The sequence below is a fragment of the Triticum aestivum genome, chromosome 6B (genome assembly GCF_018294505.1).
Source record: "Triticum aestivum cultivar Chinese Spring chromosome 6B, IWGSC CS RefSeq v2.1, whole genome shotgun sequence".
NCBI lineage: Eukaryota > Viridiplantae > Streptophyta > Magnoliopsida > Poales > Poaceae > Triticum > Triticum aestivum.
This window is the reverse complement of record NC_057810.1, coordinates 360,732,830-360,804,918: the sequence shown is the minus strand read 5'-3', so window position 1 is coordinate 360,804,918 and position 72,089 is coordinate 360,732,830. Positions and strand designations below refer to the sequence as shown.

At 44.9% G+C, this 72,089-nt stretch overlaps 2 protein-coding genes across 5 annotated transcripts; one reads left to right on the top strand and one right to left on the bottom strand.

Annotated features, from left to right (window-relative positions):
* Positions 1-39,292: 39,292 nt before the first annotated feature.
* On the top strand, positions 39,293-44,648 carry LOC123137162 (protein GIGAS CELL1). 2 transcript variants are annotated; one of them, XM_044556777.1, is made up of 4 exons: positions 39,293-39,588; positions 39,672-39,725; positions 40,087-40,347; positions 43,870-44,648. In XM_044556777.1, exons 3-4 carry the CDS (start codon positions 40,087-40,089, stop codon positions 44,287-44,289), a joined length of 681 nt encoding a protein of 226 aa, XP_044412712.1. In that variant the 5' UTR covers positions 39,293-39,588; positions 39,672-39,725; the 3' UTR covers positions 44,290-44,648. The 2 variants fall into 2 exon arrangements, with proteins under 2 accessions (XP_044412712.1, XP_044412711.1); XM_044556776.1 differs by having other exon boundaries at positions 39,298-39,588; positions 40,082-40,347.
* Positions 44,649-58,176: 13,528 nt separating this feature from the next.
* LOC123137161 (uncharacterized) lies at positions 58,177-66,719 on the bottom strand. Of its 3 annotated transcripts, none has more exons than XM_044556773.1 (18): positions 66,556-66,719; positions 66,381-66,480; positions 65,656-65,712; positions 65,511-65,563; positions 65,338-65,371; positions 64,728-64,818; positions 63,960-64,051; positions 63,671-63,745; positions 62,900-62,994; positions 62,009-62,138; positions 61,550-61,639; positions 60,724-60,783; positions 60,045-60,136; positions 59,819-59,884; positions 59,611-59,668; positions 59,298-59,386; positions 58,848-58,968; positions 58,177-58,672 (listed from the first exon to the last, which is right to left on the bottom strand). In XM_044556773.1, exons 1-18 carry the CDS (start codon positions 66,627-66,629, stop codon positions 58,616-58,618), a joined length of 1,434 nt encoding a protein of 477 aa, XP_044412708.1. In that variant the 5' UTR covers positions 66,630-66,719; the 3' UTR covers positions 58,177-58,615. The 3 variants fall into 3 exon arrangements, with proteins under 3 accessions (XP_044412708.1, XP_044412709.1, XP_044412710.1); XM_044556774.1 differs by having other exon boundaries at positions 62,900-62,985; XM_044556775.1 differs by lacking the exons at positions 66,381-66,480; positions 66,556-66,719 and having other exon boundaries at positions 65,643-65,712.
* Between the last annotated feature and the right edge of the window lie 5,370 nt (positions 66,720-72,089).

The window sequence follows — 72,089 nt, the reverse complement described above, 5'->3', positions numbered from 1 at the left end:
TCCTCCCCCTATCTAGCTAGTAGTTGGGCCTCTCGCACCACCTCCTAGCTCCATTCTCTCTGTCTATCCATCTCGCTGGGCCTTATTTGCCTCTAACAAATGGACGTACACCGACCGATCTCTCGCTATACATATAGCTAGCTAGGTCCTTATAACTCGTTTTTACCCACACGTCGATCGATCTACCTCATTAGTTGTGTCTCTCCCTTCCTTCGACAAACAACAATTGATCTACCGATCTAGTTAGGTTTGCTTACCAAACACATGGTTCCCCTTCATCATCCATGGATGCGTCCCGACAGATCTATCACGCACAGGCACACACAGAAACACATCCCCACTCTTATTGATAACATTGCAGTTCCACCCTCAGTTTGTCTAGTAGGCCTCTCCCACCATCTTCGAGAAGCAACTCCATCACCCATCCAGCACTCTACCCCTCTCCCTCCCTCTCCCTCCCTCTCTCTCTCCTCTCTCTCTCTGTCCCATCATATTTCCCGTCCTTCAGTTATGTATGGATGTCGAGCGATCTCCCTCAATACATAGCTGGGTCTCTCCTTCTCAACACATATACGAGTCGTTCTACCTCTATAGTTAGGCCTCTGCCTACCCCTCCCCCACCCCCTCCCCCCCCCCACACACACACACCGATACATCGAGCACTCTAGTCATGTCTCCCTGCCACACACAAACTTGACATGTGCCCTCTAACGTTCCGGTAGGCCAATTGCCCTATATCTTTGACTTGCACACACACACACACACACACACAATTTCGATGGCTCTCTTCATCGATCTCGCACCCACCCACTTGATCCTCTCTTCGACTCTATCGATAGCTATGACCCCTCCCTCTCTTCTCGTGGATTGCCAGACCCTCTATGCATGTTATGGATAGGCCTCCATTTCACACACATTGCATGCAAAATTTTGTTTGAGATGTCATCGACACATATTCCCACAAATAATTCACGAAATCAACCCCCCACCCCAAAACAAAAAACACTCATGAACGCGGTTTGTATCTCTCACACACACCCACGTAGGTGGGGGACGTGCACGAAGAGAAGAGGTGCATGCACAGCGCACATACTCCCGTCTCTTTCCCAACCACACCCGCGCGGGTACACGGTGGAGCTCATTTCTGTACGAAAAAGGCAGCCCGCGTGGTAATTTGGCACGTGTACTGGTTGTCCACTTGGTGGAGAGAGGATCGTCTACCACGAGTGAACAAACAAATTGTGACTTGACGTGTTACATTAAAAAAAGAGGCAAACCATGTGGGGCCTACCTTAGAGGTAAGGCTCTATACACTGGAGTACTTTTGATGTGTCCCGTCAACTTGCAGAATGAGGAGAAGCTTGCTTACTACGCCGTCTCCCCCGCCCACGGGCGCGGTGGCTCACAGGATGAGGCGAAGCTTGCTCCGCCTTATGCCCGCTCCCTCGCCCATGTGCACGGTGGCTCGCAGGATGAGGAAAAAAAAATTACTACTCCCTCCGTTTAATCCTCGTCCCTACTACCTTGGTTATAGAGATTATATCATATTGTTTGGAATATATATGTCATTTAGTATATTTCAATATGAACTACTAGTACATACTCCAAACACTGATGTATATAGACGTATTTTAGAGTGTAGATTCACTCATTTTGCTCCGTATGTAGCACTCTCCCTCGCCCCTCGACCCTCGCCCACGTGGTGGACGTGCAGCAATTCATTCGGTCTCATATAGCCAGAACGATATATACTGCACTACCATTATTGCTCGACTTCCCGAAGAGGCGAAGAGCCAATCGCAAGGTTAATATTTTGGAGATGCCAAGCGCAAGGTTATAGGAGAACGAGTAGTAGGTGCCGCGTCATTTATAAATAAAGTTTTTTTTCTTCAGTGGCACGTACGCAATATGATAGGTTCATATGGAGAGAAAAGGAAACCGCTCCACTATATACATAGTCAGGACGGGCCAGCCTACACGGTTGCTTGCTGGGGTTGCTCTCTTCACACTCTCTCGCACAAAACGACTGTGGCCACATCTCTAACATCCCAGCGGATCACGTCCGCTTGGGGAAGGGGTGGATGCTTAGTGTAGATGCGGTGGCCGTCGCCGACGGCGAAAACCCACTGTCGGCACGTCCCGATCAGGGGTCCCCGCCGTTCTCTCTCACAAAGCCGGTGAGGTTGCCTTCGTCCCTTGCTCACTGCCGCGACGTGGGCAGTTGCCGCCTCCCGCCGCCCTCCTCAAGGTTGAGCTACGTCCCTCAGGTACAACTCCCTTTACAGCCGGCTTGCACCACTGCTCCAGCTGCCCACATCACTCCCTGTGGATATTTCTCTACTTCTTTGCCCCGCACATACCTCTACTGGCTTCTACGTACTGTATTTGTGATGAGTTTATGTCTCATCAACTAGTCCCAGTAATCTTATTCTAATCACGCTTCTTCAATTTCTTTGCCACAGGGATGCTCATCTCGATTTTGGTGAAACTGCACAAAATGATCCGATGGTCAAAAGGTTGCAAACTTCATTTATTAGGAAGCTCGAACGTTGCCAGCAAATTGAAGCCTGGTCAGGGTTCACGGTTCAAGGGCTAGGGACTGCATGGATCGTTTTTTCTTTAGCTGCCTCTGTTCCAAAATAAGTGTCAACTTTAGTAGTAGTACAACTTTGTACTAAAGTTTGCACAAAGTTGAGACACTTATTTTGGAACGGAGGGAGTACATATTTGCTATGATCTGTCAATCATTGAGATGCAATAGCATGCATGTTAGTCTCCTTTGTATTTGATGAAATGTTGCAACGGGCAACCTTGGACGCAAGATACATGTAACAGAAGCTGGAAGCTTCATAGCATTGTACAAATTTATCTCGCTGATAAATTACAGTACGTACTATACTAGTACTTCCTCCGTTCCTAAATATAAGTCTTTGTAGAGATTTCACCATGAACCACATGCGGATGTATATAGATGCATTTTAAGTGTAGATTCATTCATTTTGTTCCGTATGTAGTCCCTAGTGGAATCTCTACAAAGACTTATCTACTAGTAATAGCTAGCCCCCACTACTAGGAATTCTCTATCCTCTCCTTGAGCCACATCATCAAAATTGATGTAGCCGTTAGATGAAGTAAATCAGTCCATAATAGCCGTCTGATCTAGACGTTGAGAGGCTCCGCACTAAGCCACATGCAAGCATGCAGAAATACCGTGGCACATGCATGTGAGTGGGTTTTAAATCACATCAACATGTCTGCATGCAAGCATGCACCGGTAGCATGCATGTAAGTGAGCTTTTAAGTCCCATTAACATGTCAAAAAGAAAAATATAATCCCATTATGCAGTAGGAGTTGGCTGATCTTTTTTCCTTACGTGGGATGATCTAAATGATGATGGGAGTTTATTTAGTTTGGCTACCACATTTGTCATGCGGTTATAGAGTTTTTTTTAGTTCTATGAAATCGATAATTTTGCGCAGAGAGATATACCGCTGTTCCGCGGCAACGCGCGGGGACTCATCTAGTAATATTTAGGAACGGAGGGAGTACTATGTAAAGAGTTAGGTGTCGCACGGTGATAGTGTGAGGTGGGCCATGTAATCACTGAGCCTGCGTGTTTTCACTGCTCTTGCACGCCTCCGCTGTAAGAATGGAGAAAATTGTAATCTAGTAGTAGTAGTACCTCCTTTCGCCGAAAGCGTGGGACATCCAGCAGTCCTACCACCTCAGTAATAAAGACCAATGAGCCGTCAAATCACATAGACCCAGCAGTAAGTTGGACGGACGAAGCAACCATCACTCTTGCGCCAGTGAGAGGTCGCGTCCGCTCTGCCCGGGCATGAATGCGGCACCGATTCTTTGGAGCGGCGCTGACCGTTTCGGGCGGGAAGCGCGCGCGGGCGATGGAGGGGCTTTGGGTGGGCCAGGCTGGTCAGGAGCGGGCGTGGCAGCTGTCCGCATGTCCCTACCGGACACGCCCGGAAACGAGAGGATGCACCGACTCTCGCGGCTAAAATCGTACACTACACACCATCTCTCTGTAGGAGTAGGTCGATCTGTCGCTCTCTCTAACACACACATGTTGTTAAACACACACAACACACGCCACGCATACGCACCTTGGTCCCGTTGCACCTTCTAACGTGACTTATTACACCTAGACGGAGGGAGTAGTAAGTATACGAGATACGGTGGCACACTGACTTAAGTCGAATACAAGTGCCCAAAATTTGTGTGCATGTTAATAAGGATTCACTTAAAATAGTACGTGAGCGAACAGAGGGATCAATTGGACAGTGTTCCCGAGCAGTAGCGAGATGTGTGAGGTAAGATACACCGCTGGCGCTTTTAATTTTTCTTATTAATTTGTTTGTTTCACCCTCTGACTGGTGGGACCCAACGTACTACGTGGAGAGAGGTAAGGTGACTAAGGCTGCATTATTTCTGCACCACTGTGGATAGTCTTACCACCAAAGCCACATGACACGATTATGATTGAAATCCCAATGACTCCCACACACACACAAAACACGGCATGCTTGTCACACGAATGCAGGAATGTATAAAAGGTTATTTTCCTCTCGTTGAACATAACGGGAGGGTTGTGTAGCTGGTTAGCCTGTTCGCTCATCAAACTTGAGGTCTCGGGTTTGATAACTACACTTGAGCATAATTTGTGCCAGGAGGATTCTTTGACTGGACAAAATGGATGGATACGGAGCTATACGATCTCGTAGTGACCGTATAATCACCTCATCACGTATAAGCTGCAGCCTCGGCACTTGTTTTCTAGGGTTTGCACGCTTCACACTCTCTCTCCAGTATATATATACACGTTGGAGCCTCAGCGCTTGTAGTTGCTCTCTTCACACTCTCTCGCCCTCTCCAGATCTAAACAAGACTTCGTTGGCCTCTCTCTCCCCTCACTGCTGCTCAAAGAGCCGGCAGGATCCGTCCGCGGGAAGGGAAGGAGGCTTAACGTTGTTGCCGTCGGCGAGGGAGGGAATCCACTACCGGCGCAGCTGTTCACTTTCCACTCAGCGGCAGCGCGGGAGGGCCTCCGACCCCTTCTTCTTTGCCGCCGTCCCGTCGCCCACCGAACCACGCCACAAGAACCTTAAGATATAATTTACTTACTCCACATGCATTGCTCTAGCTGCATGTATACCATGAATCTAGGACGTGGTTCAAAGAGGAAAGGAGTGGGGGAAAGTAGTGGGAAAAGTTGTATATAGCATGAATCTAGGATGTGGTTCAAAGAGGAAATGAAGGGGGAAAGTTGTATAGCATGAATCTAGGACATGGTTCAAAGAGGAAAGGAATGGGGGAAAGTAGTGGGGAAAGTTGTATCGCATAAATCTAGGACGTGGTTCAAAGAGGAAAGGAAGGGGCGAAAGTACTAGTTCAAAAAGGAAAGGAAGGGACAAGGCTGTAGAGTTTGAGCAGGACTAGATTTGCTGCGCTCACATAGGGAAAGGTGTCTAAAGATAACAAAACTGGGACCAACACAAATATGCTCCTTGGTTGTTTGTTCTTTGTTGCAACAGACTGTGCATGACCACAGTACATCGGTAGATGCACATGGTGCTGGTGCGTCCACTGTCCCGTGCAACTCATTAGCTGTTGTTAATCTAAGGCCCTGTTTGGTTAAAAACTCCCTAGTCCCTATCTGCTTGGTTCCAGGGACTAAACATGGACTATAGGTTATTAAATGACATGCTAAAAGACCATGTTACCCCTAGTAATGAACTAATAGAGACAAGGTGTGATGCATGGCAGGGGCAACTGTTGGAAAAAGTCCCAAAAAGACTCCCTCGGGGTCTTCTTTGTTTAGTCCCAAATGCCCACTTTTAGTCCCTAAAAGTCCCTCCTGTTTGATTTAGATGGGACTGACACGGAGTTTTTTTAGTCCCTACACCAAAATGTCCCTGTAAACAAACACCCTCTAATAATGCCGCTAGAAAATTGATGCAATGCCACTGTTAAAAGCAAATTACATGTTTAACAAATTTTATTGTTAATATAATCTCTATGTTAATATTAATCAATGCCACTGTTTGAGAAATGCTACTGTCTTGCTTTCTTTCCCATTTAGATAAGGTAGATGCTTCTTTTTGTTGGCTTTTGTGTCATCCACCGTTATTGACCACTAATTGTTTCCTTGGCACCTCTGTGTAAACAGGGTTATCTACTTCACCTCGTTGCCATTGTGACCTTTTGTTGCACTGCACAAAACACTTTTGTTTTAAGAGTGTTTTGTGCAGTTCAACCAAAATGTCACACCGACAACGTTGCTTGATTGCTTGATCTTAGTGGAACTGCATAAGAGGAGACCTTACTTCCTATCCTTAAGGCGAATTTGGTTAAGATCTTCTTCTTGTGAGTTGTTTGAATTCCGCATCATGAGAGGTCAGTACTAGCCTTCTTTCACATGATTCTGCAATGTGCTTTCATATGTTGTGCTACTTGTACGATAATGTTGCTTGATTTTAGTGAACTGCACAAATGGAGACAAGACTTCCAATCTGTATGTGCACCATAATATCCCATTGAGGTAAGATAAGGATATTTCACAACTGTTGGCCTGTATTTTGCCACTTTCATCAGAAAATTAAGTTTAGTACTATACTTGTGCTCCCTAATTGACATGCCAAATCTTAAATTGAAGGCGAAGCTTGTCTGTTATTGAACCAAGTGATGAAGGGGAAGAACAAGCGGAAGAAAAACAAAAATCAACTCTCGGTGCTATAATGAAGCACTGGAACTGTGATGACACAAGTAATGATATAGTTTTGCATCTTAATTTGTTGCTATGGTTGGAATGACCAATTGTTTTTCCACTGCTTTGATGCCACTCTTAATGTAATACGTAATTATCTCTACTTGTGCAAACAGGGATCTTCTTTGAAGATACCATATATTTTAGTGGAACTGCACAAGAAGATGTTGGAAACATTAAACTAATCGAGGAGTATATAGTAAGCATGGCCACCACCGTAGATAGCAACAGATGGTTCCGGACAAGTGCTTCATCTGTATGCTCTACACAATAAGCCTCCTGACAAAGGTTGGTACTCGCCCACTGATTTCATCCATATGATTGAGCTTTGTCATCTCTATTGGTGTTGTGCTACTGTTTAGATATTGTCATGAAAAAGTGGTATTGTCCTTGAAAAGTGCTTCATCTGTGCTTTTTTAAATATTTCCTTTCCTTTTTTGAGCAAACAGGGATGCTATCATTTAGTAGTCCTCTTGTCTTTGCACAACAGGATCATCTTCCTCTGAAGAAGAATATGGAGTACGTGAAGTGACTAGTTCCGAGTATGCCAGGATGAAGAAGCCCTGTGTATCTTCTCATCAGAAGGAGCAGTTGAAGGATGGTTACATTACTCCCCACAATACCAAACTAACTTCAGCTCAGAAGGACTGACAAATCTCCATTTTTTTGCTGTGATGTGCGAGTACAATGTTGTTCTAGGATTCTTTCTGGTGAGTTCCATTTTTCTAAAAGTGTGCTCTACATGGACCATGTAGGTGCCTGTTGAAACTGTCAATTCATAGTACAATTTGCTTTATACTAATCATTTTTTTGTATTTGTGCAAACAGGGGTGCTCAGCTTGATTTCAATGGGAACTGCACAAATGTTCATGAATACATCAAATCATTCATTTCCACCACAAGAAAGGAGGTGCCGATAAGTTCAAGGCATTGCAACATATAAGGGCGAAATCATACAAACTACGCACGAATTTGGTTGATTTTGGTGGACCTGCACAAAAAGAACAGGTGGTTTATTTAGCACGAGGTGCCATGTCAATGTACGAACTGATGGCAAACCCTGCCCATTCCACAATCGTAGGCATTCAATATTTTGGAATGGGACAACCTTGTCAAATTTTGCTCATTGATTTTAGCAAGACATGCGTTTGATATTTTTGAATGGGACGCCCTTTGCTGTCAGCAGCGTCGATCAATTTTTTCTTTATTCTTTAGTTGTGAAGTAAATATTGCCTCTGACATGTGAGTCGGTGAGATGCATAATCATCAATTGTTTTGAATGTTCTCTATGAATTGCCAGGCCTGTGTGTTTGATTGCAATGTACAGAAATGCTAAAAAGCTGCTCAAACTCTTTGTACTCCTTCTATTCCTTTTTACTTCGCACATTGTGAAAGTGCATACTTTTTTGTATAAGATTGGTCAAAGTAGAGATACTTTGACTGCAGACAAAACTTGTATGCAGACTAGAAAGGACCGGAGGGAGTACATGTGAAACTGCTGCAAACAAGGTGATCACCCTGGGAATAATGCTAGTATGTATTGTTTTGCATGTTCATCCAATGCCAGTGATACAGGAATTCGAACTAATCGAAATAAATTCATTCATACACGGTCGGATTTCATATAAACATGTCGGATTTCATTACATTTCATACATTCTTCAACTAAAAAGGGGTGCGCTGCAGGTATAATTAATTAACCGAAGCTACGCACCTGTGTCCCGCTGAGCCGAACAGAAGCTTCAGTGACTTAACTACAGGTGTAGTTGCGTAACCGACATGTGGCATGTTGGGCCCATGTGTCAGTCAACCAACTGCACCAGCAGTTAAGTAGAAGCAGCGTTCTTCTCCAGCGCAGCTCTCCGACTCCACGTCGCCGCCAAGAAGCTAACCGGCCGTCAATGGTCAACCCGCCTACCTTGGCTTCAACCGGAGGGTAGCAGCGGTGGCCTTACTTGGACCCGAGCGGCGGCGACCTACCGTGTTCTACTCTTCCTCGTTTTCTGTGTGGCGTGGCCTCGTTGGCAGCGAGGCGGGGCCTCGGCAGAGCCGGCGATGTCCTTTGTCTCATTGCCGGCGGGCGGCGCCTCAGCGAAGCGGTGGAAATCCTCCCCCATGTTGCTGGCAGGGTGGGGCCTTGGCTGAGCAGGCTATGTCCTCTGCCTTGTTGTTGGCGGGGCGGGGCCTCGGCGGAGCCGACTGTGTCCTCTGCCTCATTATTGGCGCCACGGGGCCTCGATGGAGCAGGGCCTCATCGACACCAGCGGAGCGGGGACTCGTCGGAGCCGGCATTGTCCTCTGCCTCATCCTCGGTCTCGCCAAACAGCGCCTCGTCTGCTTCATCGCCCTCTTTGCTAGCCTCTTTGTAGGCGGCCGCAGCCTCCGCCACCCGCATGTGGTATCGCCAGCGCTCGAGGCGGCCCTTGCGGGCGGAGCGGTACGAGTCGAGTAGCGCCTCCTGCTCTGCCCGCTCCGCGGTGATCTGCTCCTCCGCCTGCAGGTGCTCCTGGAGGAGATGGTGGTTGTAGGCGGCGTCGGCCTTCGCCTCCCAGAACTGCTCCTCACGCATTTGCCTCACCATGTCCATATATTGGGCACGGGCCTCGCTGATGGTCATGGTGCAATGCACCGATGAGGATGGCGCGGAGGAGGGGGTTGGCGCCGGATCATCGACTATCATGTTCTCCATTGGGACGTCATCATCCTCCGGCTGCCTGCCGGCCAGCCGGTCGGCAGCAATGGCTGCCATCTCCTTGTGGCCCGTCGTCCGCCTGTCCCGAAGAGCGTTGGAGCGTGAGGAAGCCATGGTCGGCAGTAGTGGTGTGGACAGGAGAAAGGGAATGGATGTGGATGACTGCGGCTATGGCCGGCGCAACAGTTTATATAGCAATGGTGGGCGGGCAGAGGGACGGACGTGTGGCGCCGGAGTAGCCATCTCGTCAACCGCGTATAATTAATGTGGGTGGCAGATGGACGGACGGACGGCACTTGTGTCATTTGAAGGTGGAGCAATCGCCTGCACCGGGAAGCGGGGCGGCCGGCGCTGACTGTTTCCGGCGGAAAGCACGCGCGGGCGAGGAGATGACTTTACTTGGAGAGGATGACAATGGGGACCCACCAGGGCCATAGCCTCACGTACGCAAGTGCCTCCTTATTTTATATATATATATATAACTATAATTTATTTTGCTTCCTCCTAGTTTCCTGACATCGCGGTCCCACACCATTGTCAACCTATGTACTCCCTCCTTTCCGGTTTATAGGGCTTATCTCAAAATTTTAGTTTTTCCATTTTATAAGGCTCAGTTTGGTTGTTTTCCATCACATGTTCAGATTCCAAGGTGCATTAAATCATTGCATGCAAGTATTAAGAGAAAATTGACCAATGCATGTACTTTATGCATGCATGCATTGCAATTAATGCATTGATAAACATAATTTTTTAAGGATAACAAGACCATTAATTAGGTGCTTTTGCAAAACTACAAAAAGTATTCCATCACTTGCCATCTACCTTGATTGGTGAGATTTTTGAATTGAGCACTATAAACCGGAAAGGAGGGAGTAGTCAATAAACGAGAGAATTGCACAAGAAGCGGGCGACAGCTGGGACCAAGCAACTCGAGCAGTATTTGTGTTTTTGAGGTGTGAGCACTGTAGAGTTTTTCGATGTTTAGCCCAGATATTAATTTTTCTCCTCTGAACAACAACCAAAACATCGCTGCATGTATTAACTGGGCGGGCTGTGAACCGTCTAGCCCAGGCCAGATATCCAGCCCAGATATTAATTTTTTTAAAGCTAAAAATGGCTAGCCCAGCTATACTTTTTTTTAGGAATACCCAGGTGAAAGGATCGATATGGTTGAGTAGAGGGGGGGGTGAATAGGCAACTAACAATTTTTAAGCTTTTCTTTACCAAATTAAACTTTGCAACAAAATAGGTTGTCTAGATGTGCAACTAAGTGAGCAACATATATGATGCAATAACAACTAGCACATAAGTAAGGAATGGATGTAACACAAGTAGGCTTGCAAAAGTAAAGGCACGAAATAACCAAGAGTGGAGCCGGTGGAGACGAGAATGTGTTACCGAAGTTCCTTCCTTTTAAAGGGAAGTACGTCTCCATTAGAGCGGTGTGGAGGCACAATGCTCCCCAAGAAGCCACTAGGGCCACCGTATTCTCCTCACGCCCTCACACAATGCGAGATGCCGTGATTCCACTATTGGTGCCCTTGAAGGTGGCGACCGAACCTTTACAAACAAGATTGGGGCTATCTCCACAACACTTGGAGGCTCCCAACAACACCACGAAGCTTCACCACAATGGAGTATGGCTTCGAGGTGACCTCAACCGTCTAGGGTTCTCAACACCCAAGAGTAACAAGATCCGCTAGGGATAAGTGGGGGAAATCAAATTTCTCTTGGTGGATGTGTAGATCTGGGCCTTCTCAACCAATCCCGAGCAAATGAACAAGTTTGATTGGCTAGGGAGAGAGATCGGGCGAAAATGGAGCTTGGAGCAACAATGGAGCTTTGGGGGAAAGAGGTGAGTCAACTTTGGGGAAGAAGACCCCTTTATATAGTGGGGGAAACAATCCAACCGTTACCCCACTGTACATCCCCGCACAGAGCGGTACTACCGCTAGGGCAGGGCGGTACTACCGCTGAGAGCGGTACTACCGCTCCCTACCCAGCGGTACTACCGCGCTGGCGAGGAAGACAGGGCCCTGGCCCCAGAGCGGTACTACCGCGGGAGAAGAGCGGTACTACCGCTTCTACTACCGCGCCTAGTACCACAAAACCCGACACGAGAAAACACCGGTCTCGAATCGAGGCGGTAGTAGCGCGGAACAGCTGCAGTACTACGGCCGAGACCCCCAAGCGGTACTACCTCCCTGCGGAGCGGTACTACCGCTGAGAGCGGTACTACCGCTTCGAGGAGCGGTACTACCGCTGGAGAGCTTCGGCGGTACTACCGCTGTAGACCGCGGTACTACCGCTGACACAGAACGGAGCAGGAACGGAAGAGAAAGTGCAGCTCCAAAGATGCGGAAGGAAAACGACGGGTGTGATAGGGATGTGTACGTGTTGATTCCACCCTAGTCTTACCAAAGCAGATCCCCTCTTGATAGTACGGTGACTCCTACGAAACTAGTCCACCAACAACGAAACGAACGAGCTACACCGTCTTGAATAAAACATCGAGGGGAGAAAATCGTCTCGTGCCAATGGATGAATCTCTGAAAGAACTTAACGCACACGATTAGTCCGCAAAAGCATTGTCATCAATCACCAAAACCACTCGGGGATAAATATGCCCTTACAATATCCCCCTTTTTGGTGAATTGATGACAATACGGGATTTGCACAAATAAGAAAGATATGGGACAGGCGCAAACACCAACAGTCCTAAAATGTAGATGAGATCCCCCTAGATGTGTGCTATCTCGATAAGTGCTTTGGACTGCACAACACACATACTAGGATCAACGCTCCCCCTACATTTTAGAGACCGACCAAACACCTAAGCATGATATATGAGAGGAGCATAGATAAACTAACAAGATAAGCATGCAACTCATAAGATATGGTGACATAGATAAAGATACTGGAAATATAAGGTAGCATATGTCTCACACCATATGACGGGAACTTAGGTCTCACTGACACAAACCAACAAAAGCAAATAGCGATAAAACCACAAACACAGAAAACATAGAAAACAGACGACACAAAGCACAAATCCCTAAACTCTCTCCCCCTTTGGCATCGAGACACCAAAAAGGAGAGGGAGTGTTGCTACGGCTCCAGGTGATAGCAGTAGACGGACACACACATCAGATGTCAGCGGGATCATCTGCGCGACCATCGTCAGTCTGGAAGTGCTCGGCGTCAGAATCGGTCCACGGGTAGTGCTGCTGAATCCACTCCTCCTCCTCAGTAAGCTGGTCCTCAGATCCACTGTTGACTGTAGCACCCAACTGATGCATGAGCTCCTTGTGGCGACCGCGAGCCTTCTTCTCAGCCACATGTGTCATGTACTGACCGTGAGCCTCCATGTAGAACAACTTCTTCATCTTGGACTTGAGCTTCTTTTCCCAAGAGGGCTCTACCTCAGAAGGCATGTAGTCATAATCATCATCATCAGCCCCAGTCTCCTCCTCGGTCTCCATGGCAGAAGCAGACGAAGGAACTCCAGTCCTAGGGGCCTGAGTGCCCCATTTATCCTTCTTCCTCAGACGCTTGACATCGTGAGAGATCAACTCTCCAGTCTCTAGTAACACCTGGGGATAGACACGATCCCAGGCCTTCTCAATGAGCAGCATGATGAATGGACCATAAATCGGGCATTTGCGCTCGGAGATAGCAGATAGCAGCTCAGACCACATAACATGAGAGATATCCATGGACGCTCCGGTGTGCTGTCCCTTCTCACGCTGGCAGAAAAGAAGCATGTCCACGAGATAGGAGTGAACCTGGTCCAGATTCCCGATACGAGGGAAAAGAGTCTCTCTGAAGATGCGGTGAAGGATATCTAGATAGGCAGGCAGCTCATAGGTTTCCTTCTTTGTCTCAGGGTTGATCCTCAAAGTGCAATAGGGCCATAGAGCTTGCTTGTGAGTGGCATTGGGGCGGCCGTGGGGGCAAAAGCCGACAGAAGACTCAAGACCTAGATCTTGCACCCCAATCAACTCCATGAACGCTTTCCACTTGACTGAAAGCAATTTGCCATTGGTCATCCAGGTCAGTGTCCTGTCCTCATCAGTCCCAAGGTGAACCGTGGCATAGAATTGGGCCACAATATCAGCATCATAGTCCTTGTTGAATTGCATGATCCCAAGAATGTTCAGTTGAGTGCACATCTGAAGAGCTTCACCAAAGTATTCACGATCTTGCTCCATATGGTCGGTGTCGATGGAGTGCACATTGACATAGAGGTTCTTCTTGGCTTTGAGAACATCGAAGAAGATGGAAAACTGGAACCTGTTCCAGAACGGATGGTTGACTAAAGTGGGATCTTGGTCTGCCTCATACGGGTTGCGGCGGCGCCTTGCCCAGAACTCCTTTGGTGGCATTTCTGGCATGGTTTTGCCTGGCTTTGGCTTGACCCCAGGCTTCTTCTGGAGTTGAGGTGGAGGTGGAGCACTTGAAGAACCTCCGGCAGGCTCGGTGGTGCGGTAGCGCTTGGACGTGGCACGACTGGGGTTGACACGACGAGCCTGATGCTCAGGGACCTCATCACCTGGAACCACACACAAGACCACGCAAACAACCAGAAAGAACGAGCATAAGCCACAAAATACGAGCAAAAAGAATCACTTAAAGGTAGGAATATGGTGGAAATTGGTAGAGGGCGGTAGTACCGCGACTTCCGAGCGGTAGTACCGCTCCAAGCGGTAGTACCGCTCTGGGAGAGCGGTAGTACCGCTCGAGGCGGGGAAATCAGTCGGTTCCAACTGCCGTGGTCAGATCCGGTACTACCGTCCTACCAAATTCAAAAATACTCCAACCCAACACTAATCCACACTGTCTAGAAGCATTCTCCATCCTACTCAAGCCTAGATCTGGCCAAAAATCTAGAGATGCAACTGCTATTGCCCCTAAGACGCTAGATTGGAAATCTAGACAAAAAGAAACAGGGAACGGGGGCAATACTGGCATCCATGGCAAGAGAACAAGGTGGGGATCGACTCCACCGAAGGGAATGGAGAGAAGTGCCCCGGAGAGGGAGATCCGCCGGAGCCCTCCAGCGGCGCCGGTGCTGAAGAGAGAGAGGAACAGAGCGAGGGGAGGCGAGCGAATGGGTATGGGGGAGAAGAAACTCCCCCTTCCCCCGATATAACCCCCTGCCCGCACCTCACAGCGGTAGTACCGCGCTGGATGGCGGTAGTACCGCTCGGAGCGGTAGTACCGCTCGCCACCAGTGGTAGTACCGCTTCAGCAACCGCACGACTTCTAGACCAACGGCTAAAACTCCAAGAAGACGGAAAGAAAACACAAGAGAAAGAGAAGACCAACAAGGCAACACACACACGCAATGGACCAGAAACCACTCAAACAAAAACAACCACACGAAATAGAGCGAGCTCTGTCCTCTCTCAAGAGAGGGCGGTGGCCGGAGCCACCTATGTTTGAGTCAATTGGTATGGCACCGCGAAGAATTATCCTTGGGCCCATGACCAAAACTCGTCTTTGAAGCACAAGTACCATCAAAAATGCCTAATGTGAAAGAGTTGATCGATTTATGCATAATGGGGGGAGGGAGAGTTCATTGAGAGAACAACACTCCCCCTATGTCCATGCCTACATCTAAACTAGACAACAAGATGAGTGTGGTAGGGGGTGCAAGGGTTCAAGTCACATTGCTCGAATCAATGATATTTAGCTCATGCCTTAACTCGCGAAATCTTGCTTCATCCAGGGGCTTCGTGAAAATATATGCAAGGTTATCATGAGTGTTGACATACTTGAGATCGATCTCCCCTCGCCTAATGTGATCCCGGATGAAATGATATCGAATCTCAATATGCTTCGTCTTGAAGTGTTGCACCGGGTTGAGAGAGATCTTGATGGCACTTTCATTGTCACACCAAAGAGGCACTTTGTCACAAATGACACCATATTCCTTTAAAGTTTGCCTCATCCATAAGAGTTGCGCACAACAACTACTGGCCGCCACATATTCCGCTTCGGTGGACGAGAGAGACACACAACTTTGCTTCTTGGAAGACCAACTCACCAAAGAGCACCCAAGAAACTGGCACCCTCCAGAAGTGGACTTCCTATCCACTTTGTCTCCCGCCCAATCAGAATCCGTAAATCCTTCAAGCTTGAAGTTTGCCCCTCTTGGGTACCATAAGCCAAAGTTTGGGGTATGAGCCAAATATCTAAAGATTCGCTTGACCGCCACATAGTGACTTTCCTTCGGTGCGGCTTGAAACCATGCACACATCCCCACACTCAACATGATATCCGATCTAGATGCACAAAGGTAAAGCAAGGAGCCAATCATGGAGCGATATACCTTTTGATCCACCGCTTTACCATTGGTATCAATGTCAAGTTGGCACTTGGTTGGCATTGGTGTAGTAGCCGGCTTGACATCACTTAGCTTGAATCTTTTTAGCATGTCTTGAGTGTATTTGGCTTGGTTGATGAAGGTTCCTTCTCTTCTTTGTTTGATGTCAAAACCAAGGAAAAACTTCAACTCTCCTATCGAAGACATCTTGAACTTGGAGGTCATGAGAGCGGCAAATTCCTCATTGAAATCTTTGTTAGGAGAACCAAAGATAATATCATCAACATATAGTTGGCATACAAACAACTCCCCTTTGACCTTCTTAGTAAAAAGAGTGGGGTCGATTAGCCCCACCTCAAATCCACGATCTTGTAACAACTCGGTAAGGTGGTCATACCACGCACGTGGGGCTTGTTTAAGGCCATAGAGTGCCTTATCGAGTTGATACACATGATCCGGGAAGTAGGGATCCTCGAACCCGGGGGGTTGCTTGACATAGACCAACTCATTAATAGGACCATTAAGAAAAGCACTTTTCACATCCATTTGTTGCAACTTAAAGTTGTGATGGGAAGCATAGGCAATCAACAAACGTATGGATTCAAGACGAGCAACGGGAGCAAAGGTTTCACCGTCGTTGATGCCCTCGACTTAGGAGTAGCCTTGTGCTACCAATCTTGCCTTGTTGCGAACGATGTTCCCATGAGCATCTTGCTTGTTCTTCAAGATCCACTTGGTTCCAATGACGCTGTGGTCCCCTGATGGCCTTGGCACCAATCTCCATACTTTGTTGTACTCGAAGTTGTTGAGTTCTTCATGCATGGCATTGAGCCAATCCGAGTCTTCGAGCGCCTCATAGACCTTTTGGGGTTCAACACAAGAGACAAACGTGTGATGTTCACAATAGTTTGCTAATTGTCTGCGAGTGCTTACCCCCTTTCTTAGGCTTCCAACCACATTTTCCATGAGATGGCCTTGGGTGGTGAGCTTGGAAGCAATCTTCGCGGCACGACGCTCTAATTCCTCCTCGGGTGTGGAAGGAGGAGGGTTGACTTGATCATCTTGAGCGCTGTCTTGAGCTTGTTCTTGATCTTGAGCTTGCTCTTGATCTTGAACTTGCTCGAGGGGAAGAACTTGACCTTGGGCATCATTTAGAGGTTCACCACCATCTTGAGGTTGATCTTGCCCTTGGTCTTGTTCACGATGTTGAGGGCCTTCACTTTGTTCTTCGGAAGCGTGTGGGTCTTGGTGAGGTGATGGCTCCACTTGAGTAGAGCATTGTCCTTCTCCTTCGGCCACAAGGGGTTCCTCAATGGGTAGAATTTGACCAATACCCATTCTTCTTATGGCTTGGGGAGGAATTTCATCACCTACATCACAAGTACCACTTTGCTCCACTTGGGAGCCGTTATTTTCATCAAACTCCACGTTACACGTCTCCTCAATGAGTCCGGTGGACTTGTTGAGAACACGGTAAGCATGAGAGTTTGTAGCATAACCAACAAATATGCCCTCATGAGATCTAGCCTCAAATTTAGACAAACGAACACCTTTCTTGAGAATGAAACACTTACAACCGAACACCCGGAAGTACTTGAGGTTGGGCTTGTTGCCGGTGAGTATCTCATATGGGGTCTTGTTCAAGCCTTTGTGGAGATAGAGCCGATTGGATACATGACATGCGGTGTTGATGGCTTCGGCCCAAAAGTTTATGGAGACTTGAACTCCGCCATCATGGTCCTTGCCGCATCCATCAACGTCCGGTTCTTCCTCTCCGCTACACCATTCTGTTGAGGGGTATAAGGTGCAGCATATTGATGCTTGATCCCCTCATCACTGAGAAACTCATCCAAGGTGTAGTTCTTGAACTCGGTGTCGTTGTCACTTCTTATTGTCAAGATCTTGGCATTATGTTGACGTTGAGCTTCATTTTCAAAGTCGATGACGGTTTGTTGAGTCTCACTCTTCCTCTTGAAGAAGTATACCCAAGTGTATCTTGAATAGTCATCCACAATCACCAAGCAATACTTTCTACCTCCAAGACTATCAAAAGATGGAGGCCCAAAGAGATCCATGTGAAGGAGCTCCAAGGGTCTCTTCGAGCAGATGATGGTTGATGGAGAGTGAGCCTTTTCATGAAGCTTTCCTTCGATACAAGCACTGCAAGCACGATCTTTGGCAAAACTAACATTTGTTAGTCCACGGACATGGTCCCCCTTGAGAAGACTTTGCAAAGATCTCATATTAACGTGGGCTAAACGACGATGCCAAAGCCATCCCACGTCAACTTTAGCCATTAGGCATGTCGCGGTCTTAGTGGGTCGCTCCGAAAAGTTAATCACATAGAGACCGTTCTCGACATGCCCAACAAAGGCTACTTTAAGAGTCTTGCTCCACAAGAGGGCCACGGTATCAATGCCAAAGAATGTAGCAAAACCCATGAGTGCAAGTTGACGAACGGAAAGCAAATTGTATACAAGGGACTCAACAAGCATGACTTTCTCGATCGTTAGATCATGAGAAATGACAACCTTGCCGAGACCCAATACCTTAGAATGTGATGCATCACCCCACTCGACATTGGTGGGCATAGATGGAATCTCTTGCACGTCCACCACCAAGTCCTTGCTCCCGGTCATATGATTTGTTGCTCCACTATCGAGCAACCATGATCCCCCACCAGAAACAAACACCTACAAGAGATCAATGCTTGGTTTTAGGTACCCATTTAGTAATGGGTCCTTTTATGTTAGTAACAAGGGTCTTGGGAACCCAAATAGACCATTCAATGTACTCATAAGAAGAACCAACGAATTTAGCATAAACATGTCCATCACTAGCACGGCACAACCCATATGACGGGTTAAAGTCGCCGGCTTTGTTTGAGGACATGCTTTTGTCCTTTTGGATGTCAACTCCCTTCACTTTTTCCTTCTTCTCCTTAGGAGCACCCTCTCCCTCTTTCACAAATGTTTGCTTGAGAGGAGGAGGACGTTTGGTCTTGTTGTTCTTCTTCTTCTTGCTCTTGGACTTGGGTGCAAACCCAATTCCTTCCTTGGCCACAACTTCCTTTTGATTGCTCAAAAGGTAATTGAGGTTCTTCTCACCTTGAATGCATGTCACAAGGCCTTTCTCAAGTTGATCTTTCAACTTGGCATTCTCCTCCACAAGATGCACATGCTCACAACACGGGTTAGTAGCACATGCATTATCAATTAATACCATGTGAGGAAAGGTGGCCTTTTCCTTGATTAGCTTAACTTGGAATTGAGCATGAGACTCCTTGAGGTTAGCGTGAGCACCCTTCAAGACCTTGTGGGCCTTGTCAAGTATCTCAAACTCCTCTTTGAGTCTAGCATGATCAACCCCAAGTTTAGCCTTCTCGGAAGTTAGCACACGAGACACGACAAGAGCATGATCAAGATCTTTCTTTAACTTAGCATGGTCATCATTGTGTGACTCCTCAAGAGTCAAACGATGCACACGCTCTTCCTCAAGAGCATTAGAGAGATCCGTATCTCATCGGCATAGTCACGACTATGACCTTCCATCTTAGAGATGGTTTCTTCGTGAGCCTCGATCATGTCATTGGCCTCACCAAGTTGTTCCAAGAGAGCAACAAAATGCTTCTTGGACTTGCCCTTGAGCTTACTCATAAAAGAGTCAAACTCATTCACTTCTTTATTAGACCCATCATGTTCATCAATGCACTCCTCCATGGAGGGATTAGTAATGATGGTGGTTTTAATGTTGGGGTTACCTTGTTTGAATATTTAGCCATGAGGCATTTGGCGGTGATGTTCTCGTTGGGTGAATCAAAGAGAGACACCCGGGGAGTAGTAGCAATTTGGCGGTGATGTTCTCGTTGGGTGAATCAAAGAGAGACACCCGAGGAGTAGTAGCAATGGCAACGGATGCCATGGCCATGGCTTCTTAATTTTCATCATCATCGTCATCCTCTTGGTATTCTTCTTGAACCACCAACCCACGAGTGGGAGTCTTCTTGGCGAAGTTGTTCTTGTTGGGGAAGGACTTGGCTTTGTCTTTTCGGATGAATTTGCCACCATTGTCTTCCCGCTTCTCGTAAGGACAATCCGCAACGAAATGGCTCACATTGCCACAGTTAAAGCAAGTTCTAACTCGTTGCTTGCCCTTGACGCCACTTGAGTTGTTCTTGTTGAAGTTGGGTCTTGAACTCTTCTTGCTCCAAAATTGTCTTGAAGCAAGGGCCATGTGCTCATGGTAATCAAATTTGGTGTCTTCGGGGTTGCTTTCCTCATCTTCCACTTCTTCCTCTTCTTCCATAATAACCTTGGCCTTCAAAGCAAGGTTGGGCTTCTTTGCCCTTTGAGAACGGAGCACCGCATTGTCGGCGGTCTTGTCCAAGATGCTCATTGCAACGAACTCATCCAACACTTCACTTGAGGTCATGGAGTGGAAGCCCGTTCATTGACGAATGACGGAGGACATGGCCTTGTTGTAGGGCATCATGGCCTTGAGAAACTTTCGCTTGATCCAATTGTCATCCATGTCCTTGCTTCCATGATCTCGGAGTGTGACCGCGAGTTTGGTCACTCTTCGAAAGAGCTCACGAGGTTCTTCATCTTCTTTCATTGCAAACTCATCGGCTTCATCTTGCACCACTTCATAGTTGGAGCGTTGAATGCTAGCGCTTCCTCGATAGAGAGCCTCGACACATTTCCATGCTTCTTTAGCCATGGCATGGGGTCGAAGATGAGGGAGATCTTCGGGAAGGATTGCATCTTGGATGATGAAGAGAGCACTCTCATTGAATTGATTGTCCATGGCTTCTCGAGGGGTGAAGTTGCTTGGGTCATGAGGATAGAAACCTTCTTCAATGATTCTCCAAAGGTTAGTGTTCACATGTTTTAAATGACGCTTAAAGCGATAGAACCAAGAATCAAAATCTTCATGCTTCTCATATTTAGGAGGAGGACCGGCATGATTCAAATGAGTGGAGGGGATTGGCCCTCCATAAATTGGGGGTTCCACATGGGCAAAGATGCCGGTACCATTTCTACCACTAATAGAAGGACTCTTTTCAATGTTAGCTTCCCCTTGTCGGAGGTAGCATCCGTCACCTTGTTGGTGGGATCACCCACTTTCATCGGCGAGGTAAATTGTTTAAGTCCTTCTAGGAATTCTTTAAACATGTCCTTGACCTCGGTCGTCATGGAGGTTTTCAATGTTTCCAAGGCCACATTGAATTCCTCACGTGAGATCGAGTTACCCCCATCTCCCGTAGATGATATCGGATTCGCACCGGAGTGCTCTCCCACCTCATCTACGACATCAACCATACTCTTCGGACGGTAAGGTCCTTAAAAAGAGACGAGGCTCTGATACCAATTGAAAGGTTCGATATGGTTGACTAGAGGGGGGGTGAATAGGCAACTAACAATTTTTAAGCTTTTCTTTACCAAATTAAACTTCCAACAAAATAGGTTGTCTAGATGTGCAACTAAGTGAGCAACCTATATGATGCAATAACAACTAGCACATAAGCAAGGAATGGATGTAACACAAGTAGGCTTGCAAAAGTAAAGGCATGACATAACCAAGAGTGGAGCCGGTGGAGACGAGGATGTGTTACCGAAGTTCCTTCCTTTTAAAGGGAAGTACGTCTCCGTTAGAGCGGTGTGGGGGCACAATGCTCCCCAAGAAGCCACTAGGGCCACCGTATTCTCCTCACACCCTCACACAATGCGAGATGTCGTGATTCCACTATTGGTGCCCTTGAAGGCGGCGACCGAACCTTTACAAACAAGATTGGGGCTATCTCCACAACACTTGGAGGCTCCCAACAACACCACGAAGCTTCACCACAATGGAGTATGACTTCGAGGTGACCTCAACCATCTAGGGTGCTCAACACCCAAGAGTAACAAGATCCGCTAGGGATAAGTGGGGGAAATCAAATTTCTCTTGGTGGATGTGTAGATCTGGGCCTTCTCAACCAATCCCGAGCAAATCAACAAGTTTGATTGGCTAGGGAGAGAGATCGGGCGAAAATGGAGCTTGGAGCAACAATGGAGCTTTGGGGGAAAGAGGTGAGTCAACTTTGGGGAAGAAGACCCCTTTATATAGTGGGGGAAACAATCCAACCGTTACCCCACTGTACATCCCTGCACAGAGCAGTACTACCGCTAGGGCAGGGCGGTACTACCGCTGAGAGCGATACTACCGCTCCCTACCCAGCGGTACTACCGCGCTGGCGAGGAAGATAGGGCCCTGGCCCCAGAGCGATACTACCGCGGGAGAAGAGCGGTACTACAGCTTCTACTATCGCGCCTAGTGCCGCAAAACCCGACACGAGAAAACACCGGTCTCGAATCGAGGCGGTAGTAGCGCGAAACAACTGCGGTACTACGGCCGAGACCCCCAAGCGGTACTACCGCCCTGTGGAGCGGTACTACCGCTGAGAGCGGTACTACCGCTTCGAGGAGCGGTACTACCGCTGGAGAGCTTCGGTGGTACTACCGCTGTAGATCGTGGTACTGCCGCTGGCACAGAACGGAGCAGGAACGGAAGAGAAAGTGCAGCTCCAAAGATGCGTAAGGAAGACGACGGGTGTGATAGGGATGTGTACGTGTTGATTCCACCCTAGTCTTACCAAAGAGGATCCCCTCTTGATAGTACGGTGACTCCTACGAAACTAGTCCACCAACAACAAAACGAAGGAGCTACACCGTCTTGAATAAAACACCGAGGGGAGAAAATCGTCTCGTGCCAATGGATGAATCTCTGAAAGAACTTAACGCACACGATTAGTTCGCAAAAGCATTGTCATCAATCACCAAAACCACTCGGGGATAAATATGCCCTTACAAGGCAAGGTCGAGTTGTTATTCTCTGCCCCGCTGGGCTGCAAATCTTTTCTAGGAGGGATGCATTAGGCTTAACAACAAAATGGGCTTTAAGAAATAATAAATGGGATGTAATTATAAAAACTGGGCAGTAACTATAAAAAAGTGCACCAAACACGTAATTACTTTATAAATATTATTTTTGGATATTGAAAAATTTAATTTCATTAATTGTTGCGAGCACAATGTTTCGTTGGATTTTTACGTAATATAAATTTATATTGAAATTGTATTTAATTTGACTAGAAATTTCGGGATAAAAATATTTCGGATCCCATTAAAATGTGGGAAATTTTATTGAATTCTGTTTTGAACAGTTGGTTGAAATGGGATGTACTTTTAACAAACTGTAAATGGGCTGTAGTAAATTCCATTAGAATTCAAAAATGGGTTACACGTTCTTACAAATCTCAAATGGGCTATAAGTTCTCAGCCACACACTTCTGGCCTTACTAAGTTCACGCGTCCCCTAAAAAAACAGAGTTGACGCGTATGCAAGGCTTTGTCAACTTATAGTCAACACACGGTTCTAGCAGCAGTGGCCGTTGGATGTCCATCCAACGGATGCCGTGCTTCTTCTTCAATCTCGGATATTCTAGCTTCACCCGCCCAAAAAATGATTCCTCCCCCTGACATATGGGGTGCACCGTTTCGGAAGCTGACTTGTGGGCCTACTAAGTTGACGTACTAAGGGTTTTGTCAACTTAGTCAATATAAACGATTCTAGCTGCAGTGACCGTACGATGTCCATCCAACGGCCGTCGTGCTTCTTCAACCTCTGGTCTTCTTGCTCCAGCCGCCCAAAGCAGCGCTGGTCGTGCCGCCTGCTCCTGCCTCCCGTGGCCGGCTGTGCTGCCGCGGAGGCCTCACCGCCCCCTACTACTCCCACCGCTGGCCAGGCCATCCCTCCACTCACCCACACCCCCTGTTATACTGCAGCGACGGCAGCGTAGCCGAACCAGTGAACCCTCGTACTCCTCTCCGTGTGTGCATCCACTGTCGCGTCTTCCCCGGCTCCGCGTCATCCCCTTCCTAGGCCTCGCCGTTGTCCACCGCCGTGGTGCTCTCGATGCAGCATGGTCAACGTGGTCAAGGAACGACTTCCATCGGACGTGGACTGTACGTGGAGAGGCTGACAGCTGGGTCCATGGCAGCCGCAAGGAAGTTCCTCCTTATTACGCACAAAATAATTATTCCTCCACCTGACAGCGGGGACTCATCGGATGGGCCCCCGTATTTCACGAAAAAACTGATTCGCCCCTGATTGCTGGGACCCACGAGCTACATCTTCGCACGCAAGGAAGTGCGTCCGGGAAAAAACGATTCGCCCCCGTGACTGCTGGGACCCACCAGCTACATCTTCGCACACAAGGAAGTGCGTCCGAAAAAAAAAACGATTTGCCCCCCGACTGCTGGGACCCACCAGCTACACCTTCGCACGCAAGGAAGTGTGTCCTGGCAAAAAAAACGATTCGCCCCCCTGACTGCTGGGACCCAGCAGCTACACCTTCGCATGCAAGGAAGTGCGTCCGGGCAAAAAAACACAAAATGATTCGCCCCCCTGACTGCTGGGACCCACCAGCTACATCTTCGTGCTCAAGGAATTGCCTGACAGTCAGGACCCACCTGGTCGAAGCGTATGTAGCATTGTCATTCTGGTCGCGAACGTGTACGTACATATATACTGGTCGGTGTAGAGGAGTGCATGTGTCATAGTAGAGGCACGCACGTAGCATGTACACGTACATACAGCGGTCAGGGTGCAAGAAAGAAAATATGGCCACGTATGTGTACATATGGGCGGGGTCTCGAACGCCTACTCGCGCATACGTACGGCCAGGGCTCGTGTACATGGCTGGGTCGGAACGGAGAAACAGCGTCGTCGTCGTGTTCATGGGGAGCCAACCGGCTGGGTCGGAACAGAATGCGTCGTCATGTTCATCGGGAGGGCTTGGATGGAACAGGCAATGGAAACGAGGCCTGGCGTACCGCAGAACGGAGGAAACGGCCTTGTGTTCGACCAGCCACGTTCGAAACGGAGGTCCTGTTGATCGGGAGGGGTCTGGCGTACCGCAAAACAAAGGAAATGGACCTCCTACAGTCGAAACGGGGGTCCTGTTGATTGGGAGGGGTGTGGCATACCGCAAAACAGACGAAACGGACTTGTGCTGGAGCGCTACAGTCGAAACGAGGGTCCTGTTCATCGGGAGGGGTGTGGCGTACCACAAAACGGATGAAACGGACTTGTGTTGGAGCGCTACGGTCAAAACGGGGGTCCTGTTCATCGGGAGGGGTGTGGCATACCGCAAAACGGGACTCCACGGGATACTGTTCATCTCCACCGTCGACCTCCTCCAGCCTCCACGAGCTACCGTCGACTTCCTCCAGCCTCCACGGGCTCCTGTTCATCCAGCCTCCACCGCGCGCTACTCCACCGGCTACTGTTCAACCACCCCTGCATGGGCACCCCTTCACCTTCTACTATTCATCCAGCCCTCCACACCACGAGGTCCTGTTCATCCAGAGGCAACGCCACCGCTCACTGTTCATCCAACCCCCCCACAACGCTCACTGTTCATCCAATCGATCGGCTTCAGTTAACAGCAGTAGCGAAGGAACCGCTCGATCGGGTTCAGTTAACAGCCATCGATCGATCGCTTGAGTTCAGTAACGCGTAGCCTGCAGTGCAATCGCTCAGGTTCAGTAACGTGTAGCCTACAGTGCAATCGCTCGGGTTCAGTTAGAGCCCAACACCTCGCTCGGGTTCAGTTAGAGCCAACGCCTCGCACAGACGCGCGTACATGTACGAGAGAAACGCGCATCGCTCGGCCCCCGACCTCCCACCGTAACCGGGAATTCCCCAAAATTTTCCTTGCCCTCGCTTCTACCACGGTTTTTTCCGTCATGGACGGCCCAAAGAATGTCATGCAGCTGTGTCTTCGGCTCGCCCAGGATGAAAAGTCCATTTTTTTGCCATGATTTTTTGTCATAGAAGTAGGAGCCCACCACATCTATGATGATACCGGGTTTTGTCACAATTATCGTCATAGAAGTGTCATATGTATGACAGAAAAAAATTCGTTCGACCCAAAATGTCACGAATGTGTCTTTTTTTTGTAGTGCGACTCTCCGACGGTGGTTGAAACACGAAGGGTCCGAGAACTTCTTCAGACGGCTTTGGCGCAGTAGGAGGCATATTCTTATAGTCGAGACAGGATTCATTCGACCCCTCGCCCAAGCCGGAGCCCGAGTTATAGCAGGCACATGGATTCAGCAGCCGTTTCAAGCAACGCCCGGCGCCGTGACCAGCCGTGCGGGCATGACCCGGCGCGTGGTGGAGATCCTAACTTGGTTGATCAGGACAGGATACGTCAAGAGGCTAAGCGGGTGGCTGAGCAGGCGGCTCAGCGGGCGGCTTACCAGTCTTTTCTGGTTTATCTGACGGCTTCTATTGTGGCAGGCGTGGCCACTAGGACTGGAGGTGTCCCTTGTCTAGTGTCGGCTCTGCGTAACGAGCGTTTGCCCAAGGATTTTAAGGGGCCTCGAAAGGTGCCTAATTACACGGCCGACTTACAGCCTAGGGCATTCCCACAACTCCTCTTCTGATCAACAGCAGTCCTTTTGATTGTTTCCACAATCAGGCTCATGACTTTGAACTTCTGAGGCACATCAAATATATGGAGCAAATTAATTGCATGGCCTCTGATCATCTTGTGATCACCTGACTTGGGCAACAAAGTATGCCTTAAAATCCAGTTGATAGTGGGCAGTCCTGACAACAGATAGTGTACAGATCCAAACGTGTGTGTCTCAAGTGCAGCATCTGGGATCTCTCTGTACATGTGAGCCATGGAGTTGTGATCTTTCTTCTTCTTAGCGTAGACATCCAAGTCATCCTCATTTTCCTTTGGAGCATTGATCAATTCAGACCATTCTTCAACTGTTGATTGGTACCTAGTACCCTCAAACATCCAGATTATCCTCCCATCGGGGTAGAAACGAATTGTGGAGTAGAACTGCATAATGAGCTCATCATTCCACTTTGTGAGCTTCTGCCCAACAAAGTCTACTACTCCACAAGACTTGAAACTAACTCCAGGATAGTGCTCTTCATTCTTCCTGATGTACTCCCAGTCAACACATCTCATGTCACAGACTATGGGCTTCTTGTCAAGCGGCACTGTCTCATAGAAATCCTATTGTTCTTTAGTGTGGAACCTGTAGTCCACTGCAGTTCTTCTCCTGACTGCATAGGGGTCAGTCAATATCCACTGTCTCAGACCTGCATCCTTCTTGAGCTTCATGTCTTCTGCAACTAGGTGAGCATCATTATGATCTGGGATCTTGGGCTTCAGCTTTCTCAAGACTAGTGAATCTTCATCTTCTTCATCAGCAGCTTCAGGCACTAGGGCCTTGTTCTTCTCTGCCGCTGGAATACTCCTGGTGTTCCTCTTGGGTGCAAACTTGGGTTTTGGAGCAGCAGCTTTGGGAGCATCTTTGGGATTAGATGGAGCAGCCCCTGACCTTATAGCATCTCCCAGCAGATTTTGAGCTTTAGGTGCTGGTGCAGCAACCTCTTCCTCTTCATCTTCCATCATTGAGGGCTTTCCAACAACTCTGACCATGGTCTTCTTGACCCTTTCTTCCCTTTTCTTTTCAGCCACAACTGGTTCTTTGGGTTCAGATCCCAAAGTTTCTTGAGTGGATGCTCTGGCCTTTGACATAGGAACTCTCTTGGCAGGTAGCAGTTGTGCCATACTCCTTCTTCAGCACTTTCTTCTTTGAGGTGGCCTCATCCTCAACAGCCACATAGTCCTCATCTTCAGAATCTAAGGTCTTCTTCTTTCTGGCCCTGGTGGCTGCTTTTGGCAAGTTGTTGGGTGTGCTCCTGCTGCCATCATCATAGCTGCTAGAGGGACTAGTGCCCTCACTCATCTGAACTTGCTCCTTAGACTTGTTCTAACTGTCACTCTGATCTGACATGATGCAAACTCTGACAGCAGACCCTGTGAATAGATATAGATGAGGTAGAGTGGATGAGCATCACAAAGTACTGAGGTTTTTGTAAAAGAATTGAGTCAAAAACTTAGTTTTAGTTTTCCACAGAAAGCATTTCAGAGCTACCGATTTGTAAACTCGGTGATACGAAGCAGCTTTTGGAACCTAAACTAGTGAACTCGGTCAGACAGTTCGGTGGCACCGAGACTGCTAGGGTTTCACAAAGTCCTGAACTCAGTCACACCGATTTGCAATTCTCGGTCAGACCGAGAATCACATGTGCACTGGCCTGAGCCAAATCGGTGGGACCGATTTCTACAACTCGGCCGGTCCGAGATGAGTTCGGCGGAAACCTAACCCTAAATTTTCAATCCAAAACTAATCTACGGAGTGTTTTCGCTGGATAGGAAGATCTCAATCATGGCAAGATACATGGCAATGCAATGTGCTAGGAATCGAAGTTAGGAATAGCACAAGGTTTCAAATCCATACCCTAGTTCGGCGATGGATTTGCTACAGCGGCAACAGCAGAGTTGAATCCTGTTGACGGCGGCGGAGACCAGTGGTGGGAGGTTGCTAGCGACGAGGAGGACGATTCGGAGACCCGAGGAGGCAGAGCAGGCAGTGCGCGGGCGAAGAGGTTCGGAAAATTTTCCAAATTTTGGCCCGGGGGTATATATAGCCTGACCCTGTCGGTGTGACCGAGTGGAACAACTCGGTGGCACCGAGATGCATAACTGCAAGCAGTTACTGCAACTCGGTGTGACCGAAAAGTTCAAATCGGTTGCACCGAGATTGAAAACCTAGATCAACTTAGTGATCTCGGTGTGACCCTAATGGATGGATCGGTCAGACCGAAATGCACAAAGAGGTTTTGGAAGTTTAAGTCTATGATGAATCGGGGACTCCGAGTGCTCCTCACACAGAGTGGTACGAATCTGACTTGATCAAACTTTGTGATGTAGCATGAATAGAGTTTGAGACAAGAAAAGCATAGATAGCTAGAGAAGGTTCTTAGGCATTCTTGCCCATCCACTTGGCAAAAGAAAAGCAACCAAACAATCAAAACTACAAGTGGATGTCCTCGAATGAGTAAAATATGCAACCAACATGCTCACACAATAAAATGACAAATGAAATATGTGGCAAAGCATGCACAATCATTCTAGCATCTATCAAGCAATTGGCGATGACTAGGTCATCTATATATGAGTATATTGACTTAGGAGTCAAATGAGAACATTTGATCATAGGTCATACTCATCGTTTAAGCACAAGTGGGGTTACCACTTTTACATAAAGCATTGTTGTGTTCACACCATTAGAGTTGCTTTAGCTCAATTCTTAGAGTAAAGCTCCCCCTAGATGTGAGATCCCCCCTAAGAGGGATGAACTAACCTTGGGTTTTGTCAATGATGACTTCACGTGGGTGTTGAAGATGTGGATGCTCAATGTTGATGTAGATCATTTGGAGCAATCCTTTGGAGTGAGTTGCACTTTCAATACCAACATGGGTTAGTCCCACAAGGAACAAACAAGGATATCCATAGACATAGAGTGATGCACACACAAGATGATGTCCATGAAAGCATTAGGTTACCTTGTCCCTTGTATTACCAACAAGAGGGTTTGTGACTCCTTGAACTAGTGCAAGATGTGGAAGTAGATTGCACTTGTCCTTGCCAAAATGATATGAGTGAAATATGTTGGCGGAGTCACCCTCAAGAACTCTCTAGTTCTTCTTCTTTGGGATCCACATCATCTTGATGGGAATCCTTGGAGTTGTAGTTGTACTCGATGAAGTAGAACTTGACGTAGTCTTGGGAACCCACTTGACCAAGGCCTTAGGAGCTTCTTCAAATGCATCAATCTCCTCTTGAAGCTTGTCCTTGCCTTTTTGCTTGTGGTCTTGTGGTGGAAGATCATCTTGAGCTTGTGTCCCTTTGAAGGAAGTAGGATCATACTTCTCTTGTTGAGGAACAAACTTCGTCTTGGGGTATTGATCTTCTTCCCACTCAACTCCATTGGCATTGAACTTTCGTTCAAAACTAACACCTTGGTTCTTCCGGTGCCTTCCTTGCTTGTGTACAATTTCCTCGAATTGCTTACTCCCGGCAAGGCTCTTGTAAACACCTTTCTCTATAATTCCCTTCAATAAGCTATTTTCTTGCTCAAGTGTAACTTGGCTAAGAGAATCATTAGTGGAATCAAGAGAACTACTAGAAGCAACAACATTGGATTTAGCATGATTGTTGTTACTACTAGAGGAAGAATCCTTCTTGTTCTTGTTACTAGACTTGACTTGAGGCATATAAGTAGATAAGAGTAAATGCTTGGCAATGTAAGAAGAACTTTTCTTGCGAAGATCATCATTGATTGCCTTTAAGAACTCATTCTCTTGCTCAAGGTTGAGCTTTTCGAAGCGTAACTTCTCATGAGTCCTTGAAAGTTCTTGATGATCTTCTAAGATAGTTTCATGAGCTAACTTAAGAGTGTTTAGTTCTTTAGTTAGGTGCTCAATCTTCTCCTTATCATTGTCATTCATTTTATCTTGATTAGCATGATTAATTGATGTTTCATCATAGTATTCATCACTAGAGTTGTCAACAAGTAAATCATCATCACCTAACAAGTCATCTTCATCACTATTGAAATCAACATACTCGGGGTGTGATACCTTTGGGCCTTTAGCCATGAAGCATCTTCCAAGTCCTTCATTTGGTGAATCAAATATGTTGTAGGAGTTGGTTGACACAAGTGCTAGACCGGCAACACCTTCATCTTGAGTATATTCAGAGTCGGAGTGATAGCTTCTCTCGGAGTGATTGTCGGAGTCGGAGCCGGATACCCATTCACCAACATGAGCTTGATGTCTTTGTTTTGTGTAGCTCCTTGATGACTTGTCCTTCCTTTCCGAATCCTTGCTTCTCCGGGATGTTCTTCGTTCATAACGATCATCTCTACTCCTTCTCTCTCTTGATGGTGATTCTTCTCTTCTACTTCTTCTTTTTGGAGAATCTTCTCTTCTTTTGTAGGGTGTCGTACACTCATTGGAATAGTGTCCGGGTCTTCCACAATTGTAGCAATTACGCTCACGACTAGAAGATCTTTTGTCATTGTAGGACCTTGACTTGGAACTTCTTTCCTTGCTTCTACTCTTCTAGAACTTGTTGAAGTTCTTCATCATTAGGCTCAATTCTTCATTGAAGGTTTGTCTCTCACTTGATGATGTGGGAGCTTCACATGAGGCTTTGTAAGCACCACTTGACTTGTTGTGGAGCTCCTTCTTATCCTTGAGTGACATCTCATGAGCAACAATTCTTCTAATGACTTCTGTTGGCTTGAGATCTTTGTAATTGGGCATCATTTGGATCAATGTGCACACGGTATCATATTTTCCGTCCAAAGCTCTTAGGATCTTCTTGATGATGAATTTGTCGGTCATCTCATCATTTCTAAGCCGGCAATCTCATTTGTGATAAGAGCAAGCCTAGAGTACATTTCAGCGACACCTTCACCATCCTTCATTTTGAACTTGTCAAGCTGACTTTGAAGCACATCCAACTTGGATTCCTTGACGGAGATGGTACCTTCATGCATATCAATCAAAGTATCCAAATTTTCCTTTGCATTCTCAAGACGGCTGATTTTGTTGAATTCTTCGGGGCACAGTCCGTTGAAGAGGATATCACAAGCTTGAGAGTTGTATTGCAGCATCTTCAACTCTTCCGCGGTAGCTTCACGGTTCTGTTCTCTCCCATCAAAGAATTCACCTTGCAAGCCAATACACACAATAGCCCAAACGGCGGGGTTATGTCCAAGAATATGCATTTTCATCTTATGCTTCCAACTAGCAAAATTAGTACCATCAAAGTAAGGACCTCTACGGTTGTAACTTCCCTCGCTAGACGCCATACTCTCCTAGGTTTTGAAACCAAGGCTATGACCACCAAAAGCTATGGAGATCAAGGGAAATGGAGACCAAAGCTCTGATACCACTTGTAGGATCGAAAGTATGTCTAGAGGGGCGCGATTAGACTACTTGACCAAATAAAAATCTATCCTTTTCCCAATTTTAGTTCTTGGCAGATTTTAGCAACTTAGCATGGTTCAAGCAATCTTAACACAATTCAAGCAAGCATGCAAAGAGTATATGAGCAGCGGAAAGTAAAGCATGCAACTTGCAAGAATGCAAAGGGAATAGGAGACACGGATGTTTTTGTCGTGGTTCCGATAGGTGGTGCCATCGTACATCCACGTTGATGGAGACTTCAACCCACGAAGGGTAACGGCTGCGCGAGTCCACGGAGGTCTCCACCCACGAAGGGTCCATGAAGAAGCAACCTTGTCTATCCCATCATGGCTGTCGCCCACGAAGGACTTTCCTCACTAGGGGTAGATCTTCACGAAGTAGGCGATCTCCTTGCCCTTACAAACTCCTTGGTTCAACTCCACAATCTTGTCGGAGGCTCCCAAGTGACACCTAGCCAATCTAGGAGACACCACTCTCCAAGAAGTAACAAATGGTGTGTTGATGATGAACTCCTTGCTCTTGTGCTTCAAATGATAGTCTCCCCAACACTCAACACTCTCTCACAGGATTTGGATTTGGTGGAAAGAAGATTTGAGTGGAAAGCAACTTGGGGAAGGCTAGAGATCAAGATTCATATGGTAAGAATGGAATATCTTGACCTCAACACAAGTGTAGGTGGTTCTCTCTCAAAAAATGTATGTTGGAAGTGTCGGCATGTTCTGATGGCTCTCTCCCAGAAAATGAAGAGTGGGTGGAGGGGTATATATAGCCTCCACACAAAATCTAACCGTTACACACAACTTACCAATCTCGGTGGGACCGAATTGAGAAACTCGGTCGGACCGATTAAGCAAATCATGTGACTTTAGGATTTTCGGTGGGACCGACATGCAACTCGGTAGGACCGATATGATTAGGCTTAGGGAATAACGTAATCTCAGTGAGACCTATTACACAAACTCGGTGAGACCAATTTTGGTAATGGACACACAGAGAGTTGGTCAGGCAAACTCGATGGGACTGATTCGCTCATCTCGGTAAGGCTGAAACATTACGAAAAGGAAACAGAGAGTTTGCATTGTAATCTCGGTGGAACCGATCGCTCATCTCGGTTTGACCGAAACATTACGAATGGAAACAGAGAGATTACAACCCCATCTCGGTGAGACCGAGATCCCTATCGGTGAGACCGATTTGCCTAGGGTTTGTGGCAGTGGCTATGACATCTGAACTCGGTGGCGCCGGATAGGAAGAATCGGTGGGGCCGAGTTTGACTTTTGGTTTGGGTCATATGTGGATATGAGAAAGTAGTTGAGGGCTTTGGAGCATATCACTAAGCATTTTAAGCAAGAAAGCCATTAAGCAACACCTCATCCCTCCTTGATAGTATTGGCTTTTCCTATAGACTCAATGTGATCTTGGATCACTAAAATAGAAAATGTAGAGTCTTGTGCTTTGAGCTTGAGCCAATCCTTTTGTCCTTAGCATTTTGAGGGATCCACTTTTCTCATCCATGCCATGCCAATCATTGAGCTTTCCTGAAATATTTATCTTGAAGTAGCATTAGCTCAATGAGATATATGTTGTTAGGAATTACCAAAACCACCCTGGGATAGTTGTACTTTCAGTTAGGTAAGCCGGAGGAGAGTTTCGCATCCTTGCTGGTCCAAGTCTACCTCCGGCTCTCATGAATCTGTCGCTTCAAAAGAAATTGAGGATCCTGATAAGCTAATGGATGTGAAAATCTTACTTTCCGGGTTACTCTTTGGATTTTCTGTCTTGGCAAAGGCTCGGAGTCGGAGGAAATAATAGTTACCACTTCGTCCACTTTGCGACTCGTTCCCGTGTCACCCTGATGATAATCAGTGTCAATAAGGTGGTTAAAAAGGAGCCAAGAGAGTCAAGAGCTACCTCCAACTCAGAGGAATCTTCTAGTCAAAGCAAGTCAGAGGCGCTGGCCTTCTTTCCTTTCTTCTTGGCGGCGGCTTTCCTGGCAGCCCTCTTGGCCTTCCTAGCTCTCTTTGCCGCCTCATGATCATACTTTTTCTTCCAAAATTGGTCGCCAGCCTGTGAAAGTCAGCAAAAGGTTTAAGTAAAGACAAAACATCAAGGTTGAAGGTAAATTTATTCAGTCTCGCGGCTTACCGCTGGAGACGGGTTAGCTTTGCAGAAAGGGCTTAATCCCACCTTGCCACGGTCTTCTAGGCTCTCATTCAAGAGTGACTTTGTCATGTCACTAATGACGTCGTCAAGTAAATCGTCAAGGTTGTGCCGCAGAGGGTCATTCTTCTCGCCTGTGTAGGTGCACATCAAACCGGAGCGGCAACTCAATGGAATAATCTACCAGGCAACCCGAATCCGGACCAAGTCAATACCATTTAAGCCGTTCAATAAAAGAGCCTTGACTTTAGCCATGGTGGGGGCGAGTTCCTAGCGATCAGCGGCTGACAACTTGTCTGGAAGAGGATGATTAGACTCCAGGCGCAGGGCGAAAGCCGGGCAGAGGGTTCTCATCAGCCGGATAAGTATCTTGGCAGTAGAACCATGTCTGGTTCTAGTCTTTGGGATGGCTTGGTGGATTCACATAAAGGAAAATGGCGTCTATCCGTCGTTGGATCGAGACCCCGCCAAGCTCCAAACTAGGTCCGTTGGCACATTCATTCTGGCGGTTCAAATAAAACAACTCTTTGAAGAGTAGCAAGTTGGGCTCTTCTTCAAGATACACCTCACAGAACACTTGAAGGTTGCAAATATTAGACACGGAGTTGGGTCCGATGTCTTGAGGACGGAGGCCGAAGAAGTGCAGAACATCTCTGAAGAATTTTGAGCCGGGTGGCGAAAAGCCCCGAATCATGTGATCAGTAAAAACGACGACTTCCCCATCTTTGGGCTGAGGTTTTTCTTCTGTTGGATCAGGAGCGCGGTATGACATGACTTCTTTCTTTGGTAGAGAGCCGGTTTTCACAAAGTCATCAAAGGTACTATCAGTGAGGATGGATGGGACCTAGTTGCATGAAGTGCTTGTTTTGGGCGGCATTGTGAAAAAGAAGCCTAGCAAAGAGTAAAAAATGTCGGTTCAAATTTAAGCTGGAGAAAAAACATTACAATACATATTCAGGATGGCGGCTTATAAAGGGGCCTAATGGTATATGGCTAATTACGTCAGGTTATGTAAACCGCCATGAAGCAGTGTAGGTTATTTAAGCCGCCATGATAAGTTGGATGGTGTCTATTGAGCATTGCAATTTAAATCGGCAGTTTGAGCCGCCATGGCTAGATGGATCCAACAAAATGCAGTTTTTGGCTAAGTGTTATACAAACAAGTTTCACAGGCTGCAGCTATTATTGTGGATCAACGGTTGTTCAGGAAAAAAAATCTAGACCTAAAAACCAGTATAGATGAGTTCATGGGCTCTCACAAGGTCTTTTCTTCCAGGAAAGGGGATCTACTAGTATCAAAAGTGGGAACAAAACAACTACTGCATTGGTTATACACCGTTTCCAGATCAAAGAGGCTCGTGGTACAAGTTTTGAAGATGAACTACGATGAACCACGAAGAACACAGAGAAGCTCGCAAACCCTAATGCGGATCTGAGGTACGGGAAGGCAGAAACTTATAGCTGCAGATCTACTGCGGAGGGTCGCCGCCGTTCTCTGGACCGACTCAGGTTGATGCAACGGCCGAGGTTGAGGAAGACGAGGTGCGCTGCGGCGGCGGCGGCGCTCGAGCGGCAGAAGGGTTGTGAGAGGAAGAAGACACTGGAAAGGGGGAGAATGAGGATAGACCGGTTGTGCCTATTTATAAGGAAAGACTCTTAAGTGGGCGCAAAAAACAAGGAGGCTGAAAATATGGTTATCCAGCTACTAGGACGCCTCGATTCTTGGGACATTAAGATAAAGATCTGTTGAGATATGTTGGACAAAGTGTGAATTAATGGAAGATGACGTCATGGCAGGTTATCACAGATGCAGAGGATGATGTCATGGCGGGTTATAAAACTTGTGTACAAACGAAGAGCAGAAGATTTTTCTAAGTGTTGAAGATTGACATGAACCCGTTCAAATGAATCTGGGGCTTAATGTTGGGGATATAACTATTAGATATGACCTGCCCAGGAGGGGTCGGGTTATACCTATGGCGATTCATGAAGCCCAAGACGGCACTGGAAGATGGCAGTTCAATTAAAGGGGCCAAGGCCCAAAGGCGACTTAAAGCCCGTAGAGATAAACCGTTATATGTATGTAACTTGTATTGTAAGGCAAGAATAGAAAGAGACCGAGCCGGACATTGTTTATGAGTCGGCCGAGACTCTGTGAGACGCTGGGCGTCGACCTCTGTATATAAAGGGACGACTCGGTGGCGGTTCAGGACAAGTAAGATCAGATCGAGAACTAGGTCAAGCGGATTCGCTCCCTGGTAATCGAGACATAAGCAATCCCACCTCAAACTGGATTAAGTCATTACCTTCACCGCAAGGGGCCAAACCAGTATAAACTCCCGTGTCCTTTGTCCCGTTTTAACCCCTTTAAGCTTCCTAGTTGCGATGACTCCATGACTAAGTCCTTTCACCAGGACATCTGTCGTGACAATTCCACGACAACCTGGGTGTTTTAATCCGACTCATCCACTCCATAAAGAATATTTAAACATTGTAAAAAATAAAAATATTTAAACATTGCAAAAAAAATGTATAATGAGAAAACACAAATTACATTTTTTAAATGCTCTCGCATTTAAAAAAAGTTCATGCGTAGAATAGAAATGTTCGTGTGTATGTTGTTATTTCACTTGTTTTATTTAAGAAAACTACGCGGAGAGTAGAAATTCTCCATGACATATGCATATTATCACAGGGAGAGTGGATCTTTCTGACTGAGCGGTCTATTTTTTTCAAATTTTAAATTTCTTTCGGACAAATGAGCTGAACTCTATTTTCTTTTATCCAGATATTCAAATTTAAAAATATTGGAATTCAAAAAAGATCCGCTGATTTGTCCGAAAGAAATTTGCGTACATTTAGTCTGCACTATATCTTCTTTTATCTAGATTTTTTAATTTAAATCTATTAAAATTCAAAATAATTAGTTGATTTGTCCGCAAAAATGTACGTGTATTCACACTGACCTATATTTTCGTTTATCGAGAGTAAAAAAATTAAATTATCCGAATTCAAGAAAGAATCTGTTGATTTGTTTGAAAATGTGACGTACATTCATTCTGAGCTATATTTTATTCTATCTACATTTTCAAATTTAAAATTATTTAAATTGAGACAAAAAGTTTGTTGATTTGTCCAAAACAATTTATATTCATTCATTATGCACTAATTTTAAGTTAAAATTATTAAATTTCAAACAAAAATTTAATTCATTTGCCCAAAAATTTATGTACATTCATTCTGCACTGTATTTCCTTTTATCTAGATTTTTTAATTTTAAATTATTTGAATTCAAGCAAAACTTTAGATGATTTGTCTGAAAATTTTATCTAGAATATAAGTTGTTTTCTTACATAGAAAAAAAATAATACACAAGATAAATTGTGTATATCTCACAAGCGGCGAGGTCATAGGTTCAAACCGAGGTTTTCCCTTTTTTGCACACCCTTTTTGCAATTTTTTACACTAATTCGTACTGTATGTGTTATATAAAATTAACTATGCTACCTAATCTTCAAATGTCAGTTAGTTGAGTGGTTATCTATGCGCTGCTAATCACAGTAGGTCATGGTTTGAATCGCATATTCTTATATGAGGATATTTGCGTAAATAAATAAAATGCAAGGGTGCTTTCGGCGCAAAAAACAGTGCTCGTTGATCCCCTTGGCACTATTTCTTATCATGTTTCTTGTAGCAACTATGTGCTGACCGGTGTGTAATCGAATCTAAGTCAAGGGTGTTTTCTGCAAGGGCGCTGATAGGCGCCGGTGCGCCGGCCGAAACGTTTCGGCCGGTCCAGCGCCAGCCGTTCGATCTGACTAACACGGAGGCTGCGTAACCGCTCGATCTGGACTGGGTCATCGTCTTCCTCGCCCCTTGCGAATCCCCCACTCCTCCTCCCCCGCCCGACTCACTACCCACCCCCCTGCGCGCCGCCGCACCTCCTCCCCTGCTGCCGGCTCGCTGCCTCGCCGTCGTCGCCGCCGGTCGCCGCCCTCGCCGTTGGTCGCCGCCCTCACCTATGCCGCCTTCGTGCGTTTCTCCCCTCTGTGGATGCAGCAGCGTGCGCCCATGGTTGCACCCCCGTGGTTGCAGGCTTGCAGCTCCCGGGGAGATGGTCGCATCTCCGGTGGCGCCGGCCGCCGGCCGCAGCACCTGTCGTTGTGCTCGCGTTGTACCTCGCCGTGTGCCCACTCGAGGCTCTTGCTAGTTCCAACAAAAAACGACACCGGTTGTAGCAAAAAAGTTTATCGCTTCCAGCAAAAAAAAGCTTACCGCTGCAGCCCGTCGTCGTCATTGTAGCAAAATTGTTAACTGGATGTAGCTTCTGTGGTTGCCGATTGCAGCAAAAAAATGACGTGGTTGTAGCAAACACAAAAAGAACGAAAAAAGTTTTTATCGTTTTCAAAAAAGCTTCCACTGTGGTTTGGAAAAGCTTCAATCGTGTATAAAAAAGCTTCATCCGTTAAGAAAAAAAGCTTCAACCAGACCTGCGACCAGAGAAAAAGTTGCAAAACATTGACAAAAAAGCTTCAACCGTATATAGAAAAAGCTTCAACCGTATATAGAAAAAGCTTCAACCGGCTAGCGACGGTAGAAAAGCCGTGGTTGCAGCCCACGGTCACCTCGGTCATCGCCGTCACACACCCCGGTCTCCGCGCGGGGTTGCATCAGCGTCGCCGTGGTAGCACCCCGTCGCCCCGGTTGCAGCATCTCCCGTGGTCACCCCCTCCTCGGTCGCCGGCGAGATGGGATGGTCACCGCGCACAGCCATGGCGAGCTTCGAGCGGGGAGAGGGGAGGCGTGGTGCGGCGACCAGGGGGCGGGCAGGGGGGGAGGGAGGGGGAAGGGATGGGGAAGGGGTGGGAAGGAGGGGGCAGAAGAAGAGGGGCGGCGCGCGCCCGGGAAGCTGCGCGAGATGTGGAAGCTGCGCGAGGAAGAGGGAGACCGGCCCAATCTTCAGCCGGTGCGCCGGTCCCAACCGTTTCCCTTTCTGCAAACAATAGATAATGTGTACTCACCCAACGTCACACCACTCCAGCACCGACATGTGGGCCGCATTCATGCTGACACCACGTGAGCACTAGATACGGCGGGATACGAAAGAAGTGACCGTATTTGCACGCATAGGCAAGTTATGTGACTGTAATAATGTATTTTACAACTTTTAGCATCAAATTAAACATCAAATGCAAGTTCTATGACTGTCACTGATATTACCTCGACAAAATGTGTGTCCGTTTGAGTCGCCGGGTTGGAGTTGCTATTACATATTTACACTTGAGACCCTTATTATTTCGGAAAGGAAAGAGAAAGACCTCTGCAGCAGGGCCAAGCAACGGTCAAATATTATGAACTACTCGTATCCACCAGGTCCATACACCGGAACGACTCTGCCCGTCTCCTCCAGCCAGACACACGACACAAGACGGTGCTCCCTGTCCACTCAAAACACACATGTACACCGGCGGCCACTTTGGGCTCCTTATTTGAAACACGCCCAGAACCCGCTCCTCTCCTCCCCTTCCCGTTAGTTAGATTAGACCTCTAGAAACTCTGTCTAAAGAAAAGACTAGACAGAAACCCATAGCCACCTTGAAGCCCGAACCGGAGGAATCTAGCCAGAACCAGGGATCAAGTAGGGCCGTACCTTAGGAAGTAGCCATTGCGAGGTTCGAATCGACTGGAATCGGGGAAGAGCAGAGCAAATCGTGAGAAATTTCGCAGGTTTTTTTGTGTTCTTGCCCTTTCCCGAGCAATTCGTTTGATGCGTTTCTCTCGTTTATGCGCTCAGATCTGCGGAAGGGCAGGGATTGGCGTGCAGGATTCGGAGCGGGAGGAATCTGAGGTGAGTAGTTTGAAATCCGGGCAGATTTGGTTGGCTCGCGTCCGCCCAAACAGCGTTCCTGCTTTTTTCCTGATCCATTCTTGGGTTCTTTTCGAAAGACAAATCTTGGGTTCTTTGGTTGCGAATCTTTGGAAGTTCGAAAAAAAATTCTTGGGTTCATTTGTTGCGAATCTTTGGAAGTTTTTACAGATTCTGACCAGAAAGAGCCGGAGAATAGACGATTTTTTTCTGTTTCGAGGCGATTTCTTGATGGGTGCTCTTGGTGCTCCAGGAGTGTACCAGGAATTTGTAGGACCACGTGTTCATCTTGGATGCGTTTCTTGCGTTGTTGCTGATCTGCTACAATCTTCTGGCAGTAAAGATGGCTGAAGTGAGGATTGCCAGCAGGACGGCTGTAGCCGATCGCTCTGGCGGTGGATTCTTCGTGAGGAGGGTGGCGTCTCCCGGAGCCGTGGTGGACAAGGGCGCCGTCAAGCCGCTTGCTCGTCGGGTCCCGTCACCGTCGAGCAACAAGGAGAACGTGCCACCAGCGTGGGCTGCGTGGACTGCACCCAAGAGGAGGAGCTCCCTGCCCGAGTGGTACCCAAGGACCCCACTCCGCGATATCACATCAGTCATCAAGGTGATAAACATTTCCTCTTGTGGTGCCTAGTCCAGGGTTATACAGGAACTATTCACGACAGTATCATCTAGCTTATGCTAGTTTTGTACCTTGCTGAGATTTATGCAACATCTGACCTGGTGTATCGAATTTGTACATCAACAGTGTAGTTTGTGGGCCGCAATCTCAGTTTACTTTTCAGGTGTTCTCTTTCAGCAAGATATTTGTGTATCAAGTTTTACTCCACGTTCAGTCATATATCCATTATAAATTATCATATTTTGGAACGATACTCCAGTTGCTCTGTAATGTAGTGCTTACACAATGGATATATACTGTTATTTAGGTGATGCAATATTAGATAACTGAACTTTGATGTTTTCCTGTGTCAAGTTTTAGTCCATGTTCAGTTATCTACCCATCTTTTGTTTTAAGTTTTTAAGAATTATACTCCAGTTTGTTCTGTAATGTGTTGTTTACAGTGGATTTTCTTTTCTTCCCGATTATGCTACGTTATAACCTGGATGCTCTCTTTCAGCAATGTGTTTGTGTGTCAAGTTTTAATCTCATGTTCAGTCATTTACCCGAGTTGGTCGCGAGATCTTATGGGTTTCACCTGTAGCCTACCCCAACTTGTTTGGGACTAAAGGCTTTGTTGTTGTTGTTGTTGAGTCATTTACCATTGTTTATTCTAATATTTTGGAATTATAAATTTGCTGCTTACAATGGATATAATCATATAAACTTGCTAGAACAATCATCAGTTAATGTAGACTTGACAACAAATTTTGCTTCACTGCTTCCGTTGAGTAAAACACATGCAACATTTCTCTGAAATAGTTAGCTTTTCATGACTTTTATTCGTTGTTGGAGTTGTGTCGAATATAGGGTACAAGGTAGGTTACAGTTGGACTTGTAGTTGTATTGTATTTAGATAGGATATGGAGTCGTGTCCTAGTAGGACACTTGTATCCTAGGCCTCTCACATATAGCGGGGTAGACACACGATGTAACCTATGCCAACATAATAGCACCGGAACGCAGGGGAAGCCGGCGGCATGTGCCGGTGTCCAGGGCGACCGGGTGCGGTATTGTGGCGGTGTCATGGGGAGGAGCGCCCATAGTCAGGCCTCGGGGATGTAGCCATATCGGTGAACCTCGTTAACGAATCTCGGTGTCGTGCTTGTGTGATTGCTTGATCCTCAGATGATCGACGGAGTGCCTCGGATTTATTCTAACAAGTGGTATCATGAGCTAGGTTGTTCGGAGGCTGTGAATTGTTGATCTAGAGGAGAACACGTGGAAGTTGTCGATGGGATCTAGCGAGATGCAACGAGTATGATTGGAGACATGGCAGCAGATGTTGTCGCGTCGGTGGATCAAAGTTGCTCTTGAAGATTTGGAAACGACGGCGTCGTGTTTGAAAGAAGCACAAGGCGATGCGCGCGTACGTATGGCAGTCTCGGCGATCTGTTTAGGGCGACGGCGGCGTAGCAGCAGGCTCGGACGGCGCGTTGCAGCACGTGGCGTGGCAGCCGGCAGGAAACCCAAGCACCGTTGTGGTGGGCCATCATGGTCTTGCGCGGAGCGGCCCTTGACGAACAGTGGCCTGGCGTGCGCATACTCGCGTACATGGGCGTGGTGCAGTACGGTCAAAGCAATTTAGTAACGGACAGTGATTTGTTTGGAAACAAAAGGAGACCGAGTCCGAGCGGTAGATGTGCAACATAAGGCAGCCTAATCAGATCCAAAGGAAATCCATCAGGAGGACAAAGCAAGCTAGCATTGGGATTGAGTCAGGAGCTACACCACGGTTAGTCGTACAAAGAATCTGGCGCCAGCGAATACCAGGTTTGAGGTGCAGAAGTTTGACAGAACTGAAAACCTTGGGTTATGACAGACAGCGGTGAAAATTTGCTGACACATCAAGGATGCTTGAAGGCGTTGCGGGATGTCAACCAGTTAAGATGGATGATGAGGCTGCGTGGAGTTGTAGATGGTTGCAGTCAGAAAAGTCGGCTCGGGTCAGACACATAGGGCAGTTGGCCTGGACGGTCTGACGGATCGATGCAAGTCGGTTGGTACAGAAGACGGTGCGGGATCAGTGACGGCGACATAGGAGCGTGATGCTGATGGTGACCGACTTCTGGGCGTGGAAACACGTGGCGCAGGCCCGAGGCTTGTGTGGCTTCGACAAGACTATGACGCGGGGTTGATTCAAGGTGATGTACACACGGAGCTTGAAGTCGACGGGGCGTGAGGGTGGACTGATCATCTACCATGGAGTCATGTTGAAGGTGGAGCTGGATTGAGGGGCTACGGTGTAAGGATCCAGAGAATCGAAGCCTATTCAGCGGGAAAAAGCGAGTGACACGTAGTTCGGACTGAAGCCCAATGGTCTGATGGAAGCGCGAAACTCGTCATCGGTCGGTGTTGATCGGTGGTACTCTGCAATGGGGTTTGAGTGGCGTGGGTTCGCGGCCCTTGAGACTCGACCGGGATAGCAGAGGCTCGACGCGGTAATAGCGGCGAGGCGTGCGGTACGCACGGGCATGGAGACGGGCCAGGGCTCTGGTGGTCATATGTGGTGAGACAACTGCGAATTTGACTCGGGGTGACTACAAGCAATGGTGAAATTTCTTCAAGTTTCAGACAGGCAGTCAAGAAAGGAGTGGTGATGTTGAGTTCAGGTAACTCTTATGTGTGACATCCAATATGTGAGTTGTTCACTTTCACGCAGGTCAGTGATCGGTGTGTGATGGTATTGACGGATACTCTGGAAGTTGGGAGCACAAACTAGAGTAACAAGGAACTTAATTTTGCTCGAGTGTTGACCGTGGTCAAGAAAAGAAGGGACTACAAGTTGCAGGTGGAGTCATACGGAGTCTTTGGAGTAGCAGCGGTACTCATGGGGTAAGCTCAAGTCCAATGTACATGGAAGTTTGACGCATAGACAAATCCAGGATGGTGGAGTATATTCGCCAAGGTGGAGTTTGTTGGAGTTGTGTCGAATATAGTGTACAAGGTAGGTTACAGTTGGACTTGTAGTTGTATTGTATTTAGATAGGATATGGAGTCATGTCCTAGTAGGACACTTGTATCCTAGGCCTCTCATATATAGCGGGGTAGACACACGATGTAACCTATGCCAATATAATAGTACCGGAACGCAGGGGAAGCCGGCGGCATGTGCCGGTGTCCAGGGCGACCGGGTGCAGTATTGTGGCGGTGTCATGGGGAGGAGCGCCCATAGTCAGGCCCCGGGGATGTAGCCATATCGGTGAACCTCGTTAACAAATCTCGGTGTCGTGCTTGTGTGATTGCTTGATTCTCAGATGATCGACGGAGTGCCTCGGATTTATTCCAACATTCGTGCTCATAGTTCCGTTTGCTTTAAGGGTTAAAATTCTGCTTGTAGACTGTCTGTCAACTTTAGCATGATGAAAATGGAAATGCAGTTTCACAACCTTTAAGATGATATCTTTCCATGGCAATTCTACTCGGCCTTTAAGATGATATCTATACTAACTAAAATCTGTGCAGGCTGTTGAGAGGAAAAGTCGGCTGCGAGATGCTGTGGCTCGGCAGCAGCTCCAGTGGGATGAAGAAGACTCCTCGGAGCCTGAGGATCCAGCACAAACAGATGAGGGTATTCATGGAAGCACAGCACCAACAAACGAAACCCTGGGTGTTGGCTCGGCTCAAGTTGTTGAAACCACCGCAGCATCAGCAACCTGCTTGGGCGAGGGCGAGAGCACCACGGTGGTGAAGGCATCTGATGACTGCTCCTTGCAGTCTCCATCCAGACCAAGTGGAGAAGACGACGTGGAGAAGCAACTGGCCAACTCCATACAAGAGATTGAGAATATGGTGAGCCGGAACCTGAAGCGAACCGATCCCAAGGCTACTCGGCCTTCCAAGACCCCGGCTGTCCAGAGGCGCACCCTGATGTCTATGCGCTGAGCATCACATGTCTGCTGCTTTCTTAGCGGCTAGTCCTAACTAACCATGGTCCTCGGTTCTCTGCTTGAGGATTTGGGTGGTGTTGTGCTCATGGTTCTCTGCTTGAGGACTTGGGGTATGGGCGGTGGTAGCTGGCTCTCTGCTTGAGGGCACAGTTAGGGTTACCTCATCAGACTTGATTGTGTTACTGTGTATGTACTTATATAGCATGTCTGTGTTTTGTCATTCAGCTGAAGGGCACATGAACCACCGTCTCCTTGTTTGTTGTTCCACTGTAACTAACAGTAACTAATAAGACGATAGATGTGATGCATCTTCGGTTTTGGAGCAAAATAATACAGTATCTTGTTGGTATGAGACATGCATGCCTTAGTAAGATTTTCTGGTTGGGGAGCGAGGTCCTGGCAGAATGGACTCACTTCGTATTCCATATTTTGTTGCATTCTGGTCTTCAGAATGTGTTGCAGGGCAACAGCGATTTGCTGTTTCGGAACTTTATATTGCTGCCAAGTCTTTATGCAATTGTCAATGCACTTGGAATGTCTATTCCTGGATGTTGTTATCCTCGTTTTAAGTGCTCCTGTGTCTCATGGTGGACACACAAACGCGGGCCTCGCCGTTAGGATCAAGAAACCAACAAGAGCATGATCAATATTAATAAAGAAAAGAGGAGCGCTTCGGTACAACCCCCTCACAAAACATATAAAGGATAGTATGGACTTTTCATAAATTGTACTCACTTTACTATGTATACACTGTAGGTTCGTATAATACCCGGCGAACAGCCCTTCCTCATGGGCACAGCGCATTTAGGTTTTTTAGTTTTAATCATCAAAAAATGGACACAAATTGTACTCACTTTATTATGTAAACACTGTAGGTTCGTATAATACCCGGCGAACAGCCCTTCCTCATGGGCACAGCGCATTTAGGTTTTTTAGTTTTAATCATCAAAACATGGAAGTCCTCGGCTGGATTGGAACTACGGCCCTCACGATTGGTCGTGACCGCACAAACCATCAGGGCTAGCACATCTAGTTGGAATAATAGCGTTGTTCTCTACTTCTTGTTCGAGAGACATAACGCCAAGAAAAAACACAGCACCTTCACTCTTTGGTTTATGTTTCTTTTCTTTTTTCCACGGTTTTCGTTAGGGTTTCTAATTTTCCTGTTTCGTTCATAAAATATTAATATTTGTTTTTTTAAATTGTACATAAATTTCAAAAAAAAATGTTCATTCCTTTCAAACTTGCTCAGAATGTCAAAACACGAACAGTTTTTTATAAAAGAACCAAACTTTATACATGAACTTTTTTGAAAATCAGTAACAAATTTGGAATTCCAGAAAAATATAAACAAAATTTGAATTCTGAAAAAAAATAATTTGTGAGGAATACAAACAATAAACAGAATAAACAAAAGTCAAAGAAGACAAAAAAATGAACAAGAGAGAAGATAAAAAAGAAAAAGAAAATACACGGTTCATGACCTCCGAAAACGCCCCAAAACTGGAAAAAATGGCTGGGAAGCCGAGGTTCCCAAAACCGAGAAAACCTTCCTGCAAATTTCCTTAGTGAACTTTTTTTTGAAAAATTTCAAATCCATGAATATTGTGTAAAAAATTGATGAACTTTTTTTGAAACCGTGAGCTCTTCGACCGGGCCCACACGTTTCTGACAGGAGCAATGTCGTCGCCTAGTCAGGCCAAGGCCTAAGCGTTTTATTTTATTTTCTATTTTCTTCATTTCATTTCTTATTTTGTCAATTCACTTTTCTCTTTTTTCAGTACCAAAATATATGTTTTAACTAACTTTTTAAACTAATGATTTTAAATTCTTTTTTCTATATTTTTTTATTAAATGCTTTTAAAAATCACTTATTGTTTTCAATTTTATCCCTTTGTATTTATTAGTTGGGGTTATTTCAAGGATGTCCAAAAAACACCATGTTCAACGAAGATTATTTGGTAAGGTCAAAAACGGTTCGTGTGAGAGCACTTTATTTTTCAATATCTTTGAAATGGCCCCGATTTCCCCAGCAAAAAAGAAGAAGAAATGGACCTAATTATTTTCATGGCCTTTTATGGGCAATTCAAGGCATCATGCCAAGTTGATTTGGTTTTCGACAAATTCTGCATTTTCTGGAGTTTTCTTAGTAAAAGAAGACCGATAAAATTGTTGAACATGTCGCAACTTGCATACGGTGTCGGAAATTGTTAAACCTGGCATGTTTACCTACCATGTGTTGGGGAACGTAGTAATTTCAAAAAAATTCCTACGCACACGCAAGATCATGGTGATGCATAGCAACGAGAGGGAAGAGTGTTGTCTACGTACCCTCGTAGACCGTAAGCGGAAGCGTCATGACAACGCGGTTGATGTAGTCGTACGTCTTCACGATCCGACCGATCCAAGTACCGAACGTACGGCACCTCCGAGTTCAGCACACGTTCAGCTCGATGACGATCTCCGGCCTCCGATCCAGCCGAGCTCCGGAGATGAGGGAGAGTTCCGTCAGCACGACGGCGTGGTGACGATCTTGATGTTCTACCGGCGCAGGGCTTCGCCTAAGCTTCACGACGATATGACCGAGGTGGAATATGGTGGAGGGGGGCACCGCACACGGCTAAGGAACAATCCGTAGATCAACTTGTGTGTCCATGGGGTGCCCCCTACCCCCGTATATAAAGGAGTGGAGGAGGGGAGGGCCGGCCCTCTACTATGGCGCGCCCTAGGGGAGTCCTACTCCCACCGGGAGTAGGATTCCTCCTTTCCTAGTAGAACTAGGAACCCTTCCATGTATTAGGAGTAGGAGAGAAGGAAAGGGAAGAGAGAAGGAGAAGGAAGGAAGGGTGCGCCCCCCCTCCCTAGTCCAATTCGGACTAGTCCAAGGGGAGGGCGGCGGCCACCCTTTTGGCCCTTTTCTCCTTTCCCGTATGGCCCATTAAGGCCCAATACGAATTCCCGTAACTCTCCGGTACTCCGAAAAATACCCGAATCACTCGGAACCTTTCCGAACTCCGAATATAGTCGTTCAATATATCGATCTTTACGTCTCGACCATTTCGAGACTCCTCGTCATGTCCCCGATCTCATCCGGGACTCCGAACTCCTTCGGTACATCAAAACTCATAAACTCATAATATAACTGTCATCAAAACCTTAAGCGTGCGGACCCTACGGGTTCGAGAACTATGTAGACATGACCTAGAACTATTCTCGGTCAATAACCAATAGCGGGACCTGGATGCCCATATTGGCTCATACATATTCTACGAAGATCTTTATCGGTCAAACCGCATAACAACATACGTTGTTCCCTTTGTCATCGGTATGTTACTTGCCCGAGATTCGATCGTCGGTATCCAATACCTAGTTCAATCTCGTCACCGGCAAGTCTCTTTACTCGTTCTATAATGCATCATCCCGTAACCAACTCATTGGTCACATTGCTTGCAAGGCTTATAATGATGTGCATTACCGAGAGGGCCCAGAGATACCTCTCCGACAATCGGAGTGACAAAACCTAATCTCGAAATACGCCAACTCAACATGTACCTTCGGAGACACCTGTAGTACTCCTTTATAATCACCCAGTTACGTTGTGACGTTTGGTAGTAACCAAAGTGTTCCTCCGGTAAACGGGAGTTGCATAATCTCATAGTTACAGGAACATGTATAAGTCATGAAGAAAGCAATAACAACATACTAAACGATCAAGTGCTAAGCTAACGGAATGGGTCAAGTCAATCACATCATTCTCCTAATGATGTGATCTCGTTAATCAAATGACAACTCTTTTGTCCATGGCTAGGAAACATAACCATCTCTGACAAACGAGCTAGTCAAGTAGAGGCATACTAGTGACACTATGTTTGTCTATGTATTCACACATGTATTATGTTTCCGGTTAATACAATTCTAGCATGAATAATAAACATTTATCATGAAATAAGGAAATAAATAATAACTTTATTATTGCCTCTAGGGCATATTTCCTTCAGTCTCCCACTTGCACTAGAGTCAATAATCTAGTTCACATCGCCATGTGATTTAACACCAATATTCATATCTGTATATGATTAACACCCATAGTTCACATCATCATGTGACCAACATCCAAAGGGTTTACTAGAGTCAATAATCTAGTTCATATCGCTATGTGATTAACACCCAAAGAGTACTAAGGTGTGATCATGTTTTGCTCGTGAGAGAAGCTTAGTCAACGGGTCTGTCCCATTCAGAACCGTATGTATTTTGCAAATATTCTATGTCCACAATGCTCTGCATGGAGCTACTCTAGCTAATTGCTCCCACTTTCAATATGTATCCAGATTGAGACTTAGAGTCATCTGGATCAGTGTAAAAGTTTGCACCGATGTAACTTTTACAACAAACTCTTTTATCACCTCCATAATCGAGAAACATCTCCTTAGTCCTTACTAAGGATATTCTTGACCAATGTCCAGTGATCTACTCCTAGATCACTATTGTACTCCTTTGCCAAATTCAGAGTAAGGTATACAATAGGTCTAGTACATAGCATAGCATACTTTATAGAACCTATGACTGAGGCATAGGGAATGACTTTTCATTCTCTTTCTATTTTCTGTTGTGGTCGGGATTTGAGTCTTACTCAATTTCATACCTTTGCAACACAGGCAAGAACTCTTTCTTTGACTGTTCCGTTTTGAACTATTTCAAAATCTTGCCAAGGTATGTACTGATTGAAAATTTTATCAAGCGTCTTGATCTATCTCAATAGATCTTGATGCTCAATATGTAAGTAGCTTTTACTGAGGTCTTTTCTTTTAAATAACTCCTTTAAAACACTCCTTTATGCTTTGCAAAAAAATTCTACATCATTTCTGATCAACAATATGTCACTCACATATACTAATAAGAAAGGCTGTAGTGCTCCCACTCACTTTATTGTAAATACAGGCTTCTTCAGAATTCTGTATAAAACTATATGCTTTGATCATACTATCGAAGCGTATATTCCAACTCCGAGATGCTTGCACCAGTCCATTGATGGATTGCTGGAGCTTGCACACTTTGTTAACATCTTTAGGATTGACAAAACCTTCTGGTTGCATCATATACAACTCTTCTTTAATAAATCCATTAAGGAATGCAGTTTTGACATCCATTTGCCAGATTTCATAAAATGTGGCAATTGCTAACATGATTCAGACAGACTTAAGCATCGATACGAGTGAGAAAATCTCATCGTATTCAAACCCTTGAACTTGTTGAAAACCTTTTGCAACAAGTCGAGCTTAGTGGATAGTAACACTACTATCAGTGTCCGTCTTCCTCTTGAAGATCCATTTATTTAACATGGCTTGCTGATCATCGAGCAAGTCAATCAAAGTCCATACTTTGTTTTCATACATGGATCATATCTCAGATTTTATGGTCTCAAGCCATTTCGCGGAATTTGGGCTCATCATCGCTTCCTCATAGTTCGTAGGTTTATCATGGTCTAGTAACATGACTTTCAGAACAGGATTACCGTACCACACTGGTGCGGACCTTACTCTGGAAGACCTACGAGGTTCTGTAGTAACTTGATCTGAAGTTTCATGATCATCATCATTAGCTTCCTCACTAATTGGTGTAGGAATCACTGGAACTGATTTCAGTGATGAACTATTTTCCAATTCGGGAGAAGGTACAAATTACCTTATCAAGCTCTACTTTCCTCCCACTCACTTCTTTCGAGAGAAACTCCTTCTCTAGAAAGGATCCATTTTTAGCAACGAATAACTTGCCTTCGGATCTGTGATAGAAGGTGTACCCAATAGTTACCTTTGGGTATTTTATAAAGACGCACTTCTCCGATTTGGGTTTGAGCTTATCAGGATGAAACTTTCCACATAAGCATCGTAGCCCCAAACTTTAAGAAACGACAACTTGGGTTTCTTGCTAAACCACAGTTCATATGGTGTCGTCTCAACGGATTTAGATGGTGCCCTTTTAATGTGAATGCAGCTGTCTCTAATGCATAACCCCAAAACGACAATGGTAAATCAATAAGAGACATCATAGATCGCACCATATCCAATAAAGTGCGGTTACGATGTTTGGACACACCATAACATTGTGGTGTTCCAGGTGGCGTGAACTGTGAAACTATTCCACATTGTTTTATATGAAGGCCAAACTCGTAACTCAAATATCCGTCTCTGCGATCAGATGCAGCAACTTTTATTTTCTTGTTACAATGATTTTTCCACTTCACTCTGAAATTCTTTGAACCTTTCAACTATCTCAGACTTATGTTTCATCAAGTAGATATACCCATATCTGCTCAAATCATCTTGTGAAGGTCAGAAAATAACGAAACTTGCCACGAGCATCAACACTCATTGGATCGCATACATCGGTATGTATTATTTCCAATAAGTTAGTAGCTTGTTCCATTGTTCCGGAGAATGGAGCTTTAGTCATCTTGCCCAAAAGGCACGGTTCGCAAGCATCAAATGATTCATAACCAAGTGATTCCGAAAATCCATCTTTATGGAGTTTCTTCATGCGCTTTACACCGATATGACCCAAACGGCAGTGCCATAAATAAGTTGCACTATCATTATTAACTTTGCATCTTTTGGCATCAATATTATGAATATGTGTATCACTATGATCAAGATCCAACAAGCTATTTTCATTGGGTGTATAACCATCGAAGGTCTTATTCATGTAAACAGAATAACAATTATTCTTTAACTTCAAATGAATAACCGTATCGCAATAAACATGATCAAATCATATTCATGCTCAACGCAAACGCTAAATAACATTTATTTAGGTTTAACACTAATCTCGAAAATATAGGGAGTGTGTGATGATGATCATATCAATCTTGAAACTATTTCCAACACTCATCGTCACTTCCCCTTCAACTAGTCTTTGTTTATTCTGTAACTCCTGTTTCGAGTTACTAATCTTTAGCAACCGAACAAGTATCAAATACTCAGGGGCTACTATAAACACTAGTAAGGCACACATCAATAATCTGTATATCAAATATACCCTTGTTCACTTTGCCATCCTTCTTATCCACCAAATATTCAGGGCATTTCCGCTTCCAGTGACCATTTCCTTTGCAGTGTAAACACTCAGTTTCAGGCTTTGGTTCAGTTTTGGTCTTCTTCATGGGAGTGACAACTTGTTTGCCATTCTACTTGAAGTTTCCCTTTCTTTCCCTTTGCCCTTTTCTTGAAACTAGTGGTCTTGTCAATCATCAACACTTGATGCTCTTTTTGATTTCTACCTTCGTCGATTTCAATATCACGAAGAGCTCGGGAATCATTTTCGTCATCCCTTGCATCCTATAGTTCATCACGAAGTTCTAGTAACTTGGTGATGGTGACTAGAGAATTCTGTCAATCACTATCTTATCTGGAAGATTAACTCCCACTTGATTCAAGCGATTGTAGTATCCAGACAATCTGAGCACATGCTCACTAGTTGAGCGATTCTCCTCCATCTTTTAGCTATAGAACTTGTTGGAGACTTCATATCTCTCAACTCGGGTATTTGCTTGAAATATTAACTTCAATTACTGGAACATCTCATATGGTCCATGATGTTCAAAACATCTTTGAAGTCCCGATTCTAAGCCATAAAGCATGGTGCACAAAACTATCAAGTAGTCATCATATTGAGCTAGCCAAACGTTCATAACGTCTACATCTGCTCCTGCAATAGGTATGTCACCTAGCGGTGCATTAAGGACATAATTCTTCTGTGCAGCAATGAGGATAAACCTCAGATCGCGGATCCAATCCGCATCATTGCTACTAACATTTTTCAACACAATTTTCTCTAGGAACATATCAAAATAAACACATGAAAGCAACAACGCGAGCTATTGATCTACAACATAATTTGTAAAATACTACCAGGACTAAGTTCATGATAAATTTAAGTTCAATTAATCATATTACATAAGAACTCCCACTTAGACAGACATCTCTCTAGTCATCTAAGTGATCACGTGATCCAAATCAACTAAACCACGTCCGATCATCACGTGAGATGGAGTAGTTTCAATGGTGAACATCGCTATGTTGATCATACCTACTATATGATTCACGCTCGACCTTTCGGTCTCCGTGTTCCGAGGCCATATCTGTATATGCTAGGCTCGTCAAGTATAACCTGAGTATTCCGCGTGTGCAACTGTTTTGCACCCGTTGTATTTGAACGTAGAGCCTATCACACCCGATCATCACGTGGTGTCTCAGCACGAAGAACTTTCGCAACGGTGCATACTCAGGGAGAACACCTCTTGATAATTAGTGAGAGATCATCTTAAAATGCTACCGTCAAACAAAACATAATAAGATGTATAACAGATAAACATTATATGCAATCAAAATATGTGACATGATATGGCCATGATCATCTTGCGCCTTTGATCTCCATCTCCAAAGTACTGTCATGATCTCTATTGTTACCGGCACGACACCATGATCTTCATCATCTTGATCTATATCAATGTGTCATTACATGGTCGTCTCACCAACTATTGCTCTTGCAACTATTGCTATCGCATAGCGATAAAGTAAAGCAATTATTTGGCACTTGCATCTTATGCAACAAAGAGACTTCAACAAAACATGATCATCTCATACAACAACTTATATCTCATCACGTTTTGACCATATCACATCACAACATGCCCTGCAAAAACAAGTTAGACGTCCTCTACTTTGTTGTTGCAAATTTTACGTGGCTGCTACGGGCTTAAGCAAGAACCAATCTCACCTACGCATCAAAACCACAACGATAGTTTGTCAAATAGACTCCGTTTTAACCTTCGCAAGGACCGGGCGTAGCCACACTCGGTTCAACTAAAGTTGGAGAAACAGACACCCGCTAGTCACCTGTGTGCAAAGCACGGCGGTAAAACCAGTCTCGCGTAAGCGTACGCGTAATGTCGGTCCGGGCCGCTTCATCCAACAATACCGCTGAACCAAAGTATGACATGCTGGTAGGCAGTATGACTTATATCGTCCACAACTCACTTGTGTTCTACTCGTGCATATAACATCAACGCATAAAACCTAGGCTCTGATACCACTGTTGGGGAACGTAGTAATTTCAAAAAATTTCCTACGCACACGCAAGATCATGGTGATGCATAGCAACGAGAGGGAAGAGTGTTGTCTACGTACCCTCATAGACCGTAAGCGGAAGCGTCATGACAACGCGGTTGATGTAGTCGTACGTCTTCACGATCCGACTGATCCAAGTACCGAACGTACGGCACCTCCGAGTTCAGCACACGTTCAGCTCGATGACGATCTCCAGCCTCCGATCCAGCCGAGCTCCGGAGATGAGGGAGAGTTCCGTCAGCACGACGGCGTGGTGACGATCTTGATGTTCTACCGGCGCAGGGCTTCGCCTAAGCTTCACGACGATATGACCGAGGTGGAATATGGTGGAGGGGGGCACCGCACACGACTAAGGAACGATCCGTAGATCAACTTGTGTGTCCATGGGGTGCCCCCTACCCCCGTATATAAAGGAGTGGAGGAGGGGAGGGCCGGCCCTCTACTATGGCGCGCCCTAGGGGAGTCCTACTCCCACCGGGAGTAGGATTCCCCCTTTCCTAGTAGAACTAGGAACCCTTCCATGTATTAGGAGTAGGAGAGAAGGAAAGAGAAGAGAGAAGGAGAAGGAAGGAAGGGTGCGCCCCCCTCCCTAGTCCAATTCGGACTAGTCCAAGGGGAGGGCGGCGGCCACCCTTTTGGCCCTTTTTCTCCTTTCCCGTATGGCCCATTAAGGCCCAATACGAATTCCCGTAACTCTCCGGTACTCCGAAAAATACCCGAATCACTCGGAACCTTTCCGAACTCCGAATATAGTCGTCCAATATATCGATCTTTACGTCTCGACCATTTCGAGACTCCTCGTCATGTCCCCGATCTTATCCGGGACTCCGAACTCCTTCGGTACATCAAAACTCATAAACTCATAATATAATTGTCATCAAAACCTTAAGCGTGCGGACCCTACGGGTTCGAGAACTATGTAGACATGACCTAGAACTATTCTCGGTCAATAACCAATAGCGGGACCTGGATGCCCATATTGGCTCATACATATTCTACGAAGATCTTTATCGGTCAAACCGCATAACAACATACGTTGTTCCCTTTGTCATCGGTATGTTACTTGCCCGAGATTCGATCGTCGGTATCCAATACCTAGTTCAATCTCGTCACCGGCAAGTCTCTTTACTCGTTCTATAATGCATCATTCCGTAACCAACTCATTGGTCACATTGCTTGCAAGGCTTATAATGATGTGCATTACCGAGAGGGCCCAGAGATACCTCTCCGACAATCGGAGTGATAAAACCTAATCTCGAAATACGCCAACTCAACATGTACCTTCGGAGACACCTGTAGTACTCCTTTATAATCACCCAGTTACGTTGTGACGTTTGGTAGTACCCAAAGTGTTCCTCCGATAAACGGGAGTTGCATAATCTCATAGTTACAGGAACATGTATAAGTCATGAAGAAAGCAATAACAACATACTAAATGATCAAGTGCTAAGCTAACGAAATGGGTCAAGTTAATCACATCATTCTCCTAATGATGTGATCTCGTTAATCAAATGACAACTCTTTTGTCCATGGCTAGGAAACATAACCATCTCTGACAAACGAGCTAGTCAAGTAGAGGCATACTAGTGACACTATGTTTGTCTATGTATTCACACATGTATTATGTTTCCGGTTAATACAATTCTAGCATGAATAATAAACATTTATCATGAAATAAGGAAATAAATAATAACTTTATTATTGCCTCTAGGGCATATTTCCTTCACCATGGGCATGCCCATCCGAGTGCACCCTCCATTGAACACGGTCTAGTTTTGAATTTTTTAAATGACCCCAACTTTTGCAGGTAGGGGGCCATGCTCGTGGCAAGGATCCATGCCAGGTTTGAATGATTTCCGACAAAATATGCAAGTTGCGACACGTCTTGTCATTTATCTGCCTTTTTAACCGAGAAAACTTCAGGAAAGATCAAATTTGTCGAAAACCAAAACAACTTGGCATGATGCGTTTAATCGGTCATATAAGATCATGGAAAGATTTGGGGTGAGTTAGTGGATGCCGCAAAAACATGCCCTCAAATGGACCCTTCCTGCTTACCCGAACACCCTCTATTGAACATGATATATTTTCGGACATGCATGAAATGACCCTAACCTTTTCCAGTAGGCGGGCATGCCCATGGTAGGCATCCATGTCAGGTTTGAATGAATTTCCCACACCATACGCATGTTGTGTCACGTCCGACCATTCTTCAGCCAGTTTTCACCGAGAAAACTAAAAAATGCAAGAATTATCAAAAACTTAAACAGCTTGACATGGTGCCTTGATTTGATCATAGAAGGAGGTGGGAAAAATTAGGCCATTTGAAGGATGTTGAGAAACAATGTATCATCAGGTAGAGTATTCTAGCCGACCCGAATATCCTTCATTAAACATGGTCTACTTTTGCACATTCTTAAAATGACCCCAACCTTTTCAACCAGGTGGGCATGACCATGGTAGTCATCCATGCCAGGTTTGAACAATTTCTGACACCGTATGCAAGTTGTGACATGTCCGCCCATTTATCAGGCGTTTTTGACTGAGAAAACTCTGAAAAATGCAGAACTTGTCGAAAACCAAAACAACTTGGCATGGTGCCTTGAATTGGTCATACAAGGCATGAAAAAAAATTGGGGCCATTTCAAGCATGTCGGGAAAGGACATGCTCTTAGACGGAGCCATCTCGCCTACTCGAACACCTCTGTTGATCATGGTCTAATTTTTTTCCTTTTCCATCTTTTGTAGTGCGTCAAATATAACGCTAAAAAGACTTTGTTTTTCCCTTTCAACCGGGCTGGTTTTTTCTTTGGTGTTTACATGGGTTTTTATATTATTTTATTTTTCTTTTCTTTTTTCTGTTTCTTTTACTGATTTTGAGAAATGTTCATCAAAAATTCAAAATAATTTATCAATTTTGAAGAAAAGTTCATTGATTTGGGGAGAAAATCACAAATTTGAAAAAAAATCATTGATTTAGAAACAAAGCTTGTCAATTTATTTAAAAAGTTCAAAAATTTTCAAAAACAAATCGCCAATTTGCGAAATAGTTCAGTAATTTGTGAATAAAACTGATCAATTTTGAAAAAAAAAGTTCACTGATTTGGAAGAAAAAATGAAGAATTTAAAATTTTGTCGTCATTTTCGAAAAAAATCACTATTATAAAAACTTTACGCATTTAACAAACAAAAAAGAAAAGAAAAATACCAAACAGAAAATGTTGCGCTTTTCCAGTGTTCTATTTGAAGTATTAAAAAATACAGATAACATCTGACGTCCGGTTGTCCAGTTGGTTAGTGAGGCTGTTCTAATCCATGGAGGACATAGGATCGAATCCTGCAGCATGCAAGTTTTTTTGCGGTTTCATTAAAAGAAAGGCTGAATGGGCCAGCCCAGCGCGGCAGGGTGTGCACCTCCGTTCACGTACAGTGTATACGTGTTTCTTAGAAAAAACAATTAGCATATACGTGAAGAGTTTATAAAATATGACTATCATGCCCTTACTCACAAAGAGGTATGAGCTAATCTGAGCCGTCTTTGTGTTTAAGGGAGATGTACCGAAGCAGAAGTGTACTCCCACCTTCCAGAAACTACCGAGAGAGACATCATGGCTACAAAATGGACGCGACAAGGCGTGTGGCCAACAGCTTGGCTCTATACTACTCCAATGGGACATGCCTTAGAGCAACTCTAACATAGTCACTATATTGCTCGATCACTATAATAACTATCAATATGATGGTTGTGGATCAGAATGACTCTAGCAGAGTCGTCATATGGTCCTGAGTCGCCATAACTTATAAAGGACGCTCCATATCGAACCCGCGAGCCTTCATATTTGGAGGCTCGGGGCGTCAGTTTTGAGCTCGCTCAAACCATCAATAGCTCATGCATGAGGGAAGTTTCACTTTCCTCCTCGGCCTTCTGTGCGGCCCGTCTCCTCTCTCTGCCAATGGAGCGGATGGCCAAACAACCATGGCATCGGGAAGCGTGCCGACTGCCCAGAGCCATTCCCGCCACATTTCTCATCACATTTTTTCAGCGCCCACCACATTTTGCCTCCGCCTGCGTCAATAAAGAGGTCGTTGACATGACCAAATAGCTCACAACCTCTACTCCCGACATCGACACCTATAGCACATTCTCCCTCCTTGTCGCCATGCCCCTTCCCATGCGGTCAGATTGGGTGCCACTCTCGAGCGGATGGTGGACAAAGAGCAAGCGGAGGATGGCTCCCTCATGGTCGAGGAGGAGGAGGATCGTCATTATGTGGTGGAGGATTTGACACCCTTTCTTTGGGATGCCCGGGTTGCACAATATATTTTTTTTTGTGGGGTAAAAGAGATTTTCATTGCCTGGTGATTGTTTTTTTTTTGTGGGGTAAAAGAGATTTTCATTGCTTAGTGATTGGGGATCCAATCATTGTGCCCGGGTTGCACAATGACATCAATGTGTTGCAGCAATCTCATCGGCTGCAAGGTTGTGTGCGAAAGAAGCTCCTCCATGCAACTATACCATCAATGAAAACTACAAAATGGGGTACCATACACAGAAGTTTATGGAAGGAAACCCCTCCGTCCGGTTTTACAAGGCCGCTGGCATGCTTTCTCTCGATCTCCCGCCGCTGGCTGCGCGCGCGGCTGGATGCATGCAAAAGCGAACGGCGCACAACTGACTGCATGCAACAGCTGTCCACTAATTTCTTCCGTACTGAACTGTAGTTGCTACGCTCGAAAATCACGAGCTTTAAACCTGGACAGAGGCAGTACATACGTGGCAATTTTCCATCTTAAGCATGACGAATCAAGAGGGTTCATCTACACAACACAAATCAAACTGATTCCAAATAGTTCAGGTACAGACCAAGACATATACAGATGACAGCACTTTCTGTATACCATCGGATCGGATGGCTAAAGAAGAAACAGTAATTACAAGTGAACAATCCTCCTCGCCCCCATAAGCATGCCTTGAAGGCCAACACTTGAAAGATCAAGTGCAACGACCATGTCCATTGGTCTTCTGGCCGCAAGCTGAATCTTGTGACCAACTACACAACTTCCCCAGCTAAAGCAACCTGCCAACCAAATTCAACAAAGTCCCATGCTGCACACGTCCTTCTTATGTGCAGGGCGTCCATGAGATAATAATGCCGGATATTGCTTGTGCTTGGAGGAAGCTCCTGATGTGCTCGGGCCCTACTCTGGATCTCTGACGGTCTCATACTTTTGTGATACCATGAGCAACGACGAGAACTGCAGACAATAGTGACTAGTTATATTTTTGCCACCTGACTCCAATTTTGTTTGTAAATCTGACAAAATTCCAGTTCTAAAGCCATTCGGCACATACGTAGATCCAGTATGGCCTTTCACGTGCGGAATCGGAATATAGATATAGCAATCTTAACCAGAATGTAAGCAAACTAACCTCGGTGCCGCAAATTATGTTGTGACTGAGTGGATGGGCTGCACAGGAAAGCGCCCTTTCGGATAAGGGAATAAACTTGTTTTCTGCAGGTTGATTTTCCTCGGAGCCTTTTGTTTCCTCGCTGAAACATGGAAAGCCAGGTGAGGAAACAAGAATGAACATCGTGCATAAAATGAGCTGAATCCAAAGTTATTTCCAAGGGAATTTCTTTTTTATTTTTGTTCAATGGATCCAAGAAAAAAGCGATGAATTGCGGAAATTGTGGAACTTATCCACATACGTCCCAGCAAATAACTACACCCTCTGCTTCTAAACATAAGACGTCCCGTTGGTTCAGTTTAAACTGCCAAAACGTCTTATATTTGGGAATGGAGGTGGTAAAAGATTAGATTGCCAGGTAAGTTGACTCTGTCAAAAACAAAACAAACTGGAAATGAAAGACCAGCATACTTGTAGTCCACATGGCATGCAGAGCTTGTATCTGGATGAAAATCCAGTGCATACATTCCATTACTGGAGGAAGATCCGACTGCATAAATCTGCACAATGTAAACATATGACATGCATCATATGCCTTAATGTGTTTCACTATGTTTTATGTCAAGAAATGGAAATAACAAATATTATGGCTAGCATGGTAAGCAGGACTGCATCTGTTAGCATTCATGAAAATTTATTTTCTTCATCCGATGTCTCACGGGGTCCAATTATAAGAAAAGTGTTGCATGTGTTAAGATTTGAGGATGCCCTATAATTTTCTTACTGAAGATGTTGACAGCCAGGTCGCTTTCCGCTTATGCAACACAGAGCCCACACCCTCCCTAATAAAACAAACAGCAGAGAACCACAAAACAGTTTGGTCATATTTCCTTGGGAGAAATTTTTGTCACATTTGTAAAGCTTACGAAGACATATTCGTATGGAGTCCAAGTTTGTCATATTTCCTTGGGAGAAATTTTTGTCACACTTACAACCAAGCAGGAGGAGGGCAGTGCAGATGACTAACACTGAAAGTGTTGACATTCAGGACTCCAGACCTAACATGGGATGCAGATGGATGAGAAATCACTAGTAAGCACACATCACTGAAATTTATACAAGAAATGGAAGAATGAAGAGTAAAAACAATAAGAACAAAGTAACCATTGATTTTTATGATTATATAATGACAATAACTGAGAGGTCTGAGATACTTACCACCCATCATCAAGATGGAAGGCTAACTGATATGAGCAACTAGGGTTAAAGTCTATCGACAGAATTTCACTTGAAACAATGTTTGATTGTTCCTGAAAATAGTTAGCAAGGTGAAAATGATGTTAAACTAAGAAATATGTTTTATAGCCTTAATATTGTTAGCATTATAAGTTATCTAACGATACTCCAAACGAACTATTGTTATTCCTATATCTCAAAGCTTCAAAGGCAAAAATATCTAGCTTCAAAGAGAAAAACAGTTCCAAACCATTATAATTGGGATGGATCGGATAGATGAACTATACCATTTTGTAATATGTCTGAAAACAGAATTTCGGTTCATCAGATGGATGAACTAAAAATTTATTAAACATGTTTTGAAACATCCAAAAGCATTGTGCACCTTCCAATTGAGATACATTATTGAATGTTAGATTAGATGCTGTACAATAAATGTGGGTTTCTTTTCTTTTCCCGATATTAGAGTTCAGGGTTTAGGGTTTCTTTTCTGTTCCACAATCGAACTAGTTGACAGTTCATGCAGATGGCTCTGATATGGAATCATGTCAGTAATACTATTTGTATGTGAGGCTTCAATATGGGTCACAAGAATGGAAACGGATACATGAGGTTTCTTTAGCATAAATTCCCTTGCAGTAAGTATTTATCTTTCAAATACCTTCAGCGATGCAATTTTTCCCAACAACGTTGATATCTTCACTGATGACAAAGGTTGAACCTGGATGAAAATTTTGTCAGCCCAGAACCAAGGCAAGGTACAATAGTCATCATGTTGCCAAGACAGCTATGACATTGCTGCGTAAAAAGGTTCAAAATGAAGGACTGTTCTTTCTCTACTACTTTCTCTCTTATAAAATGGTACTAGCACTGTCACGGCCATGACATGAAATACAAAATAAATTGGAAATTAGATAGATTATCCTTGGAATTGCACTTCATAGTCTAGTCCACTAAACCACTACCTATTTCTAATCTTCCGCAGATCACATTTAACATGATATCTTAACAAGAGTTGTTTCTGTAATTTAGGGGGTTCTTTAGCATATTGTGAGTTTTAGTAGGTTTTCAGATTGAGTCCCACGCTTGTGATTTATCATTGGAGGTTGGTGGATGACAGGGGCAGTTTCCTCTGAGATTCACTTTTAGTTTTCTTGGCACCTGGAAACCACTTATAAATTACAATCAGCTTAAGTATATAAAAATGGAATAAACAAAAGCAACTTTGGGGGTATCATTTAAAAACATCATAGTAAAAAGGGTGTATTTACAATCAAATAGAACTAACTTGCTGACTATAGATATGTAGAAACTTGTATGTGCATGCTGAATTGGTACAGCACTACTGCATACATAAAGTTCACAAACAGAAGTTCTCTTTTCTGATTCACAGAATACTGAAATCATCATGCAGAATATCAAGTTGGATGACCTTAGATCACATGAAAAGAAGCAGAACTAGCAGAATGTTCATCTGCTGAATGTACCTCATTATGGCTTTGAAAAGCAGCTGATGCCCTCCCTCCACGTGTATCCCAAACATGAATGGTCCCATTTCTAGTTGCGCCAAACACTGTCTGAAAAAAACATATTTTATAAGTCCACATACATGAATGGATGAACTGTAAACTGTTCAAGGTAACAGAAAAAGCAAACTGCATAAAAACAAAAATAGCAAGATTAGCCTCTTGTTTACCACTAAGTTTGGAAAAAGCGTATTTTGGTCGATCATACAGTAGATATACAACATATCAGCAGACATCACATTACATCATATTAGGTGGTATTTACAAAGCAAGACAGAATCTGAAACATAGGTTAGTGTATAAGAGGACAGCATTAACACAGCTAAACAACTGTTTTTATAAAACATCAGTACTTAACATGAGAATTAGGATAGGTACATACTATAGAACAACAAATATTTAACATGATAATTAGCATACCCGATTATCCATATTTAACTTGACACTGGTAAATTGAGATTCTGGGAGTGCTGTAAGCTCAACACAGTGTGTCTTACTTAGCCGCCTGTCCCACATGTAGACTGCACCATCAAGTCCAGAAGCAAATAGCCTACAATGGTGAGCCAGTAAGTGGAAATTTTATGCATAATTTCCAGCTAGAGAAATCTCGTTAAGAATATTGGTATTTTGGTGCAAATATACATAGCTTATGCCTCCCAAATACTAGTTTTTTCTGGTTTATTAGGCCCATGCATATCCCTAGATCAGCAATTTGACCAACATAATACAAGTTATATATTACAAAAATTATACCATTAGAAACTTCAAATGTTCTAGTTTCTAATTGTATAACTTTTGTGATATATCATTTATATTACAGTGGTAAAATTGACAACCTAGAGATACGCGACCTATAAACTGGAAAGGAGGGAGTACCAATATATTGTAAGGTGGTAACAGTGTTGCCAGTACACTTAGTAATTAGCAATGATAACCAAGATCCACTTTTCCACCATAAGCAGAATCTAAACTCTCACAGTACAGATCGACACCAACCAGAAGCAGAATCTACATACTCTCTTCTTTGGAAACACATCTCACCCCCATCCAGTCAAGTAAAAACTATTACTTTAGTTTTTCATTTATTATCACAACTTCATTTATTTAGCTTCACAACTGCTAATATTTCTTTAGTTTTTCTTGAAGGAAGGGTCAAACCATATTTTCCCCTTTCTATGAAAAGAACAAGAAACATGATATGCAGTCAGTCATTTATACAAAGCATCACAATAGTTGCTAAATAGAAATAAATTATGATTGGCCTTATCACAAGTGACATGACAGTGAAATAAACACAAAACTGTCACATACCGTGACTTATCGTCTGGAGTAAAAGCTAGATCAGTCAAACCCTTCCGGGATTCCGAGCAGAGACCATGAAATTTGGTCTTCCCTTTCTGTAAAACCTAAAATACAATAATTTAAAAATCGGAACAGTTGTGAGGGACGTTGTGTAATACTCCCTCCGTCCCAAAATTCTTGTCTTAGATTTGTCTAAATGCGGATGTATCAAGTCACATTTTAGTATTAGATACATCCGTATCTAGACGAATCTAAGACAAGAATTTTGGGACGGAGGGAGTACAATGAACTACTACAACAAATTTCCTTCTAATGGACTAAGATGTACAGCATCTGGAAGTATATTATCTTGAAATATTATCCAGAAACCTTTTCTTCAGCATTGTGCAATTTTGCTTTTAGTGATGCTGATGGAACCCTGTCTACCTTGTTATATGATGACCAAGGATGAGTGCAGCTTTTTAAAATGGGCGTACCCATTAGCGGATTGGATATTTGTACTGTACCAAAAAACTGGGGGAAAACCCCGGGTAATGTGCCAATCAACACATGGGTTTGCTCAAAATTCCATGGCCATATGTGGTGTTTGGCAGAAACAAACCGCCAACAGTAACAACAAATATATTTTACTGGCATATTTATTTTGGAATTGAAGGAGAAAGAAAAGACTACATGATCTTTGAAATTCTGATGTAAGTCAACATGGAGAAAATATATTTACAGTATCATTGAGTAAGAAGTAAAGCATTTCTTAAGGAACAATGCAAAAGAGGTACTTACTTCAGTCGGAGCAGATGAGACGTACCCAATGTCAAACAGTAAAACTTTGTCAGTTTGGCTAGATGAGCAAACAATCTGCATCAGGCATGCTCAGAGCTCAATAATAAAAATAGATAGAAACCACATAAGTCATAAGCGCTATATTTAATTTATAAAATAAACATAATTGCCGTCCCTAACTGCCAGTTACACTTATCATTCCTCATTGATATTGAGTGCCAAAGTACTTTCTGAACTCAGATAAAATGAAAAAAGGAAATCTCAAATGAAATTCAATGCTGATACTAACCTCGTCTTGATTTCCTGGATTCCATCGGACAGCACACAGAGGCATTGAGTTTGATATATGGAGCACATAATTTGATGAGTCATCTGGTAAACCTACCAATGAATAAGTAATAACAGCAAAATTATGACGAGACCTGAGACAGTAAACTAGGAATAAATCATCTTGAGCGTGACTTTTCCTTGAATATTCTGAGAGGATGTTCTGTTTCATAAATATATGGTTGAGAAACACAGTACACTATCATTTTAACTTTTTGGTTAGCTACCTGGATATTTGGAGTGGTTTAACAAGGCCAATTTATATCAACATATGCAGCAACAGAAAGTACAGGGTACATCCATATTATGGAAATCCTTAATCTGGACGTGGCAAACTAGGTCTATTTTCTCAAAGAGGATGATTCAAACGAGATTACCAGTGTCTTAAAATGATACCATCATTCTTAGGGGAGTTCCTGAAGCTTATTTCATAGTAAGAACTAACAAATGCCTGATGTACATTAAAGCAAAGTTGCCAAGACTTCTATGTACGATTCTATGTTCCTGTTGGAGCATTCCAACCCTGACCCTGCAGGGTTACAATGATAAACTAATGGCTTGATCTTATGATCTACACAGTAACGGTCTTTAAGGTGTCATCCTATAATTACTATATGATTCTACCAACACACAGGCGAATCTACTAGGACCATAATACAGAGAATATTATTTGCAAGGCATCTACTTTCAGCATTTTTCTAGCAAACCGAGTCGGGTAAGTTTAACTTACTACATGATGGGCCATACAAGGAACAGTATAAGGTCTCAAAGTCATGCACTGTTAAACATCCTGAGATTGTCACTGATGCGAGGTATACTCCCTGCACAATTAAAAACATAAGGAAGGTGCTTAAACATTCATGTATCACAGTCTGCTTCAAAAAAGTAATCAATATGAGTTGGTTATACTTGTTAATCCCGCTCAAATGGTCATTTTGTTTTCTTAATGAAACGGACGCTCTGGTACCAGGTAGTTACAGTGTGTGATAATCTACTATTATAAGTACAAAAGGTAAAATGCATAACTCAAGATTTTCATCCTATGCATATGCTTTGTGCAAAATACAGAACTAAAACAATATTTCTAGTCAAACATAGAGTAACAGGAAAGAGATATAGATCTATAATTAACTTCATGATAAACTGGTACCAAGTAGAACAGCACAGAACATTCTTGCCACATACTGGGCAGAGGACAGAGTGGAGTGGAAATATGGAAGTATTAGTTGAATCTGAATGGAAGTAACAGTTGTTCCAGACAGAATGTACTGAATTTCATACACCTCAGGTAGTGAGGCTAAGCTGGGAAAATTAAAATTTTGTATGCATTTCAATGGTACCTTTTTATCAAATTCCATTGCCGAAACCCCCTCCCTGCTTATCAAATTAAATGAAACAAGTTTGTTAGCCTATCTAACAAGGACAAAGCGAGCAATTGAACTGTATTAGGTGATCGTGACACTAGAGATTTTGCAATGAAATACTCCAAGAAAACTAGAAGATAAATGCTGACCTAGCTGGATGGTAACACCCAGCAAATGTTGAAGCATTAATCATGCGATTCACCTAATAGGAGCAGAAGTGGTGAACAGATTAGCCAGATAATATACATTGACTCAGCACTACAAAATACAAACCAGCGTACTTATCAGCATTACATATGTCGGGCACCGTTCCTCGCCATGCGTGTAGTACTTGTGTTCGAAGGTCCTAATCTTCTCAGCATAAAAAGAAAAGTTCACAACATTAGCCTAATATATAAAAAGAGTAGAAATTGCTTCGCTTAAAAAACAAGAACTTGGAAGAAGCGTAGGCACTAATAAAAATTTCTCCATTTTCTGGTACAAATTTCCAAAGTTAACACACAACTAGGATACTTGCCAATTTAAAGAGCATAAACTCTATAACACAAATAGGATTCTGCACAGTTTTAGTGATGATTTATCTGAACTAGTCTCTCAACAATGTTTCCCCAGTGTCCAGGATACTATGATAAGCATCTATGAGTGTTGGGAAGTCATCAGCACAGATTCCGAAATTCCAGTAGATAAAGAAAACAGAAGCTAGCAACATCCTCAAAGCGCCAAGTCCCTGACCATTTCAATGTTCCGATCTACCATAATCCACCACAACTCACTATGAAAGGAAAAATGTGCTGAAACTTAAAACGGCAGCTGTAAGTCTGTAACGCTCAAATTACAAGAAAAGTTTAAGCTTTTCATCCCATTAACCTACTCCAACATTGCCGTCCCATTAGATTTCCTAAGAATGAAATGAAATTTGGAGGATTCCATTTCCTATTTCCGACCCCCTACGCTGTAATTCCAGTCTGAAACGCGACAACCTGAAACAAAAACATCACTCTTCTCGAAATATCTACAACCTCGGCAAGGGAATCGAGGAGACGGCGGGATTCCCGATGTCGAAACCTGGCGTCGACACGGCCATCCAGCTCCACGGCGATACGGCTCCACCGGTGCCACCTACGGACCAGAAGGGAGGTCAGAACACCAAGGAGGCCGGAACAGGTGGGGAGGAAAGGGTCCGAGGTGGAGCACCTCCGAGGCGGCGGTTGTGGCGCTTTGGGGCCCTCGTCGGCGGAAGGCGGCACCGCGACGAGGAACTTGTCCATGGCGCCGCCTGGTTAGGGTTCGAGTTCGACAGATTTTCCCGCCAAAATGAAACAGCAGAGGCGTGGCCGTGAAAAGAAACCGCGGGGCTTTCTCCCTGCGCCATTTCCGATTGGCGGCCGAGGGCGACAAAGTAAGCTACGGAATGACAATTGTAATAACCCCTCAAAAAGAAACTAAATTTGTAATACAGTCATTGTCTGATCCTTTGTTCCTAAGTACTTCCTCCGTAAACTAATATAAGAGCGTTTAGATCATTACTTTAGTGATCTAAACGCTCTTATATTAGTTTACACAGGTAGTACAGTACTATCTACGCTAACTAATTTTCTTAACCTTGCAATCAACAATGCATTGTGCTTATGGAGATGCTTAATAAAATAAATCAAGTTTTTAAGCTTCAATTCTTATTTAAGGGATGCCTAATTAAGCGTCTACCCTATGCAAATAAGCATTGATGCTTAAGAAAATATTGGTCTATTTTTTTAGCACTTTTCCTAGACATCTTGCATTGTACAAGACCTAAAAAAAGTCATGTATTTCACACAAAAATTATTTTAAAGTCTCGAGTTAGAACTTTTGCATTAGTCCCCTGGAAAAAAAATCTTCTGCTTAGTCTATACATGCAATGTTGCTACATCATCAATTTATGCATATTAATTATGCTGCAACTTTATACTACTAAAGCAACGACAATTAATACAGATCAGTACAAAGTTGTACTAAACCAACAAATATTAATATGGATCAGAGGTAGTACTCCCTCCGTTTTTATTTACTCTGCATATTAGAGTTGACTGAAGTCAATCTTCGTAAAGTTTGACCAAGTTTATAGAAAACAATATAGACATTTATCATAATAAATCTATATGATATGAAAGTACATTCAATAATAAATCTAATGTTGTTGATTTGTTATTGTATATCTTAATATTTTTGTTTATAAACTTGGTCAAAGTTTGTAAAGCTTGACTTTGACTAAAGCTAATATGTGAACTAAATAAAAACGGAGGGAGTATTAGATTTTGTATTCTTACCAAAGTAGAAGCGCGCTTTGCCATGCCCGCTTTTCTACAAAGTTTTCTTTACGCTTCTATTCATCAAATCTTAGGTTGAAAGATGACCAGACCGGGCACACCTAGCAGACGGATCACTCTCTCGAGCAAGCAATGGAGGAGAGGTGGCACCGATGAAAATAATAAGAGTGGCATGGTGTGGTGAATTGCTCCCTTCGACAACCAAACGGCTTTGCAATCCTTATGCATAACAATGTTGCTATCAAAGAGTGATATACAGTAGTGCCACCGACTTCATGCAACCACCGATCACATGGGTAATTCCTCATGACCCGCTCAGCCCAGATCTCATCAAAGATAATATGTGATTCACTGAGCCCTGCACGCACACCCCATATACCTGCATGTGGGCTCTAACAACATACACAAGTTTCACAGTCAGATCCCATGCGATGCCCCAACCTCGATGCACCACAATGTCCCTTTCTAGGGAGTTTAGTATTTGTAAATATGTGATTAGTGGATAATTATACCAAACCACACTATCATCTGTTATAAGTTTTGTAGTGCTTTAAATCCAACGATATGTTATATATGCTGCTATAACCACCAAAATTCATCAAAAAAGAAAGAACCGCCAAGGAAAGAAATGGCAGAGATAACACATAAGAAAAGAGATCTGACTTGAAGAGATAAGTACCATGTGCAACATTTTAACTAACATGTAGAGATTTCTCACGTAGTAACATCTTGGAAATAGCAACCTGGATTTGTTTTTATTAAAATAATAAATGAACGAACAATTTGGTTAGTTTGTTTCAATCAAATTAGTTTCGATTACTGGCAATGGTCTCTAGGTTATTTTCCAATCATAGAGTTCCTCATATCCCCTTGTGGAAAGTATTAAAATATTCTATGAAACATCAGTATGTGATCATCACAAAGGCTATAATCCGGCAATAGAGAATACACATGTGAGTGTGCGTTTATTTGGATCTACAAAAGAGAAATGACATGTATTATCCACTAGAAGTATATCTCTTATACCCATATTGCAACGATTTGGTCGAGTGATTCTTAGCAATTGACATTTATGCTTGTTAAAAAGATAGAAATAGGAAATGAATTAACTACAACATGAACATTAGTAAAAGGATCGATATAGTTGACTAGAGGGGGGTGAAAGAACATGTAGTGCCCCCATGTTTGGTTTTGGTAATTGATGAAAATCTCTATGGACTAATGGTTGTCTTGAGTTATATTTGAAGGATTTGTCCATAGGCTTTTCTTGGGGTCCATTTGTTGGTTTCAAGGAGAGTATGTGATGACCAAGGTGCTATTCAAGGAATTATCTAAAGATTGGTCATGTGAGAGGTTGATCAAGACTAAGTCAGAGAGTGAATCAAGCTGATCACCTCACAAAGCGTGCAAGATGTATCGAGAGGGATCAAGTGATCCCATGGTATGGTAAGCATTGTCCATTACGCTTTGTGAACTAACCCATGGTCTGCGTGAGAGTTCTATGTGGGGTTAGGTATGTTTTCATGGGCTTGCGTCAAGAGGAAGATATCATACAATCCATGGAGAGGATGACATCAAGTGGTGATCGTCATCAAGATTGTGGTGTGCAAGTTCAAGTGGAGCATCATGAAGAGATCACGTCCTTGATGCTTGCCATCCATTGTGGTGACAATGTACTTGTGAAGATGTGCTAAGGAGTGGCTCACCCATAGTGGAGTAGGGGGGCAATCTACTAGTCTTCGTCAAGCTAGTGCAATCAAGAAAGGTGGTACAAGTTGAGAGGTCAAGATCTTCATCATATAGCTCAAATGGATTATGCACAAGGCAAAGCTAGCGCAATCAAGAAAGGTGGTACAAGTTGAGAGGTCAAGATCTTCATCATATAGATCAAATGGATTATGCACAAGGCAAAAGTTTGTCCTTTATAGGTTTCTATTTTATAGGTCTCATGGTGTTAGTTGGAGACCGGATTATAGGATCGATAGCCATACTATCAAGGGGGGCTCTTGAGTGAGTAGCTTTTTCGTATTGTTGGTAGAGAGCTCAAACCTTTGCATCTTTGGCATCATATTTCTTGGTTCTTGTTTGGCTTTTCTCTTTGTGAGGTTTTAGAGCTTATGGTTATCTTCGTGACAAGCTCTAGTTCATTGAAAACCGATTTCCTATGCATCTTCTTTTGCGTTTTCGGTGTTGGAGTTTTTACCGGTTTTATTTGAGAAAGGGTTCTCACCATTTTATTTTGAGTATTTTCTCAAATGCTATATCTTGATATTTCTATCAAGATTGTGTTAGCCCCTGTCTTTACCTTTCCAACAAACTTGGTTTCATCAAATTTGGAGTTCGTTTGCAAAAGTTGTGGTCGTTTCAATTTTACCGGTTCCCGCCTCTCTCTGCCTAGTGCGGATGCCCAGGGTCCTTGACCCCCGGGTGCCCGGGGTCACCCGAGCCCCTCCATAGTGACCTCTCTGGCCGATTCGGGTGCCCGGGGTCTCGCCCCCTGGGTGCCCGGGGTGATCCGGGGCGCTCTCTCTCCTCCTCTGATCAACCCGGGTGCCCAGGCTCCTCCGCCTGCTCCTCTCAGCCCCCTCCGGGTGCCCGGGGTTGGGCACCCCGGGTACCCGCCCCCCTGTCGTTGTGCTTCCCTTGTTCGTCCGGGTGCCCGGGGTTTTTCCCCCCGGGTGCCCGGAGTTTAGTGGCTTTCTCTCTGGGTTGTTCGGGTGCCCGTACCCCTTTTGTCTGGGTGCCCGGGGTACAACGACCATATTTTTCTTGGGGTATTTATACCCCCTTCTTCCTCCTCCAACCTAAGAAATCTGAGAAAGTTTTTTCCCCACCATTGTTGACCTCTTGGAGCTTGCTATCTCTCAATTCCTCCATGGATTCTTGCTAGTTTTTGGGGGGGGGGGAGGAGAGGAGATCTAGATCCACATTTTCTCCTCTGTGTGAGGGGAACCCCTTGGATCTAGATCTTGAAGTTATTGGTGTTCTCCTTCTTGTTCTTCCTCTCATTTTGATGTAAAGCTTCGGGCAAGCGTCGGGGTCTCCAATTAGGTTGTGGAGATCGCCCTGAGCATTTTGTACGGGTTCCCGTGACCACCCCCAAGGGTTGCCAAAGTGTACGGGTTCGGTGACCGCCCTCAAGGGTTGCCATTTGTACGGGTTCGGTGACCGCCCTCAAAGGTCCCTTAGTGGAATCACGACATTTTGCATTGTGCGAGGGCATGAGGAGATTATGGTGGCCCTAGTGCCTTCTTGGGGAGCATTGTGCCTCCACACCGCTCCAAACGGAGATTAGCATCCCGCAAGGGTGTGAACTTCGGGATACAACGTCGTCTCTGCGTGCCTCGGTTATCTCTTACCCGAGCCCTTTACTTATGCACTTTACTTTGTGATACCATACTATGACATGTTATATATCTTGCGCCCCCAAACTGAACGAACTAGGGAGATGTCACCTGATATTGTTGATGAAGAGTTGTTAAAGTAGCCAAAAAAATGCGTGCTACTGAAGTCGTTCCTCATGAGCCGCTCCGGTGTCGGGCCTCGGGAGGCTCAGAGGGACCAGAAGGCTCCTGAGGGTGCTCCTCCATCTCCGTCTGGATTGCCTGACGCCTGGCCTCGCAGGCCACTTGAGCGCCCCTCATGCAGCTCTGGAACGCCTCAGCCGCGCCCGCCAGGCCGAAAGGCATGCGGACATAGCTGTGAGGCGGTCCCTCGCATCGGCCGACACGAGACGACCACATGAGCTGCCGAGATGTGGCCTGTTGAGCCCAGGGATGTCGATGCAGACGCGGAACTCTCTACCCTCGCTAGGGCAGTGAGCTCCGCCTCGCGGCCGACGATGATCGCCTTGCAGAACCCTTCCTTCCTGAATCTCCTTGATCGCCTCGCTGATGAACTCCTGAATGCCTGGTGCCTCACTCCTGCTGCCTTCTCCTGGGAAGCGTGTTCTGAAGAGCGCCTTCACATGGTGCCCGAGCGTCGCCCTCGCGACATCGGCTAGGTCTGAGGCCCTCCAGAGGAGAGCCCCCAAGCCCAGCCTGAGAGGGGCGCCGGGCGCGCTGTCGGTGTCAAAACCGCCGGATCTCGGGTAGGGGGTCCCGAACTGTGCGTCTAAGGCTAATGGTAACAGGAGGCAGGGGACACAGTGTTTACCCAGGTTTGGGCCCTCTCGATGGAGGTAATACCCTACTTCCTGCTTGATTGATCTTAATGATATGAGTATTAAAAGAGTTAATCTACCACGAGATCATAGAGGCTAAACCCTAGAAGCTAACCTATGGTTATGATTGTTGTTGTCCTACGGACTAAACCCTCCGGTTTATATAGACATCGGAGGGGGCTAGGGTTACACAGGGCCGGTTACAAAGAAAGGAATCTTAATATCCTAACTGCCAAGCTTGCCTCCCACGCAAAGGAGAGTCC

Excerpts from the sequence above, each read along its gene's own strand:
- LOC123137161 (XM_044556773.1), bottom strand. The coding sequence starts at position 66,629 with ATGGACAAGTTCCTCGTCGCGGTGCCGCCTTCCGCCGACGAGGGCCCC. Across the intron at positions 61,640-62,008 it reads AGTTAAATATGGATAATCGG|ACAGTGTTTGGCGCAACTAG; the intron begins GTATGCTAATTA and ends TGTTTTTTTCAG. Across the intron at positions 58,673-58,847 it reads ACATAATTTGCGGCACCGAG|TTCTCGTCGTTGCTCATGGT; the intron begins GTTAGTTTGCTT and ends TATTGTCTGCAG.
- LOC123137162 (XM_044556777.1), top strand. The coding sequence starts at position 40,087 with ATGGCTGAAGTGAGGATTGCCAGCAGGACGGCTGTAGCCGATCGCTCT. Across the intron at positions 40,348-43,869 it reads ATATCACATCAGTCATCAAG|GCTGTTGAGAGGAAAAGTCG; the intron begins GTGATAAACATT and ends AAATCTGTGCAG.